At 36.7% G+C, this 72,089-nt stretch overlaps 3 protein-coding genes across 7 annotated transcripts in view; 1 reads left to right on the forward strand and 2 right to left on the reverse strand.

Annotated features, from left to right (window-relative positions):
- Positions 1–1,126, reverse strand: part of LOC135216908 (protein B4-like) — a 160,268-nt gene extending 159,142 nt beyond the window's left edge. Inside the window, exon 1 of one of the 2 annotated variants that reach the window (XM_064252452.1) lies at positions 974–1,126. The gene's annotated coding sequence lies outside the window, so the exon portion shown is untranslated. Of the gene's footprint in view, positions 1–555; positions 621–973 lie in introns of those variants that run through there. The other variant, XM_064252453.1, reaches the window with a different exon arrangement.
- A 12,738-nt stretch (positions 1,127–13,864) lies between these two features.
- LOC135216909 (cysteine sulfinic acid decarboxylase-like) lies at positions 13,865–46,720 on the forward strand. Its single transcript, XM_064252454.1, has 12 exons — positions 13,865–13,940; positions 33,116–33,272; positions 33,996–34,156; positions 34,941–35,043; positions 35,242–35,367; positions 37,934–38,070; positions 38,370–38,452; positions 41,355–41,502; positions 42,557–42,686; positions 42,946–43,044; positions 43,782–43,973; positions 44,181–46,720. Exons 2-12 carry the CDS (start codon positions 33,123–33,125, stop codon positions 44,352–44,354), a joined length of 1,503 nt encoding a protein of 500 aa, XP_064108524.1. The 5' UTR covers positions 13,865–13,940; positions 33,116–33,122; the 3' UTR covers positions 44,355–46,720.
- Positions 46,721–69,484: 22,764 nt separating this feature from the next.
- LOC135216918 (prickle planar cell polarity protein 3-like) overlaps positions 69,485–72,089 on the reverse strand; it is a 597,661-nt gene continuing 595,056 nt past the window's right edge. For all 4 annotated transcript variants that reach the window (XM_064252466.1, XM_064252464.1, XM_064252465.1 and 1 more), the window contains exon 11: positions 69,485–72,089. This exon is cut by the window's right edge and continues 566 nt beyond it. The gene's annotated coding sequence lies outside the window, so the exon portion shown is untranslated.

Raw genomic sequence — 72,089 nt, forward strand, 5'->3', positions numbered from 1 at the left:
GTCAACTGCGATAGTCTACTGTACCACGGAATGCATTCCCATCGGTCCCCCTTACTGTAGGATAGAGTTCAAAGGTAAATTACAGCTTAATTACAGCCGCCCCAAAAGATGTCACTTGAAATTCTTGTTCAGGAGGTAAAACTGTATGGAAAACGTCACCTGGCATAGTCTAGCCTAGTTCGCCGCAGTACAATGGCTTAGATCTACCTAATTAGGTATCCGCGGCGACCTAGACTATGGCAGTTGCAGTTTTTCTATGCCATTTCATCTACTGAACAAGAATTTTAAGTAATATTTAATTGGACGACTGTAATTAACGGCCCAGGGTCCAGTACTAAACACGAAATACATTGGACACCCCAATCCCTAGTGGATGTCGTATCCGCGGTTACGTTCCTTGCAGTCCGTGCGGACTGCTTCTGTAGAAATACCATTTTAAGTTTTGGAATGGATGCTAAAATTGTGAGCGTTATTCATCCGGCCCTATGGGTACGGGGAAATTAAAATACCTATAGTTATTGGAATGGCTTAAGGTAAAATTTTTCAAAATGTCACCTGAAAATTCTCCATTCTGCAGAAGTTAAGTCTTCATACTGTGCCCATCCTTATCAAATAAAAATGTCTTTAACCAACGGCAGGGTAGCCTAAGAGTGATGGCGCAGGCAAAACAATGCCTGGTCCACTAGGTAGGTAGTAGGTACTAGAGACCAGTCATTATGATGTTCTGGCAATCAATTCAGGTTTTTATTGAAAACCTACTAAAATTATCCTCAAGCCCCCTTAATATTAGTATTCAATACGAAAATACACCTGAAATTCACCACATAAGTATTGCTACCAATATTGGACAGTGAAGGTTTCAAGTAGAACTTTCACAGCTAGCTTGTACCCAACTGTGCTGGGGAGTCAAATTTCAATGAGGGATTCAATCATTCAAGTAAAAATCTACAATATTATTATGGAGCTTACTCACCTTAATTCACAGCACGGCCGACTTCACTAATGAATAATTACCAATACGCTAACAAGCGTTCGGTGGAGTTTTCAAGTACTAACAATCCGTATGGAACCTTTAGCTGTTTTAAATGTGTAGGGGACGAAGGATTCTAAAAGTTGTGGTGAACACTGTTACCAAGTAAAATTACATGTTAGGGAAATTTGTCCCTATATAGAGTGTAAAAAAATCCCTACGCTTCCAAAGGTTCACAGCAAGAAATCCCTAAGTTTTCCTTGAACGTCAGGCTGTATGGTGTTATACATATGGCATTAATAAAGAAATAAAGAAAGAACAAACTAAAGAGTTTTACTTGAATATTGATAAAAAACACCCACTGAAAAATTAATTTATCAGAACGAAAAGCTCATAAGAAGGAATTTCAGCAACATACGTACACTGTGAATATACTTGATACTTTTGAATTGATTGCAGCACATTAGAAAAATAAAATACAGTACTTCGATATTAGATGTTTTCTGAATTTGAAAAAGTTAAATGAAAATATAAGGAAGCCACTAAGTAAAATGACTCTTCCATTCATTAGTTATAATGCGGTTAACTGAAAAAAGATATTAAATCATTTAACTACTCTACTTGACTCAATTATTTATTAAATGTACAACCGTTCTCACTAAGTAAGGACTATCTACATACATATAATCAAGAGTTCTTGTGAGCGTTATGGCTGAAGTCTTTCAGGCATCGTTTAAGGGACCAAGGATTCTAAAAGTTGTAGTGACCAGTGTTGCCAAGCCAAATTTACATCTGGAAGCATTTTTTCCCTATATGAAGTGTAAAAAATTCCTATGCTTCAAAAGGTTTTCAGCAAGAAGTTCTTATGCTCTCCTTAAGGAAAACACAAAGAGTAGGCTGTATACTGTTATATAGATATATCGTTACTAATAAAGAAAAAACTATGGGGTTATAACTGAATACTGTACAATAATAGTAAAAAAAAAAATCATTCGTCAGAACATAAAACTCACAATCAGGAATTTCAGCAACATATACTGTGAATACCGGATACTTTGAATTGATTGCAATAGATCAGTAAAACGAAGGAAAATAAAATAAACAGAAAGCCAAGTAAAATAATATTTCCATTCATTAGTTGTAGTGAGGTTAACTGAAGTAAGATGGCATACTATTTATGTACTAAAATTTACTCAAATATTAATGGAAAAATTTAGGCGTTTTCTCAAAGTTAATACTCTAAAATTAGGTCAAGACGAAATTACTGTGAATTTTAGTATAAATAATGGAAGAAATTATTTTTTTCGACGAAATCATACATTTGCTGATTGAAAATCTAGGTAAGAATCACCTTTAGGTATTTACTTTTGGACTAATTTCATATTTAAATTTATGAATAATATATAATCAAACAATTATGGTTCCATTCTAACTGTCTTTTTAGTCTGAACATTACCCATCTTAAGAAAGTTCTGTCTCTGCAATTGAGTTCGGTGTTGTAAAACAAGATTTGCTTGTTTGTATGGTGTTTTTACGTTGCATGGAACCAGTGGTTATTCAGCAAAGGGACCAACGGCTTTGCGTGACTTCCGAACCACATCGAGAGTGAACTTCTATCACCAGAAATACACAACTCTCACTCCTCAATGGAATGGCCGAAACAAGTTTTGCCATCCGTGCTACGTGGGAGATATCATTCCCAGGACTCTTCACTGCTCGTTGCCCATCTTTTTTTTTTTTTTTTTTTTCTTCTTCTTTTTTAACATTTCACGTGTATCTGAGTTAGAGTATAGCTACCGGTAAACATCCCGCTCTCTCTCGCTGAGCTTCACTCAGATCTAATGAGATGACTATATTTTGAAGATTAATTTTCTACGCCTGCTACTGTTTTCCTTGCTTCTGAATTTAGCAGTTTTCGGGATTACAAATTCATTTCCCTGAACAAATGATCAAAGAGAGGCAATCTTTTTACAGGTTCCGCAAATACTGTTCGATAAAGGCAAAGCATCTCATTCGGTATGTTATTTTCCTCATTAGCAATAACACTTAGCATAATCTCACGTCATATTTGCCAATCTACTTGCTCTTCTTTATTAGGGTTAATCTTGAACAAATCAGCTAAATATTCCCGTTTGATGACATTATTTTCACATCATTAGCACTACATGCTTTTATTTTGCAGGATACAAATTAAATGTGTTTGCTTTGAAACGATGCATGCAACTGATTAAATCCCTGGAAATACACCAAAAAGATTAGACAGGTTTTGTATAAGAGTTATTAAACTCCACAAAATTTCAGTTTTCCCCCTGCCTCAATACTCATTCAATGAAATGCTGCGTTGCAAACCATCTTGTATCCACAAGCCTAAGCATTTTGAGTCGTGCAGCAGACAGATACACGTGATAGTAAGACATGAGTGAGTTGCAATTATGTGGCCTAAGCAAGCCTTGACTACATTTGGAAAAGCCTCAGCACTGCTATTTCTTGCATCACTGAAAATGGGTTCTGAAAGCTGTGTGACAGCTTTGCCTTCCATCGTCACAAAAAATACCGAAGTAAAACTGCTATAATTTTGACTTTGGCTATATCAGTGCCATCACCTGTAAAAAAAAAAAAAAAAAAATTACTTTTCAAAATCTCATCTAGTTCCCTTTATCAGCTTTAGCACTGACATTTTTAACAATGTAAGCACATTCTGTTCGATGCGTATTAACACCTTTCACAATTTCTGAAACTGGAATACAGTGTTTTAAAGCTTCCATTAAACAATCAACAATGTTCATAGATATTTACGTTCAGCAAAAAGACGAAAAAATTATTTCAAATTTTTAATATCCTGCAAAGTTTTTATTTTTACCTTCCTTGCCTCTTTGATGAGATTAATTTGTAAATGATTGACTGCTAAGTACTTTCACAGACTTGTTATGAGTGTCTCTTTTATGAATGCAACGAGGGGACCTCTTCCACGCACACTCACTCTCCAGAGTTAAAAGTAATATACAATAAAAAGAATATTTTACAGTCTTTGAAATATTATTCTTGGTTCTAATCTCAACCGTAAAGGTAAACGGTGGGTAAAATTCCCCTTTATTTTGACTAATCTCATCACCAACCTTTTTGGGTAAATTCTTAATATGTTTCCCCTGTCCAAGTGACCTTGATTTCAGGTGATGTCCTTTGGAGATGCCAATCCCAACTTATTCACGACACTTGAGTCCGCTTTTGCTCCCTCGAGCTGTCCCTTGCTGTCCTGAGCCTCATTTTCTTTTGTAGTGAATCCCTCTATCGCAGGCGCCCCCGAAGACGAAGAATCAGTCTCCTGACGAAGGTAATGTGTCTGAGTCAAGGTTCTTATGCCAGTCACGTCCCTGTTACTCTCATACACCTTCATTTTCCTTTTCACAGGTGCTATTCACCACAGTGAAACCTGTATCATGTTTTATTCAAAGTGAGTGTGTAACGTAAGTGCCGTATCCAGTGTTGCCAGAATCGAATATCTTGGCAACATCTGTGCAATTCACTGATTCCCTATCAGTGCGTTTTCGCTTGCAACAAAGTAACCGTATATGTTCTCGATTACAGATAGGCTAGCCTGCTGTGGATCTATCATCTCGTGTGCACGCACAGTGGCATAACCACTGTTTCTCTCCCATGTGGTGCCCTTTGAAGCGGCCGGGCCCCTTTGAGGTTCTTCGGAGAATTATCCAGCTGTTTGCTAATCTTGTTGCACGGCAGGACTCTGTTTACCTGTCTTTATTTACGCTTTCATTCTTCTGATATGTGTTGTTTTTCTAACGTAAATATACTTAATTACGTGAAACCTACGTGTTTACCTAATAGCTTCCCCCTTTGAAGGAGGCCCTTACCCGAAATCTTAGCATATGATTGTACCCGAACCCATTATTGAAGTCAGATTTCACCTTCCCAAGGTAAGTTACCGTAGCCTTCAGCGTAGAACCATATCACTATGCTTCATTAATTCACTGTGCCCAGCTACAAGTTTAGTGTTGCAGGCTTTGAAGAGAACATGAAATGGATAATCTTTAACCTAAGCAAGCCACTGACAAAAATCACTGCTGAAAGAAAAGAAAGATCATGATCAGGCTTCAATGAACTCCCACTCGTTTCTATTGAAGGGGGTTGCTGTGTGTGAAACTTCGGTACTCTCTTCCATCTGTCATATCCTATTTTGGCTTCTTCGAAGCTACAAAGTTCTTCGAGATCGTCGAGGTTCTGACACAACTGCGCATGAACATTATAACAATTAAATCCACCAAGTGTGGAGTTTTAATAGATAGTGAAAAATGAAACAACTATGCTTTCACACACACGCATTATCATTTATGCGAATAGAATTTTGGTTATTATCACAATTAGCGTTACCTTATTCATCAAACCACGCAACGAAAATATACCCTCAATAACGTCAAATTATAATAGCAGAATTTTAATTTTATGTCAGTTTAATGATTTACAAAAAATCTCTTACTTAAAGACCAGGAGTCCAGCCCTGCTAAGTCTAAAGCCAAATTAACCAAAAAGCCAATGATTGTTCCCTGCGATTGGGAGTCACTACTTTCCAGTGACATACCTTGATGTAATACCAATCAAAGCTTCGGACCGATGATGCAATCGTTTAGTCGTATTAGTCTGTCTAAACCAATTTCAGGAAGAATTCGGCCAGCACGTTCAAATGCCACTGTGAATAACTTTGGTTGTGGATTTTTTGTCTTCTGATATATTTTATTAATCTCACATACAATGTTTACTTTATGTTTACGTACTGAAATTAAGTGGACTGGCTCTAATTTCCTTTGTCGTTTAGCATTCACGGACTCAAGCTTCAGGGAAAATACACCATTTTTGTGGAGTCTGTGAAGCTTCGTTTATGATCGACATTCAAGATTTAAAAGGAGACAGAGTTCTCAGAAGGAGCGCAGGAGGTCTCGTAATGAAGTGATGGGAAAGGCAAAGGACTACTACTACAACTACTAGCAAGAGCCCTGAGGGATCTGGCTGGTCAAGGTCAAAACGTAACATGCATTCATTGTAAATCAATCGAGTTTCATCCGGCTGTCGCAAATTGTTGCGCAATGCATTTGACAATTGTTGAACCTTTTGTCGCCGCCGGGCATTCGACAAAGGCCGTTTGAAGATGCTTTACGTAAGATATAGAAGGCCAAGTCCGTTATACGAAAGCGGAGACGTTTAAGGACTGAAAATATTCTGTTCTACGCAACTGACAACAAAGCTAAATAAATAAATAATGAAAAATTCAACTGATAAATAAATAAATGAGCCATAACAAACATCAGAATCCTACAGCAAAAGTTACGGAAAAAAAAATTGTGTACAGCATTTCTCTTATTGTTTGAAAACGAACCGGACGACGCTTAAAGAAATGTCTTGGCTACTGCGAGAAATAAAGTCAATTGTAATCACTATGTGACAGCATTAGTGGGGTTACTACTCTCTGCAATTCATGAATAGACTGTTACTTATAGAAATGGGTAAAAATGATAATAAGAAAAAGGGTGCGCAATAAGCAGTTTTGGAACTGACACCAGTCAAAAACCCTAAGTACTGACTCTGTGTATAAGCAACCGCCATAAAGTAACACGACAGCGCGTAGTACGTAACACGACAGCGCGTAAACGTAATGGTATATCATCATCAGTTTTCCCACTGCGTTCAAATGCTCTTTTCCCCATACGACTAATAGCCCTCTTCATTTTCTTGTATGGCTTTGACAAGCATAAGGAAAATTGGGGTTGGTTAGTAGTTGCACCAATTCATCAAAGGTGGAACTATATACGTAAGAATGGCAGGCGGAGAGATAACATCACAAACTAAAGCCGTCAAGAAAATCTTGAATGGCTACAAGATGGCTAGATGCTGAGGATGGAGATGGAGATGGACTGTATTTTTCTCCGGCTGAGGTTTAGGCAAGTGGTCCTCCAAAGGTTGGGTTGATTAGCTGTTTTCAAGAGATTGGTACAAAGGAAACGATGCGTTGAATTCGAAGGGTACAACCTTTTTCGATCAAGCTGGTTGAAAGAGGCTAGCAAGAACGCAGTATATCTTAAAAACTTGACCCTTCGATCATCCGACTGCTTCCAATTGTCAGGTAATCATTGCTAGGTGACGTCTAGTTGTTTAATTCATATTAAGCTGCTACTTCAAAGAAAGAATGTCTTACTTACGGGACCGGGGGTTGGCTGTGTGTGTTGGGGGACGATAAATTTGTCAATCTTGTTGCATTCTCTTCGGCATTCAAAAATCCCTTAGCACTCAAGACGGCGCAATATATTAAATTTAGAAACAGGCTTATGCATAAAGCAGTCTCAATCAAACCAACTAACCAGGGATCCATCGAGTAAGTGGACTTCGTCTTAATAATCTGATTCAGATTAGGCAGAAAACGGAGGCAATTATTCTCGTGAATGTTGTGAAGGTTAAGAAAATATATTCAATTTATGTTGTAGGAAGCCCACTAGAATTTGGATACAGTGTTGATAACTTTGCTATATTCAATTTAAGTTTCTCTAAATCAAGGGCGTCAAATTCATGGCCCCCGGTCTACATATGCCCTTGGTATCATCATAAGAGGGCAGGAGATGGCAGTTAGCTTTATCTTTAAATATAATGATGTGTTAAAGAAGGATAAAAACAAGATAGAATAAAAAAAATTCTCGAATCTTCCTAAGTTCGTTACAGCAATCGCTTCTTTTATACAGTAGTCGCATGTAGAAAAACTTGTGGAAGAAAAACACTTGCAGTGTGGTGAAAATATGAGGCAAGTCAAAGATGAAGGTTGCAAGAGTTTAACAATTACGTTAACATACAATATCTAACATAAATTACATTTAACCTCTAAAATATTCAAACCATAAAACGATTCCTTCGTTATTTTCCCCCATATCATTGTAATTTTCATTGTTTCAAAACCCCTTGAATATTTTTACACGAAGTTTTCGTTTTTCCATTTTCTTTCGAAGAGCGTTCTTTGTAATAGGTACTGTATTGTAATATGCAAGAGAAGATATTGCACATATCAAAGTAAGAGGTGACAATACGGCAATACTAAAAGTTACTTGGCATCAAAATGAGCAGCACAAATACAATACAATATACTAACGAACGAATTTAAACGCCATCCGAAATTACCGTTTTCCCTCTCCTTGTTTTGGTCTAATAAATGTGGCAAGCTTTGGTTATGATACAGTCTAACATGCTTCAAATCATGAATAAATTAATGCCACAAGTGTACACAGCATGAATGAATGAATGCATGAATCATGATGAAACCTCTAGCTGGAAGTTTTTTCCTTCTGTGTGAAGGAATTCTTTCCACTCCTCTCGATGCGCTTCTCTTGGAATTCACTGCCCTATCACAGGCACTCTCCCTCCGCTGGCTACTGTTGATGTCCAGTTTCAGGGTTATGATACAATGCTGTCAGAGTGTGATTAGAGAGTTTACGATTAAATAAGTGTTACTTAGTCTTCTGGTAATTGATATAATTTTTTTTATTTTGATTTCCCTTTTGTGCGGTATCCCTTACCATGTCTGCTTTATGTATTTCTTTAATTAACTGACGCCGTTATTTTGCATCATTTGTAAATTTAGTATGATGATGTCGCTTACGTCATATGGAGTCTGGTCGAGACGTTCCAGGATCTGGAATTCTGTTTGACTATCAGTGGGGCGCTATCATTTTGTCGGAACATCTCCGTATTCTTTAAAATTATTCTCCCACTAGTTTTAGTATTCCTTCTTTTTCAGTATGCCTCACATTTGGCGGTTCGGAGCAAATCTTGGTCTAGAATATCTTTTTTGATTCTTTGATTTTCTTCCTTCCGATCCCATCGGGAAAGGCAAAGTGTATCACGTAGCCGTCACTCTGTGAAGTTAATCTTTCATGCGTTGCTGTGTATTGGGACAGGTGATCGTTCAAGTAAATGAAGAACAAGACGGGCACCAATAATGAAATTTGGGATACCCGGCGCACAGGAGATGATGGCTGCAGCCTGTCTCTCAGCTGAAGGGGGGCGTATATTAAACCTTACAAGAAACGGGGCAAAATCGCTTACACCCCCAACTCGGAGCAAACTCAGTACCCTTGTTGGTGGGGTAAGGTTAGTGCCAAGTGACCTTGTGAACACACACACACACATGCACATACATAAACACACACACACACACACATACACACACACACACACATATATATATATATATATATATATATATATATATATATATATATATATATATAGCAAAGTTACAGCCAAGAAACAATTGAGATGTTTATTATTGCCGAGACAGTTGTTCAAATTTTCCTTCGTGGCTGTAACTTTCTTTGTTCATATAATCATCACGTTTTTACCTTATTCGTGATTTAAAAGCAAAAACACACACACACACACACACACACACACACACACACACACACACACACAAATATATATATATATATATATATATATATTATATATATATATATATATATATTTCAGTTGCCTTATGCTTTGTAGTGACAAATTGATCCAAAAAGCGTGAATTCATTGTGGAAATATATATATATATATATATATATATATATATATATATATATATATATATATATATATATGTAATCACGATGAATTCTTAACTTGCCGATTTATTCACGCTATTTGGATATATTTGTCACTACAAAGATTAAGGCAAATGAAAAAACTCTGACACCTGTGGTAGGTTTCGAGCCCCGCACGTGATATGCCAGAATGAGCACAGCCTTAACCATCTGACTTTCGTTTGGGAAGTTAAAGGTCATTGTGGATATTATAAATGCATATCTAGTAAAAAAAATGACCAGTAGGTCCTACCTACATACATACCTATATATATATATATATATCTATATATATAGATATATATATATAAATATATATATACACGAGTATACTCTAGTTTGTTTAGCAGAAGACAGAAGGAGGAAAGATTGCCTGATGCCTGGCAGTTATGTCATAACAAAGGTACCCAAGAAAGGTGGCCTGAATGAATGTGATAACTAAAGAAGTAATATACTTGCTTCGGTTAAAATGAAAGTATTTTGTATGACAGCCTCAATAGACTGAAGAAAGAAAATCATAAAAAGCTCTGATTTGAAAAAAGCTGGTTTTAGACGAGGCAGGAGTTACCCAGATCCAATTTTTGCACTGAACATTATGCATGATTGTGAGGAGCTTAGTATACAACCCCTTATAACGGCTTTCTTGATTATATGAGGGCATTTGATAGCGTCCAACTATCAACATTATGGAAGCCATCGGGTCACTATGGTATTTCCGTTAAATATGTAAAGCTAACTGAAATTAGCCACAAACAAAGTAGATGCAAAGTTTATGTTGATGACGCCTTGAAAAGTGAAATTACTGTAAATGGCGGGGTGCTATGAGGAATGTTATTTCAACTTTACTGTTAGCCTTTCTCACAGATTTCATACCGAAGAAACAACATAAATTTACTAAGCCTGTTTAAAACAATGCATCACAAACTTGGCGATATGGGACTCAAAATAAACGCTTAAAAAAAGAGAAGAATGAGGACATGTATGCACAGAAGGGTGGAATATCACTAGATGGAGAAAGGATTTAATGTGGAAGCTTTCAAGCTTTAGGAATAATGGAATCCAATTGAGGTTCTCTTCAGTTGGAATTTAATGAACGGCTGAAAAAAGACAAATAAAACAATGGGAAAGGTAAATTAATTTTGGGAATCAAACAGACTTAAACTGCAAAAAGAAAGTTCGAGAGGATTATTGGAGTTAGATGACAGATATAAAATTCTAGGAGGAATATTAGAGTTACTATGAGATTCAGGGCCTCTGTAACACGGTTTTTTCGCAATAACTTTTTATCTATGCATTTCATAAATATAACGCTTATTCAGATTACATATTATATCAACACATAAATTTTGAGTGTATTCTGCATTACGTAGGTTGAATAAATTTGGTACTTATAATGTAAAAGTGACCTTTTTTGAAGACGGGCCAACTTACTCAGAGAAAAGGTTTCGAACGCACTCGTTACGTAACTTATGACAGCATTTCTTCCCTCTTTCTCGATGGATGATTGGCTATACGTAACGAAGGCTAAACCTCTGGCAACAATGACATACAAATTTAAATACAAGCAAAGCAGTACACCTTTATGAATTCTGGAACCTCTCCACTGATAATTGTCATGATGAACATACCAACAAAATATGTTAATAAATACAAAAACACTTCGATTATTAGTCTAACTCCCAAAATAAGTTTCCAAAGATATTACAGTCTACTTTATAGGTCACAATCAGATTGACAAGATGTAGGGAATAGTTGGTAATTATCAAAAACATAGTAGACAAGCTTGATTTGATAACTGCTATATCCAATGTCAAGCAATTTTTATTTATTGGCTATCTACCTATTTACTGAAAAAAAAAAATAGCCGGTACCGTATATTGGCTTTAAACCTTCACCAATAATTATCGTCAGAATGGTGACTTCATGAGGCTCCACCCACTTTCGCCTCGTTATAATTCAGGATAACACTGAAGGCTACCATGGGCATTGTTGGATTAGAAAATTTAACTTCTGGCTATAAAAACTAACTTCTCGAGTAGTTGTAAGAAGTGCTAAATGATCCTCAAGGATCCCAGCAGTTGGCCTAAACGTTTAATTCATGTATATTACTGCTATACTGTTGCGGCACTACTGCTACAGTAGTATTACTACGCTAGCACAGATACCCCACCCACATCTATGTATCGTTCCGCCATTCATAAAGTCTTTGGGTTTCAGAGCCGATGGAATTTCTGTCTGGTGGATGGGCGGGGCAACATTTAGTTAGAAGGTGTTTGTTTACCTTGCTTACGTAATGAATGTTTTTCGACTCTTGGCTCGTAATCATTGGCCATGGCGTCGGCTAGATAATTTTTACTCTATAAAAATTAAAACTATCGGGTTTAGGCTATTGATAATGCTGATAAAATTTGTGTGTGGTTGTAAAATATACATATGTCAACTTTCAGCTACATCCGATGTTTTGACAAGGAGCAAAGTCCAAAAAACCATGTTACAGAGACCCTGAATCTCATAGTAGATGACAAATAAGTTAAAAATTATACTATAAACTAAATTACAGAAGTTTCTTATGTAGATGAAAAAAAGGACAGGCAGATGGAGATGGCTATAAGACTTCCTTCGCATAACCATTAGGAGAACAGTATGTGACAGCGTCAACTTGAATCCGGTGAGCATCATTCAGACCTACTTGGATATCAACTACGGGAGAGGAAGCTGGGAATGAGTGGAGACTTGTGAAGGGTAAAGAATAATAGGAAAATCTCGAGTGGCAGAATTGCACAGAGGCCCTTAGCGTCATTCGGCTTTGGCGACGCTAATGTTGAGTAAATATTTCCATTGTGTTATTAGTTCATTGCGAAATTTCCTCTTCTGGACATGGGCATTACACGAAATTTGTCAATAAAAAAAAAACTTTTAGCAACACCTTATCTTCAATCATTCAAAGAAAGTGACATATCCCAAAAAAGTCCTTAATATGACAGGAAAACTACTGACCTACAATTGTTATGATTAACATCTGCATGACGTCAGTCGCTTCTCGGAACACTGTCCTTTACTACAGCTGTATCCTAAGTTATAGGAACATATAGAAGCGGAGGGGATTTCCGTAGTAGCCGACGGATGACCATTGACTTTAATTTTACAGTAAAAACTGGGGCAACTCTTAGTGCACGTGCGTGCCCATACGCTTATGACTATAATTTACAGATATGTGACAAAGTATGCTAGATGGCACGGGTGTCTTACACTGGTTAATTTATATCACATCATTTTTACATTACGAAAGTGCTCTCTGCAGATGAACTGTCAATTGAAAGATAATATTATAATACATTTATTCGGGTTATCGGCACCCCCTTTTTTTTAATAACGATAAACACCAAAAACTCAAGACCTGTCTTCCTACCTCCATAGAAACTAGCCACTGTTCTTAAATGAACGAAGAAGGGATAACGCAGCAGGAGAAATGACCTCTACGTTGCAGACGTCACTTTTACGTCCGGAAATGTTTATTAGAGATGTTTTCCTCTTGTGGGATAATAGAGGCCGTTTTTCTGCTTTCAGTACATTCTGAATTAATCTAGGAGAACTTTCCCGTAAATTATTCTGCATTAACAAAAGATTTCTGAGAATCGGTTAGTAACCCGTTTCGAAAGAGTTCGGAACCAGATGGTCGCTTTGGTTTTTCTTATCAGTCACCAGGTCTGGTGCGACATTAGACCAAACTAATACAACAAGTGGAATTTCCAATAAAAAGAAACTTACATTACAATAGAAAATACAACAACCATTACAAGTTGAGACTGAATTTCTGAACAATCTATAAAGTAGCAGAAGACAATATATGAAAAAGCTAATGACAAAAAATCCATTACAGTAACACGAAAAGATACATCAAAATAAAATAAGAAATTCGTAACATCTGCAAGAAAATTGTGGTCTTTAAGCAATATTTTGAAAAGACATCTCGTTTTATAAATGAAATTTCTTCTTTTGAAGAATCCTAAATGTCTACAGTTTAATTGCACAAACAAGGACAATTTCCTGTATGATTTTAAACAGAATGTATCATTTCACATTATCCCAAACAAATAATAACATCCCTATTCAAAGGCGCCAAAAAATGAAAACGTTGATGCTCTCCTCAAGGACAAAGCTTACGTGTAAATTCAAAGGAAATCAGGAGAGAGAGAGAGAGAGAGAGAGAGAGAGAGAGAGAGAGAGAGAGAGAGAGAGAGAGAGAGTCACAATGTTACATCATTATCATCGGTAGGTTGGCACTCCTGGACAGTATAAAGCCGCCGGGTTAAGGGAGGTCTTAACCTAGTGCCGCGCCAGCATCGATAGAGGTAAGAGATTCGCGTTGGCTCTCGCCGTCCTAGCTAAAAACGATACTTTTAATATGCCATGCATGGCAGTCATTTGCTGATAGTTCTAGGGTTTCTGACTGGGATTTTGTTTACGAAATACGCACTGCCAATTTTGTGTTTTGAAATAAAAACGATTTGTTGCAGTTATTGCAATGTGTAAATAACGAGACTGTGACCGTCTACCGGCGACTGTGAATACACGCGCGCGCAGACACAAATGTACAGACAGACAGACACACACACATATATAAATATATATATATATATATATATATATATATAGATATAGAATAGTATATAATACTATATATTGTTAATAGACGTCACTATCATCACATAACCATACAAAGCCTATTGCAGAGGAATTCAGTGTAAAAAAAAGTAAAACAAAAGTGAATCAAAACGGATGAAGGAATTAAAGCAAAGCAAAGAACGGATATGAGCAATAATCATTTGCTTATTAAGGAAGTACCGGCTCGCAGGTAAATTAAAAAAAAGAAAAAAAATTATAAGAGAACATCGATTGCATTATTTCATAATCTTGGTGAGACTCAGAATAACGCTCTGTACAGCATTAATATTATATATAATATATATATATATATATATATATATATATATATATATATATATATATATATATATATACACACAGGCAGATTTTCAGACGGGAAGCTCACAAAGTGGACGCGGGGATTATAAGTGAATAAGTAATAAAAAGCCGAGAGCTCTCTTCTCTCATTCAGAATGTATAATTTTTCTTTGAACCCGAGACAAAATTGGTTTCAAAATGTCGTCCTCTGTATCAGTTTCATGCGCGGAAGCACTTCCGGTCATGTTTCAGTCAGTGAGAGACCATAACTTTTTTCAATATGTGCCCTGTTTCTAGTAGCACACTCTTTTGCATGAGTCCTGGAGCTACTTCGGCATCTAGTTTTTCCAGGTTTCTTTAGGGGATCTTGGGATCGTGGCTAGTGTTCTTATGATTATGGGTACAATTTCCGCAGGCATATCCCATATCCTACTTATTTCTATTTTCAGGTCTTGCTACTTATCAATTTTTTCTCTTGCTTTCTCTTCTACTGTGGTGTCCAATGGTATTGTGACATCAATGAGTGATACTTTCTTCTTGATTTTGTCAATCTACATCACGTCTGGCCTGTTGGCACGTTTCACCCTATCTGTTCTGATAAAATAGTCCCAGAGGATCTTTGCCAGATCGTGTTCTACCACTCCCTCAGGTGTGTTCGTACCACTTATTACTGCAAGTTAGTTGGTGTTTCCTGCACAGGCTCCAGTGGAGGGCTTTTGCTACTGAATCATGCCTCTTTTTGTACTGGTTTTGTGCAAGTACCGGACATTCGATTGCTATGTGTTTTATGGTCTCGTTTTTTATATTACACTTCGGGCATATGGGTGAGTTGTTATTTCCATCTATTGTTCTTTGGACATATCTGGTTCTTAGGGCCTGATCTTGTGCCGCTGTTAGCATTACTTCTCTTCCCTTCTTGAGCTCTCCCCTCTGTAGCTATTGCCACGTTTCATCGCTCGCCAGTCTGTCTCTTGTACTGTCCATGCATTGGCTTGTTGTGGCATTCCTCCTGTCTCTGTATATTTCTGTGTCTTCGTCTACCTTTATCAGTCCTTCTTACCATGCACTCCTTAGCCACTAGTCTTTCCTGGTTTTCAGATATTGCCCCAGTGCTCTGCTCTCGACGTTGACGCAGTTCCTTATGCTCAGTAGCCCTCTCCCTCCTTCCTCTCGCGTTATGTATAGTCTGTTTGCATTTGCTCTTAGGTGATGTTTTCGGCATTGAGCTTTTAATTGAGGGTTCAGTCTTGAACATTGTGAAATGGTCAGTGTCAACATTTGACTTTCACCACATCAGACACTTGCTAACCAGTACCGTCATGAGAGAAGAAAATTAATAAAGTTAAAATAAACTATATAATAAAAGTAGGGAATTGATTTATATAAAAAAAAGATTAGGGCACATTTCTAGCATGGAATTATTGCATTCCTATGCTGATGATACAATGTAAAAATGGGATTCTCTTACCAATGTGGAAAAAAGCCTGCAGTAATTATTTTTTTATTTTCCTACTTTTGAATATACTGCAACAAAACCTAACTTTGCACAGACCAACTGAAGAAACGTATATTGGTAATCTTAAAATTTCCTTTCTCCTACCAATGTGGAAAAAGAGCCTGCAAAAAAACTAACTTTGCACAGACCAACTACTCTTAAAATATCTTTGCATAGCGATGTGTAATAACCGGTGTATATATAACATTAAACTATAAATACCAGGAAAGGTAATTTATCAGATCTGCATGATGCAATATTTTTACACCTTTAATACAGTAATTTATATTTTGGGGAACGGTAATACTTTTTGCTAATTTTAACTTGTCATTTTCACTTTCATCTTTTATCTGATAGGTAAGATGGGTGAAAGAGGAGTGAGGGCAGTTAGCTACTTAATCGTGGTAGGGTATAGTTTAGAAAGTTAAGTATTACAGAGAGTATTGCCAAGTGTGGTTCATCCACAATTTTATTTGGATAGGGGTACAATTTTTCTAACTAATATTAACATTATACAATAATGATTTTACATTATATTAACATGGTGAATTGTAGATTATATATTTTAAATTTTATTTCTTTATATTATAATCATATTTAACATCAGTTCCACTTTACTAATTTTAACCTTAATGTGAACTTATTATAATGATTTTGTATTATATCTACATAGTAAATTCTACATATTACTTTTTCACAAGACATTTGTTAACAGTATAATGGATGAGGTTCATCGCGATGAATATAATGAAGATACTCTTCTCCACCATCTGGGATCTGTGTTGTTTTGGTAGTTTCTCTCTTCCCCTTCCGATTCTTCTGCTAATTCACTATTGTATTGGACTAGTTTTCTCCATACATTGGTTGCCACTCTGTATAATCTCTGATTAACTGGTTCTACTTTGTATTTTTTGTGTATTCGTTCTATATTCAGATTGTCATCTTCTTGAATTTTTCTGACAGCAGACCTTAGTATCTTATTTTGGAATCTTCGTAATGCACTTATTTTGGAAGTCGATGCTAAACACGTGGGTAATGGTGGATATTACATTATTGGTCTGATTTGCCTTATGTAAAAATGAATTTTGATATTTATGTTCATATTTCCTTAACCTTTTCAGCTTTGTATTTTGTGTTCTTGCTATTCTTAGGCTTTCTCTAACATGTCTCGATAGTCCTCTTTGTCCGAGTTGTATTCCTAGTATTCTTGTGCTTTTAGTGAACTTCATTGGTTGTTGGTCTAACATTATTTGTGCAGATTTGTATGCAGACACCTATAGTAGTTGGAATTTAGATTTATTTGTCTTTATCCCCTACTTCTTTCCAAATTGATTTATTCTTTCAATTTGGTCCATTGTTTTTTGTGCTATTTGTCTTTTCAAAGTTGGGTCCCTTCTTCGTGTACGTTCTTCTGGGTGTATAACTGTTTGAGTTATATCATCTGCAAAGTAGACATCAGTACAATACTCTGATGGTGGAGTCACATCTGATGTTGGACTTAGTACAGATCCTTGTGGGACTCCACTTAGTAACGGGAATGGATTCCCTATGTAGTTTTGTGACTTGATTGCTGCTGTTCGATCTTTGATGAAGTTGCATAATATTTTCTCAAAAATGCCTGGAAGGTTGAGGTGTAATATTTTGTATTAAATCCTTGTATCCATACTTTGTCAAATGCCTTGGTTATATCTCTACATACTACGTTCCATAGACACTTTCTTCTTTGTGATAGTGCAATTCTCTCATATATTGTTGCTATTGCAATCTGGGTTCTTCTTCCTTTTCTAAAACCATATTGATTATTATTGTGTAGCTGAGTACCTTCTACGAATAACACTAATCCGTTGTTAATTATTTTTTCAAATACTTTACCAGGTATTTCTGGTAATGATATTGGTCTATAACTCTCTACCTGACACGTATCTTTTCCTGGTTTGGGTATCAAAATCATGATTGCATTCTTGAATATAATTGGAAAATATCGCATTGAGAGAGCCCAATTGTATATCTCTCTTAATTTTTCAAATGCAACGTTTGGTAAATTTTGAATTATGACCTCATTAATCCCACTTCTTTCTGGTGCCTTGTGTTTAAAATTTTAAATTATTATTTTGATTTCCCATACCTCTCTTTTCCTTGTTAGTGGGCAGTCTTCATTGATGATGCGGATTTGTTCTGTATCTATGTTGTTCAATGAACTCATTGACTATTGTCTCATGTTGGTTGTCGAAGTTTTGGTTATCCTCCTGCGTCATCTGGAATATTTCCTGCCAGTAGGCCTTGTGCAGTACTTCTTTCTCTTGGTCATCATATATGTTCTCATTGCTATGTTTTATGTATGGCGATGTATTAGTTTTGCTTCCCATCAGTCTTGAAACGGAGCTCCAAAATGGTTTTGGGTTATTGTACTGCATTTGTGTATTTGTTATCAGGTCTTCCTTATGTTGATAATATAATCTTGAGTTTTCTTGAACTAACTGTTCTTGTAATGATACATATCTTCTCATTAATGTGTTTTCCCAACCTGTTACAAGTACTGTATTTTGGATGTTGTTCTAGTGCCATGTATTAATTTTAACTTGCCACTACTAATAAGGTGTGGAAATGTGGTGTATTTAGTTATAGGTATATGATTTTTTATAGCTTCCTCTATATTTTTGTACCATTCTTCAAGTTCTTCGTCTACTATTTCTTTTGTTGTTTCTATTTCATTTGAATTTACTGTTGGTTGTCTACTCCTTTTTCCTTCAATTTCACCTTTGAAGCTTTTCGAACTTGCTCTTTTTATATTTGGTATTTCTAAGGATGGAATCATTATTGGATTTGTTGACAATGTAATTACCATTGGCATATGATCGGAGGAGGTTGCTGGTCATCTTGTAATGGCAATATTGAGGTGAATTTGTTATTTCCAAATATTATATCTGGCTTTCTTTTATTTTCTACGAAAGTATCAAAATCAGGTCCTATGTGTAGGATATACTTTTTATTTATCAACCTGACTATTTCTTTACCGGTGTAATTAGATTGCCTATATCCAAATAGTTGGTGTCTGGCATTTAAATCCGCAATGAGGAAGGTTGGTTCCCTCCTGTTCATTAACTTCATTACATCTAGAAGTGGGAAATGATGTCTTCTTGGCGGCTTGTAAGCAGTAGCGATCACCATTGGTCCTTTATTAGTTTGAATTTGGAGTGCTAAAAAGTAGTCTTGGAAATCATCTATCATTTTATGTCTAACATTGATATTGCTATTCTGGCAATGGGTTCATCAGCAAAGTGTTGCATATATGTGTTATGCCCAAACATTTTCATAGTTTCATTTCATTTCAAACCATGCTCATTTCAATTTTGTTAATTGTATGTGTTTTATTTTTGTGCGCACACAGCATTCAGTATAACTACTCTAAAATGACATGAAAACTAGTATCATACCATATACACTAATCTTACACAAACACATGAAGGGGAAATATTGTTAAATGAAAAAGTGGTCTGCAAGAGATAAATACAGTGAGATTATTATGTTACACAACTAATAAATATACAAACAGACATTGCATTTCATGGATTTATTATCATTATTGCTATCGTTAGCAGAGTATTAATTTTTCATTTCCGGCAATACAAGAAGTCATTAATGTTACAAACCATACCATTATGAAATCTCTTTGGTTGGGGGGGGGGGGGGGGGAGTTCCAGGGACATCATAGTATTTTAGTCACTTGAATTTATACATTAGGAGGAGTTTCATTAACATGCGTATTAACAAAAAATTTCGTTATGTACAGGATAGATGATGATGATGATTGTTATCATTATTAATCAGATATATTTAATAAAAAAACGCACTGGCGATACTGAATCCACAACTGATATTTTCGTTGCGTACTATAACAGTCAGAATTAAAAATGATATCGGAGACAAATTTTTTGAATTTTATTTTTCAAACATTATATTATTTTACTAAAAATAATATAATGTTTGAACATTATATTATTTTACTAAAAATAATGACTACTTCAGTAGCGTTACGCCTGTAGAGATTCTTCTCTATCTTTCGAATAGCGGCTTTTTCAGTACTATTTGAACATATAAGGAGGGTATAAGGAGGAAGGACACCACATTAGAAGCAGTCCACCCTCACATGAGAGAGAGAGAGAGAGAGAGAGAGAGAGAGAGAGAGAGAGAGAGATGACTTTGACGACTATATCATAGTTTATCTGGAAAAATTTAAATATAAATACATACACCGAGCTTGACCCTGCATTTGATAATTCCCTCCATAGGCGCTCTACTAGCCTGTTTAAATAGTACTGAAAGAGCCGCTGATCGAAAAATAGAGAAGAATCTATACAAGCATAACGCTGTTGAAGTAGCCATTACTTTTAATAAAGTATGCTTGAGAGAGGGTCTACTTATTAAGTATTTTTACTATTATCGCACTTAGTACTGATATTTCTAATCTCTCATTTGTAGCTTCCTGCTATACTGTACTATCTCAACATGTTTTTCTGTAGTGTTGACGCCCATAGCAATAAGAAAGAGACGCAAATGCATACAACTTCACATCATTACCTTTGTATGATTTTGTCATATTGCCAAGGTGCGCTTGCAATGCAGTAAAAAAAAATGTCATCAACACACGTCGCCAAATGATCGCATTTCTTTCACTAACAGGCAGAAAGCAAAAATCGATAATAAGTGAAGAACAAAGCTTTGGTCAACGCTGAATGATCTTAGGAAGCACTGGTTAGTACTATCAATAAGCCGTTGACTTGTAGTCACACCGTTTACAATGTGTGTGCGTTAAGTTGCCGACATGTGTTCAGGATATGTTTTACAGGTGTTGACGTACCCTAAATAAAAATTGTCTTACAAAGAAACATCCTGAACTTTGAGCTGGCAATCAAAGGCTTATAGTAAATCAAGCGAATTCATATTATGTTGAATACATATATAAATCTATAGGAATATAAGGAAATTAAGTGTCACAAGGTAATTATTTGTAGTTCCTCAAAAACCACTGAGCATTCTATGCTTAGTTTAAAAGATATCTCGAAGAATTTTGTGCCATTTTTTCGCATGACTGAAGTGAAATTTTGCATCCACAAAGCTTTTTCTTTACCTATGTTCGTATATACACATTGCATCAATAAATATACGTTTTCCCTACAATACATGTCTGTATAGAATTGTATACAAGTTAGGATAAACAGCCCACGAGTTTACGATTATGGACAGGTCACACATTCACGTGTCAAGGTCATGTACGTTCACATAAGTGACACGTGGCCATACGCTGAGTTAAGTTGCCGCGATCAAATGGATTCATCTCACAGGCCGATTTACGTAAAGCTAATTCATTATAATATAAGTATTAAGCCTACGCACTGTGCAATTACACCACAACTGGTGACAGCTATTGGTCTGTAGCTGCTGGGTAAAGAAGGATCCTTGTTTGGTTTCTTCATAGGGATGATTAATGATAATTTCCAGCTCTTAGGAATAATACCAGTTTCCCAGATTTCATTTATTACATCTAGGAGAAATTTCTTTGACTTTTCTGGGAGATGTTTCAGCATTTCATAAAGTATTTCATCTTCACCAGGGGCTGATGCTTTGGTATTCTGCAAGGCGTCTTTGAGTTCCAGCAGTTAAATTTTGCATTATATGATTCAAAATTATTTTCACTTAAATCAAGAGAAATCTGGGCATTTCTAATGTCTTGGAATTCTCGAGAATAGTTCCCACTACTCGATATTCTCGAGAAATGTTCTCCTAATTTTTCTGCCACCCTATCTAGTAGTTGGGTAATTAGGTCACCGTTTATCTAAAGGGTAGCCAGAGCTCTGTTCAGGGACAAACTTGCCATTTTAGTTTTTTAATTTTCTTCCAAATCGTTTTTGATGGTGTTTTTTTAGCTAATGCCATTTATGTAGCACATCCACGACTCTCTTTTTGCCTTTTTAAAATATTTATTTTGATTGGCCACGGCACGTTGGTAAATAACTGGCTTGTGCGTTTCCACCCCTCTCATAGTTTTTATAAAATTTTCTAGTGATCTTTCTCATACTATTGCAGGTTTTGTTCCATCAAGGAACTGCTGGTCTAGAGAGCTTTCCTTTCGTTGTTGGAATAGAGGCAGTTGCACTGTTGATGGTAATGTTATTAAAATAATTATATGCCTCTGAGATGGATGGAAATTATTTTATATTCTTATCCCTGAGAGCAGATTCGCTAAATTTCTTCCAGTCTGCTTCATCTCAGATGGCTGATTCTTAACCGATTTCATATGAATTGGGAAGTGGTCACTCCCATTTGGACATACATTAACTGACCATTCATAATCAATATAAATACTAGATGAGCAAATGCTCAGATCAATAGCCGAGTAGGTACTGGAGTAGATATCATGATACGTCATGGCTCCATTATTAAGTAATGATATCATGACCATTCATAATAAACCTCCAACATCCTACCCTTTGCATCTGCCATGTTCACATCCCAATTGGGGTTGTGAGCATTAAAATCTCCAAGAAGGAGGAAAGGAGTAGGAAGCTGATTGACCAGTAAATGAATATCATTATAAGTGAAATCCATATCAGGAGGAAGGTAGACGGAGCAGACTGTAATCTGCTTGTCTAAAATGAAATAGATAGATTAAGTTAGTATTACAAATTAAACAATTTGAATAAAATTTGTAAAAATTATCAGCTAGAGCCTGGTTCCTTGCGTTAAAACTATTTTTTACATGCTTTTATTTAGCTTGACTTCTGCATCTGTTTGATTGGGGCAAAGTTGTAACTCAATTTTCGACCTGTTCCCTTCGTCCGATGGACTTGAATTTTGCATGGTTACTCAATCTCGGTGACAATACAACCTTACATGATCAGCAGGTCAGCAGGGACCTCTAGTGACCCTACAGTGACCTCTCCCAGTATCTTAGGATTTTATTTTTCATACGTTAATAAATCTGCGGATTTTCCCATCTTCTTTGGCTTGACAGGATATCATGCTCAATTTCCTTAGCTACAATCATCTGTTACAATTTTTGTCAAAACAAAAAAGTATAAAATAAAAAATACATACAAAAAATAAGAAGACTTTTTTTTTATCGAAATGCACAAAAAAGTAAAAAACAATTTGTTTATACGCACTAAGCTTTTTCTTACAATTAATCATGTCTACAAAAATAAAAGCGTGGGATACCAAACAACATGGAAGAAAATGCCACGAGAAAAGAAGTATTTTTTTCTTAATTTCTTGTACCATTTCCTTCAATGTTTGAAGGCCACTTTTTGTAGACATGCTTAATTGTAAGAAAACCCCTGTGTGTCTAGAAAATTATGTTTTACTTTTAGTGCATTTTGATAAGTGTTTAAAATAAACTGTCAAATATTTTTTATTCGCCAATTAACTGGATGATCAGTATTCACAGCAGGAGATTGCTTCACATGAGTTTACTTAATTTGGTTATGTCTCACGTGCACCGTGTATAAATATTATGGACACTCATAGATACAGATGTTGAGTAACTGCGATGTGTATCCATAAATGAAGTTGGTCCTGTGATGAAAGGGACAAGCTTGGTGACCTCATGTCAATCCGTCAATGTGTCCATATATATATATATATATATATATATATATATATATATATATATATATATTATATATATATATATATTTTACGTATTGGGCAAGCCTTGTAGTCCCAAACGTAAGGGTAAAATTTAAGAGGGAAAATATGAGCACTTAAGACTTACCTTAGATAACTGTAAATGGGATTTGTTTAGTTTTACTCTAGAAGGTCGCCATTGAAAACGAGCTAACTAATCTACTTTAAGTTTATTTACAGAAAAACATGGACTGGCCTGGGATAAAGGCAAGGCAACTTGGCCACACGTGGTCTGGACCGCTCCTATCTTTCACAATAGGGGAAAGCTGGCCAAAATCAAATCTAATTCAATGCTGGTTTTCCAAAATTGATAATAGGTATCTCGCGGTAAGGAAGCGCTGGCGAGGAGACGTAGCACACATGACTCAGCAAATCTGGAAATTAGTCCCAGATTAGACACAATCATAAAATAAAGATTTCTTGCACTATATTTCAGCTACAAGGGCAGTCACTTTTATTTAACACACACTGGGGAGGAACGCTAGTGTTTAAATGAAATATTCACTGAAGACTGTTTGTCTGGAACGATCACAAAAGGTAGCATGCATCCACGAGGCAGAAAAGAAACAAAGGGATGTTCATTTGGGAAGTAGGAGTTCGAATTGGGAAATGTGGAAGAGTTTATTTGACTTGGAGGAAAAAACTGGCAATACGACTGTAACTCAAGACGTACCTGGATGCCTTATGGACAGGAACTTTGGAGAATGGCGTCGGCTTTGTCCGAGTTCGGGGGTGTCAGTTAGCCCCTTTGTAGGCCTATAGGCAGGCTGGCTTGGATGTCTGTCCTGGGTCAAGGACTGGGCTGAGCTGAGGGCGTCATCGGGCGCAAATCTTTGGTGTTGGGGCAGCTTCTCCCCCCCTGTTGGCAGGTCATCCTGGGAACAGAACATACAGCTAGCGAAAAAGTTCACAGGAATAGGGATCTTATAAGTAGGCCTAAGAAGTACCTAGCTAGCTACACACTCCCCTTGGGATACATCCCTAATGGTTAAATGAGTCTTTATTCCCCTGCTACTAACAGAAATGACAATCTCTGGTCTGCTTTGTGTTTCCAGCCTAAAGTCAGCTGATGTTAGGGGAATGATGGCTGCTCGTCTAGCAACTAAATAAATGATACTGGGAAGACGAGGGAATCAACTATGTACAATATATATATATATATATATATATATATATATATAAATATATATATATATCGAACTACAAATGTCCTTTAATATCTAATTCGCTCTACCCCCGGAAAGAATTAATATATTTTCATATATGTTTAACAGGAGGGTGAATTTATTAAGCGATAATAGAATTGCTGGATGACAGGCGCGAACCATCGACCTCTCAATTCCAGGACTGGCAGTGAAACCTTAGCCAACCTCGCCACCACAAGAGATATAAATTTATGCTGCCTCCCATCTCAAATACCTGCCGCGCTCAGGTGTTTTTTGTTTTGGAGACTGCATCAAGCCCATCTCGTCCTCGGTAGCGTGGTAGTGCTTTTGCCGCACTTAGTCATATTATACGTCATATCACATTACGTGATTCATATATCATATATTATCGAACTACAAATGTCCTTTAATATCTAATTCGCTCTACCCCAGAATTAATATATTTTCATATATGTTTAACCAAGGGGGAATTTATTAAGTGATAATAGAATTGCTGGACGACAGGCGCGAACCATCGACCTCTCAATTCCAGGACTGGCAGTGAAGCCTTAGCCAACCTCGCCACCGCAAGAGATATAAGTTTATGCCGCCTCCCATCTCAAATACCTGCCGCGCTCAGGGGTTTTTTGTTTTGGAGCGAATTAGATATTAAAGGACATTTGTAGTTCGATAAATGTATATGAATCGCGGTAATGTGATATGACGTATAATATATCTATATATATATATATATATATATATATATATATATATATATATATATATAGGTGTGTGTGTGTGTGTTTGTATTTGTAACTGTGCATGTATATGTATTTGACGTGCGATCAATATATTCGATACATTCACTAAAGATTCTACAAGACAACCTAATGAACATTATTTCAATGATAATTATATTGTTTGAAGTTGTTCCATATTGGTTGTTTGTATGGTGTTTATAGGTTGCATGGAACCAGTGGTTATTCAGCAACGGGACCAACGGCTTTACGTGACTTCCGAACCACGTCGAGAGTGAACTTCTATCCCCAGAAATTCACATCTCTGACCCCTCAATGGCATGGTTGAGAATCGAACTCGCGGCCACCGAGGTGGCAGGTAAAGAACATAACAACCACGCCACTGAAGCGCTTGTTCCATATTGTACCTATTGGTGCAATTGCACACTGAAGTAAACTGAAAATGATTGATTTTGTGACATGTTACTTATGGAGTCCAATTTCTAATTGTTGATTAGACTAATCGTTATCATGAATTTGACTGATCGTTATACAGTTCAAATTTATTTCAGATTTTAGAAATAAAATACGATATTTTATTTAGCGTCGTTTGTTCTGAGATGTAAATACTGATATGAATACTTACTTTAAGGACAATACACATACATAAGCGTGCTAAGCATTCGCCCACATAACACATAGGCAAACACTGCACGATGAAATGAGCGCGCGTATGAGAAATACGAGAACAAAATTCACGTGAGGGCAAAAAAAATATTCTTGCTATCGGGGAAATCATGACGTCAACCCTAGCAATGGCCCCGACTCCCCTTAGCAACCAATCAGGTGCCGCTGTTTCACTGCACCCTCGGCCAGTGTGTCGAAAGCGCGTCATCACAATTTTCTTTTCACGGAAACTATCGCTAAGATGAGTGTTTCATTTTACAACAGTAGAAACTTTTCGAATTGGCGTAAATTTTTCGCAAAACTGGATCAGCACTTTGAGGAAGGGTTAGCGAAATTGACCTACAAGAGAGATATAAATGAAGATATAAAGATATACAAAGCTAAAAAAGATTAATACAGAGTGGCATGACACTCGTAAATGCTCATCGAAATAAAGAAAAAAAACGCATTATATGTAACCAAAGGGCTGTAAAGCAAGTCAGGACATTTTTTGAAGAAAAGATTGGGCATTACGCCTTCAAGTGGGCTATTCAGGAGTAAAAGGCTTCCTTAACTTTAACGATTTCTCCTCGTCGCTGAGTCTGTCAAGCGCTCCCATCCCCCGACCCCCCCACCTCTCTCTCTCTCTCTCTCTCTCTCTCTCTCTCTCTCTCTCTAATATCTTGTTGAATGATATTGCTTCCACTTGACAAGTTCATTTTCGACGCATAAGTTTTTGTACGCATTTCTTCGTCATCATCATCTCTCTCTTCTTAATTTAAAATACCTTCCTCTGTATCTTAAAACTCCATCTTAAACCTCAAATTGCCGGTTGTCAACTCGCTTTTCCCCTGTTTTGTGCAAGGCTGTGCGTATGTATCCATGATTACATGCAACAGGTCTGTGTGTGTGTGTGTGTGTGTGTGGTCTCCCCCAGATTAAACCAACCCTCCTTTATCCAGTCACAAAGGACCAGAACGCGAGGCAGTGAGAGCACTAATTCCCTTTTTTGGTCTTTTTATTGTTTCAACCGACGTTGCAGTCGCGGAGGTCGATACAGAATGGTGGAGACTGACGTTAGGTCAGAAGTCAAATAGGTCAATCAGTTATGACATAACACGAAACTGTACAGGTTAATCAACTTCCTACGAAATTAGCGTGGATACAAAAAAGAATTCACGACCTCAATCCAGTTGGAGTGAAAAACAAACAAGGTAGTTTTGACAGTAAAAAGTATAAGGGAATAGTCTAATAAAAAAACAGTAATTTTGACCGGATTTCTCTTTCTGTTAATCGTTGTTAACTTGGCACTTACTTTCTATACCAAGTCATTCTATAAAAACTTTTAATTAAATCTGTGACATACATTAATTCAATTATTCATTTCAGTATAAAATTAGCTGGGCATTGCAAGTAAGGTCCAAGCCTTTCAAAATGCAACATTTTCATCAAACTGTCATATCCAATTCTTTGACACAAGACCACATCAACGCAATACGAATTTTAATTATTCACGTGCGCCACCTTTACAATTATCAGTCTTCGTCCATTGAAGATTTGCAGCAAGCTCTCTCTCTCTCCTATTCTCTCTCTACTAAATACGACAATATCATCTAGCTTTCTAGCCTTAAACATGCTCACTATCAAAATTCTTTTTATAATACGTACAACACAAACACTAAATAACTTCTTTTTTTAAGATTTTGCAATATTCGTAAACGGTAAGAGACTGAAAGCCCTATCACTTGTTGTCTCTTTTGCTAAGAAGTATGGGCATTGCCTTTTGCAGCTTTTTGACTGAAATAAAAAATTGCCTTCGGACTTACATGCCTAACTAGAAACCTTTTTGTTTTTGGACCATAATAGCCACCTTAACGTTAATACCAGATTGTGCATTCATCATTCTATGAACTTTTGTTTTCTTATTATGCTACCCTTCACAATATAAACTTGCCCTATAGCATTTGTTTACAAAGCTAAATTGATAACTTGCAATTTGACTCGTTTTCACTTTTTTTGTCTGAGTACAAGGCCATGTATGGAAATAGAAATACACAGTATCATTACTACTGCTGCAAAACTCAGAAAAGCAGAATACTCGAAGTCAAAGGTCTTCAATGCGGAAACAGATTACGGAAAAATAAATCCAAAAATAAAGAAATTTAAATATACCCTATTTTGCGGCGTCGAAAACACATTTTTTCTAAAACGCGACTCGGAAATTGACAATGCGTCTAAGAGGCGGAAGGTTACACTTTTTAAAGACCCTTCCTTACCACAAAGTAAGGTTATCTTTTGCTAAACAGTAATCAAAATTACTATGTAAGACACCTGAATGAAGTGTGCCAACTATAATTAAAAATATTATGTAAACAAAAGTTTCATAGAAACAGGAAATATATGTAACCTAGTTATTTTCTTTATGTACACAAGCAGTATTTATTTTTTGTCCTTTTTTACTTTGTTCAGTTTCGGGAGTCATGTTCGTGTGGTAATGAAGAGCTAAATTTTTTTCAGGTCTTGAAAACTGAAATGTTAGGTAACCATAGTAAAATGTAACTCAGTATTTCAAATACTTCATACATTATTCCTATGTCTGATTACATAAGTCTGCATTTAATATCAATTTCTTTGCCAGCCAAAGAAATTTCATATGAACAACAATTGGCAATTTATACCATTCACGTTACTTGATGATCCGTTCAAGTTGTACAGTTCGCTGATATGTAAACTTCATAAAAGATAAGTAAGGACTAAAATCAATGAAGTTGGATAAGCAAAACATTTCTTAAATAAATAAATGAAATGAAAATTGGATAAGCAAAACATTTCTTAAACAAGCAAAGACGAGCAGCGCAGTAAACAAAACAAAGCCAGGGAAGGATCGACAAACTCGAAATATGTTTTATTTTAAACCCACATATTGTTATGTTGGCCTATAATACTAATACTCCAGTCAAAGTAAAAATCACTTAGGGAACGGCGATGTTTTAGTGTAGGTGAAATCATACTGAGGGTGCCTAACTGTAGGTTCTGGAAACTTTGGGTATAAATTTAATGTATCTACGTAATCTGCATACTCTAGCATAAAAAAAAAGCAGACTGAATTTGGTTACAAACATGTACATGTCACAAAAGTACCCACAAAAAATTTTTTGTCCTCAAATTTTGCTGCCAAAAGTGGGATGCGCCCGGAGTCTTCGACGCCGTAAAACACGGTATGTATATATATATATTATAATATATATATATATATATATATATATATATATATATATATATATATATGAATAAATTATCACATCACCGTGTTTCATATAAATCATTGGAGCTACAAATGTCCTTAAATATCTAATTCGCTCTACCTCGGAATTAATACAATTTTCATACATGTAAACCGAAGGGGAATTTTTTAGTTGATAAATTATTATCAACTAAGAAATTTCCCTTCGGCTTACATATATGAAAATACATAATTCTGAGGTAGAGCTAATTAGATATTACAGGACATTTGTAGCTCGAATAATATATATGTATGTATGTATGTATGTATATATGTATATATACGTGTACATATATATATATATATATATATATATATATATAATATATATATATATATATATTATATATGCATTTCTAAACGAATATTCGACGGTTATGCAATATCCAGCTCTCCTGCGATGACAAATAACAAATAAACACACACGTCTAACTCATTCATGAAAACCACAATCCAAGATCCCATTCCACTGGAAACGGTAAGGTATTGTCATATCGTTCAGAGCCTCCAGAAATGTGCCCCAAACCTCCGAGCCGGAAATGCCTTAATGGAAACTCACTCACTCACTCACTCTCTCTCTCTCTCTCTCTCTCTCTCTCTCTCTCTCTCTCTCTCTCACACACACACACACAACAGCCATTCTCACTCTCTGGGGTCTTTTTGGACCAAAGCTAAACCAGCGAGGAGACTTTTATTAGAAATAATGCACCCCACTTTCCTCTTGCATTAGGCTGGGAAGTGGTGAAGGACATGCAGTTCCATCGATCAGCCATTCGGTCTGTCCCGTCTCTCCCACTTTTTCACTTAAGATTTTCGAATAGCCTTCTGAGTATACTTGTATCTTATCTAAAATATACTGGACACATATCGAAATTACAACACCAATCTGTAGTCTATTGAGGATTGGATGGCATACAGTTATATGCTATTGTAAGAGAGAGAGAGAGAGAGAGAGAGAGAGAGAGAGAGAGAGAGAGAGAGCAGGGTATGGGAGATTAAATTTCAATTCTGCTCGTTCAATCTTCGCTACTGCGTGGTATCCAGTTGTTCAATGTACCTCCCTCTGTCGCTTTCCGGTTATTTCTCTACCATATCCCTTATATATTTTGAAGGTTGAATTTATGTTCCCAAGTAATATCAACACAGCTATTACTCAACACACAGACCTTGAATCTTCCTTTCATGATGCACTCTAGGTGGAAATTCTTCTATCTTCTAATATATTCTATTCATCTAATTCTGTGGGTGTCACTTATTTCTCTCCTTTTTTTCTTACATGAAATTTCAATGTAAACTGCACAGAGCTATCCCATGACAATGAAGAAGACATACAGTTACATGCATGAACAGTCCCGTGGTGGGAAAACTACAAATTATTCATCTTCTAACATGTGTTCCTGCCCCGTGTCCTTGAGTGCAATAGAATTGACTTTTTTACCTCTAACATTTATCATTAATTCTAAGAGATATGTTTTGCTCCGAAGTCCTTCAATCCCTTTCTGTTTTCTTTGAGCTGTACAATCACATCTCACATGCCCGTCACTTTATACTATCCTTATCATTACATTTTGAAAGATCCCATGGGGATAACATATTAGCCGTTCTCTTAGGTAATTATGACCAAGTTAGTGACGTTATTACATCAGTTACTGGAACATAAGTCCTTGACCTGTTATAACTTTCTGCCCCTCTAACACCGTTTGAGCACTCCTGCTCTTCAGCAACCCAAAGAACTGGCCACACCAGTCACTCCTCGATGTTTGCAGACAACAGGTCCGCAATAACTTCTGTGAATTCCCTGTCCTCCTTTCTTCTTTTCTCACAGTATGTAATAGCAGGCTCTTCCACTGTAAAAATTCCGTCTCCTTTGGTCTTTCTTCTCTGATCAGCGTTTTTGATCCCTCTGCACTTTCTTCCTCTTGGCTTTCTGAGAAAACCAAGGTTCTTGTTTTTAGTTAAAACCATGGAGGCACCTACTAAGAAAATATTCTTTCACAGTTCATTAATGAATCAATTGTTAACGGACCTTTCTCAGGATTTCATCCTCTTTTCTTATCATCCATATTAATTCGTAAAAGATATTAAAGACATGCAGAAGACAAGATAGAATGCATTCGAAATAATATCTACATTGCAAATTCTTCACCTCATTGGGAAAGAATTCATACTGAACGTAAAGTAAAAATCATTTAGAACACCTGAGGAGTATAGGATATCTGAATCACCCTACCAAAAACCTTGCAATGTGCAGATAAGAAAACATTGAAGGAAATCAGCACAACAAAGCCGTTTGATTCACACAATGACTTGTTGGCCGTAAATGAGACCAGCAAGTTCTTGGTTCCGTTTTCCGGTCGAAAGCCTCGATTTAAAATAGGTCATATTAGGGTCAGAATAAAAGTCAGCGTTCTTCACTGCAAGGACTATCATAGCTTAGCAAATATGCTTAGTAGAATGAACCGTCTTAAACACAGACCTTGTTCTGCCTTCATTTTACAGATGACGGGCATCCACAAAAGACAACTAATCCTACGAAGGGCCTTTCAAGGAAATTCATTCCCCTGATCCTTTTTTATTCTAACCTAAGCCACAATGATGGTTAACCCGTAAGTTTTATTGTTTATGGAAAGTCATTTTTGGTTTAGTTCACCTAGACCTTTCAATGCCTTTCCATAATATCTCTCTCTCGCTCTCTCTCACACACACAATATTAGCAACAGTTAGTCTTATTTCCCGAAATATTATGTACCTGAGTTGCTCATTATGCCTCCGTCTCATATAGATTCGACAATTTCGGGTTTCCTGTGAAAACCCGATAAACATAACAGAATCACTCAATGACTTGTAAATCCTTGTTTTCCATACATCCTGTTCATACATATTCCTTGCGATCTATGATTCACTTGATGCACATATCATAAATATTGCAGATAAGAGAAATCAATTTATTCATTCAGTCATACTACCAACACATAATCACTTAACTAGACTAGCAAAACTCGTTTCACCTAAGCCATATTCTCTAATTATCGCTTATTTTCTCTACGTTAATCATTTCAGGGCTTATAGTGGTCTATATTCCATGTTTTCTCTTGGTGGCACGAAATGCCAAGTAATAAATAAAAAAATGCATCCACGGCAAAGTAAATCGCTCCTCCAGTCGTTTCGAGAGGAATTTCTCAGATAATTTGCACTCTCTGATGAAGGCCAATGCTGAGCTCACATCCCACTAATTTCATTCCATCGATCAGATAATTTCAGAACCTCCCGGAACTCCGTCGCTTTACTCTTATGAATGAGCAACAGATGTGAATGATTAATTATGGAAGTTCTTCCTCATGAGCTTCGCCAAGAGTAACCTGATGCTGTCTAGGGCATTTTTTTTTAATATTTCATTTGCTTCACTTTACCAGAAGAAGAAGAAGAAAAAAGTAAATAATGACATCCATAATATAGTGGGGAAAGACTGGCCTGGGCGAGGATTATTTGAATTATTACTGGTCCGTTCTCCAAAATGTATCGCAGATAACAGCTCTTCGCCTCTTGCCAACAGGTGAACGATGGGGAGCGAAAATGAGAGCAACAGTCTCGGGAGGATGTGTGGCTGGGAGAGTGGGCCGGACCCTTCCCTGCATTCTCATTTTCTCTCGCAGTGCCTCCAATTATTGATTGACAGGGCTGTCTTCGGGGGTACCGACAGGTCAAATAAGGTCAGTATACCGCAAAACCTTTCGGTGTAATCAAGTAGAGAAATCTCAACTTCCTGAGCAACAGCAAGACGTCAAAATTTTCATATCATATGCACAGCAATGTGAAAACCGACAAAGGTGATACGCACCAAAATTCTGTTCCTGTTTTTATTTTTCAGCTGCAATGAAATACAACATGAAGATAAGGAAGTTCCCGCCCTAAATTGTAGTAAATTATTTTTGAGACACCGTAAACCAACTAAAGTTTTCACTTTGATCACCCGATGAAGCATTCCTGAAATTCTTGCCCTGCCTTGCTCACATTACCCACAACGTTTAAGTACAAATAGCCTCTACGTTATGGTTCAGATGCTTTGATCTGGTTCTGTAAATACGTGTAGTGCACGGCGTAATATAGAAAAATATTTTAAGGCCTCTATCAGAACTCTTGCAAAGCATCGCATTAAAATTAAGTCGGGAACACTGCGCCAGCTTAATTAGATTTCATATTGATCTGTTGTTCAATCTTCGTTGGAGGCAAAATGTTATCCATAATCATGTGGTAATGAAGTCATCATACTGATAAAAATATAAGCCTCAAATCATATACATACCCTGTGCTTTTCATTCTGGTTTTGAAATGAAAAATGCAGCAAATAAAGGTGTCTAAAACTTGCAGAGTCGTGCTTTATCCCCTAATTTCACTAGGATGCTAACAATCTATTACCTACTTAACTCAAACAGGTGGTTGACTGGGTCGACCCGGACGATCTCAAAGAGAAGCTTGACCTGGTTCTGGAGGATACAGGAGTGACCCAGGCTGACCTCCTCAGGCGTCTACGGGATGTGGTCAAGTACAGCGTCAAAACGGGACATCCGTACTTCATTAATCAGCTCTTTTCCAGGTAGGTGAAGCCTGCGACCTTGGTCCTCTCTCTCTCTCTCTTTCTCTCATGCCATGTTCATTCTCCTCTTCCTCTTCCCCTCCGCTCCTTCCGCGCCATTCTTCCAGGGGCAGCGTGATCAATGGCACTAATCAAGTGGCACTATGGACGTGATCAGGATGCCAAGTAGCAAATAATAAACCCTTTCCTCTCTCCCCCTTTGACTCGATTGCTTCTGCCTTCAGTCTATATTGCACCGCATTGCTCGGCATCTCCCTTCTTTAAGAAGGTAATATTCCGTCCCATGTTATTTACTCTTGTGAATTTTCACGGGATCTTAAATACCAAGCACCCGTGAAAATTCACGAGAGAAAATAACATGGGAGGGAATATTACCTTCGTAAAGAAGGGAGATGCCGAGTAATGCTGCCTTCACTGTCCTTGAAAACTCCTTGAATCGGTGACTTTTTCCTTCTGTTAAAGACTAACTTTGAAATTCTATGACTTTTCATAAGATTTCCTATCTTTTAAGAGTTGGTGTATAGCGTCCTAGGAGTCTGCCCCTCTCTCCTACCTCCCGACATTCGCTTTACTTGTTCTTAAATGTTCTAGATACTTGATAATTTCTGCGTTCATACACATATATATACGCATGTATGTCAGTTATTTCATCATGCTCTTCCACCGTTAATTCTTTTCCAAAGAGACGGCAACTTAACTAGGCACTATCACCATTTTGGGCGCAAAATTTGCAAAGCTTCATCCATATTGGAAACTGATTCTAAATTATTTCGCCTATTACCAGCATTGACGTCTATGGCCTCGTTGGACAGTGGGTGACCGATGCCCTAAACCCCTCTGTCTACACATACGAAGTAGCACCGGTCTTTACACTCATGGAAATTGAGGTTGGTCGAAATTTTGGTTCACAGAAACGATTACAACAAAAATCACGACTGGCTTTCCGTTCAATCACTATCATTCATAACAGATCATTTTTCTAAAAATGAAGTTAAAAATTTAATCCGTTCAACAAATAAAGCAGAACATATTAGGTCTCATTCGCGAACAATCTCAACAGAAATAAAGTTCCTCTTCCATTCCAGGTACTGAAAATGATGGCCAGTTTCGTAGGCTACGACCAACACGACGGCCTCTTCTCCCCCGGAGGATCAATGTCAAACATGTACGGGATGCTTCTGGCCAGATACTACCGGTTTCCCCAGGTCAAGGTAAATGTTCCATTATAAAAACTAAAAACAAAAATAATAATGATGTGCTCAGCTTGAGAAAACAACGAAAAGTCTTAAAAAACAGAATTAAAATTGCTTGTACGGACACAGATATTGCACTACCGAATTAAGTTGCAGGGAATGTTCTGAATGGTGGCCATGTCCAATGAACCTGCTAACCGGCCATACCAGTGAGTTATGTGGAAAGTTGCTCAGTTCTAAAATACCGAAGATGGTTATAAATGAAAAAAATTAAAAAAATTGAGCGATAACATTTGACACAAAAAGGGAGGGCCCAAGGAAAGAAATTGTGACTTGATTGCCAGGTGATCTTTATAATTAAGTGAGTGTGCAGAAATTCCAGAGGGAGTTCGTTACCGCCAGACCTGGAGGATGGAAAACAGAGAACAACTGGATTTCATCGGTAAAAGATTCTTTTAGTCCCAATAGATTCTCAATTACGTTTAGAAAAAAGAAAATCCATCGCTTGTACAATAGTTTTATTCTATACTTAAATACTTCAAAAGATGAAACATGCAATAAAATATACAACACAACTTGAATACTTGCAGCACACCAACATATCAATTATTTGGTTAATTAATTGATTAATAGATAATTAATTCTTTCATTTATAAGAAATTCAATAGGCTCAATTCTTTTTAGTAACAGATTCGAAACTTTTTTAAATATACATACACAAGAAATTTCAAACTCTAATGATGTAAATATCTGAATTATTTTTCATGTAACTTTGATATCTCATTTTCACAATACCACAACATTTAATAACACACACACACACTAGCTGACCAACCCGATACTGCACAGGAAAACTCTGAATGACAAACGATAAAATCTCTCTCCCTCCCTCTTCCTCCTCCCTTATACTCCCTCTACTCTATCTCATTTCTTCTCCCTCTCACTCTCTCTCTCTCCAACTCTTCCTCACTCTTTCAATCTTTCTCCTCCCTAACACCCCCACTACTCTCTCTCTCTCTCTCTCTCTCCCATTTCCTCCCCCTCTTAATCTCTCCCTTTCCTGATAAGATAGTTGCTTCAATTACATTGCCCAACATTATTGACATTTTATATTTCACCCCTTCTCCCTCCCCATTCCCATTGGGGTTAAAGTTGGACTTGAAAGGCATTGGAAGTGTCACTTTTCACATCAGCGACCTCCAAAACTATTGACAAAACACTAATATCAGTCATTTTTACATTTTATTTTTCACCTATCTCACACCTCGTCCTATCGAGGCTGAACTTGGACTTAGGGCATCGAGAGTGTTACTGTTCATCTCAGTGACTTAAAAAACTATGGATTATTAGACAATAATAGCTGTCGTTTTCGGTTATTTCTACATGTCACTCCCTTCCTACCCCCAACCCCTTTGGTGCCAGTGATATCATATCTATATTAATATGAGGTATGATAAACTTATAGGGTTTATTTAGTTGATAAGTCTACAGGCAGAACCAGCCCTGTTTCAGGGAAACCCTTTCCAACCCCCTCCTCCCTTTGGTAGAGATGTCTTACACCTACAGTATTCATTTCTAGATAGTAAGTCATAGGTATACCAAGTTTGGTTAAAATTACTCAACGCATTTAGGAGCTATGCTGCACACAAACACACATTCATACATCCATTTATTATATGACATGACTAAAGAGTTCTTTGACCACAGAAATTCGTCCGTAGTTACATGATAAACACATCAAATAAATGCACTGGTATTATGAGCCTGATCATGATGGTAAATATCGTGGCACAAAAGGAGGAACCACACAAAACAAAAGTCTGCATCAAACTGTGGAAACGAGGTGAGTAAGAAGCAGCATCTGAGTGCTTTCTAATTTAATGTCATTTTTGTTGAAGATTTAGTTGGTATAATGCCAGCACGGGCTCTTGAGCATAGAGCAGCCGGTAGATTTAATGTCACATATTTCTGACAAGACATGGACTTTTGCGAAGGGAAAGGTAGCACTTAACATCGGAGCAAGACCGGCAACATTTTACGGTAATGTGTTTTTTCTCACACCTGGAGAACAGTTAACAATCATTTGTAAAAAATAAGGATAGTTCTATATTACAAATGGTTCGAAAGCTTGAAGCATTACAAATGAGATACTGTTGTTCCTGCAAATATATGACAATCACAGTTTCAGCCTTCAGTCTTTGATTTGTTGTCTTCGGAAACTCGATGTTTTGCGGTAGGTCAAGTTTGTTGTTTTGGACGGCGGATGCCCGGAAGGCCCAAGCAATTGACATCCCTGAAAATATATATACTATATACATATATCATATCTCCATACTATACATATGTATGTAATATATATGTATATATATAACACACACACACACACACACACACACACACATATATATATATATATATATATATATATATATATACATATATATATATAATCATCAAAATTCAATTGCCCATTAACTGAAACCTGCGTGCATGCATCCAAGTCGATTGAATAAACATGTCCCTCTGCTGTTTGTATTCAGATTTTGGAACGAATTAATCACAATGCATTCTTCACCTACGGCAGACACGCGGTGTGAGTGGACTGGGCAGGTTGGTAGCGTTCTCTTCCATCGACGCCCATTATTCCATTGCTAAGGCGGCCATGACTATGGGTCTCGGGGCTGACAACGTCGTTCTCGTCAATGTCGACGATGAAGGGAGGTAAGGATAATGAGGGGAAAGAAAAAGATACAAAAGGAAAATACAGCTCAATACTGAGTTAATAAGGCCAATAACGAAATCAGTATGAATTTGCATCTATTCATTCAAGATTGTGTCTGAATATGGGCTCTGAACTGAGAGTAGAATGAAAAAGAAGCAGAGGTTAACCAAATAAGTCACCTTTCAAAACAGTTCCAGTGATGAAAAATCCCTTGGCTTAGTTGCAGAGTATTATACAATACAGCGGAAAAGAAATGTGAACAATTCATAACTCTTTTATTCTTTTTTTTTTCCGTAAGGATGGACATCAACCACTTGAAGAAATGCATCGCTAAATCTCGCCAAGAAGGAGGAATTCCATTCATGGTGAACGCGACTGCTGGTGAGTAGTTCAAAAGGATGTGACCTTCTTTTTCCATAAAATTTGTTTATCATCAAACAAAATTAGAGGCACTAAATAATAATAATAATAATAATAATAATAATAATAATAATAATAATGAAAACCAGGAAACATATGACAATACACAAAGCACTACACCCAAGAGCAAATACGGACAGACTATACATAACACGAAAGGAAGGCGGGAGAGGACTACTAAGTATAGAGGACTGCGTCAACACCGAAAACAGAGCACTGGGGCAATATCTGAAAACCAGTGAAGACGAGTGGCTAAAGAGTGCATGGGAAGAAGGACTAATAAAAGTAGACGAAGACCCAGAAATATACAGAGACAGGAGAATGACAGACAGAACAGAGGACTGGCACAACAAACCAATGCACGGACAATACATGAGACAGACTAAAGAACTAGCCAGCGATGACACATGGCAATGGCTACAGAGGGGAGAGCTAAAGAAGGAAACTGAAGGAATGATAACAGCGGCACAAGATCAGGCCCTAAGAACCAGATATGTTCAAAGAACGATAGATGGAAATAACATCTCTCCATATGTAGGAAGTGCAATACGAAAAATGAAACCATAAACCACATAGCAAGCGAATGTCCGGCACTTGCACAGAACCAGTACAAAAAGAGGCATGATTCAGTGGCAAAAGCCCTCCACTGGAGCCTGTGCAAGAAACATCAGCTACCTTTCAGTAATAAGTGGTACGAGCACCAACCTGAGGGAGTGATAGAAAACGATCACGCAAAGATCCTCTGGGACTATGGTATCAGGACGGATAGGGTGATACGTGCAAACAGACCAGACGTGACGTTGATTGACAAAGTCAAGAAGAAAGTATCACTCATTGATGTCGCAATACCATGGGACACCAGAGTTGAAGAGAAAGAGAGGGAAAAATGGATAAGTATCAAGATCTGAAAATAGAAATAAGAAGGATATGGGATATGCCAGTGGAAATCGTACCCATAATCATAGGAGCACTAGGCACGATCCCAAGATCCCTGAAAAGGAATCTAGAAAAACTAGAGGCTGAAGTAGCTCCGGGCCTCATGCAGAAGAGTGTGATCCTAGAAACGGCACACATAGTAAGAAAAGTGATGGACTCCTAAGGAGGCAGGATGCAAACCCGGAACCCCACACTATAAATACCACCCAGTCGAATTGGAGGACTGTGATAGAGCAAAAAAAAAAAAAAAAAAAAAAAAAAAAAAAAAAATAATAATAATAATAATAATAATAATAATAATAATAATAATAATAATAATAATAAATTAGGATCAAAATCCCTACAAGTTTTTAATATTGTGCTGGTAAAAATTATATCAAGCTTTTTACATGACAGGGAGTCTTCTGTGATGAGGGAGGTTGCTTACCTTAGCTTGGGAAGAAGATAATATGACAGGATGGGTCACTGCAGAAATTTCTTGGTTAGCATCCATCACAATACCCCCAAACAAACGATACTCTCAGATGACATGTACCTATTTGATTTGACCCATCTTAACAGAGGGTTTCTTGCCCATGACCGTTGGTATGAAAACCTCTGGTTGTTCTAGGTCTTTTAATATTGTAGAACTTATAAGGTTCCCTACTGTTGTTGAAGTCCATGCTAAGGTCATTACCACGTCGATTTATTGCAGTGGCATCGTACCTATCACGAAAATCTCCAGCCTTTCCATGTTTGGTGATACATTTTCACAAACTCCTAGGACCCAGCTCCTCCCACAAAAGACATTACAATTTTTACATCATACTACATAATTATCTTGGGTGGAATTGTCACCAGATTTTTTTCATTCAGTTTTACGTATGTTACTTTTAAGTGTTACGGAAACGAATGGTAAAAATTTGGCTGTTGGTAAATCTGAGTCGAAAGCTGGCTTTGTGATCTTTTTCTGTTATCGATGCCACAAATTCTTTTTCAATCTGAGGGAAATAAATGTACTTTAGTTTTCTTTAAGGTGAAGAAAACTTAATTTTATACATTCTAGTTTTTGTCTATGTGCTCTGATTAATTCATAAAAGAAACAACACCAAAAGAAGTACAACTGACAAATGGTCGCTGGCAATGAACCCTTCGCTGAGCAAGACCAAATTAACAGTGCTTGTGTTATTATAGATAATATTTCTGTAATGACCCGTTTTCCTCTATCTACTATCCACGCTCCGATAACCTTTCCGGTTTCTGGAGATAATCCTGTGATAAATGGTTGGTCTTTTCATCGAAGAAGGGAGGCAAATTGACCGTGAGATGGTCTGCCCTCAATGAAACATTTCCTTGTATACATTTCATTGTCTCTAAAAAAAGAAGCAGGGGTTTCAGTACAGCTTATTTGTTTGGTATAATTTACAGCAATCGGCCTTCACTTTCTAAGGGGCCTAATCCAACTTAATTTTTAACGCGGCGAATCACAGTTCGATTCATGTGCACAAAGAAGTGGTTGGTCTTATCATTACTCTTAAGCGCGATTACCTGCTTTTAATAACAATAAAAATAATAAAGTCGACTTTAAATGAATGATCTTTTAAGTCATTATCTCATTCGAAGGTAACACACACACACACACACACACACACACACACACACACACACACACACATATATATATATATATATATATATATATATATATATATATATATATATATATATACGTATATATAAAACCAAATTAGCCTACACTCTTCGAAAGGTTAGCCTAATGTCCTTATTAATTCCAATCCTGTGTAGTAAGAAAAAGGAGATAAATAAATAGAGAGGCCCACTGAAAGCAATAAATTGGAGGACAAAAAAAAAAAAAAGTAAGACAAGTAAGTATGCCTCATTCATATCTTTTTTTTCTGTGCTTCATTTTCTCTCTTCCTCTTTTTAGGCACTACTGTTCTTGGTTCCTACGACCCCCTCATGGCCATAGCGGATGTCTGTCAAGCCGAAGGACTCTGGCTTCATTGCGATGCTGCTTGGGGTGGAGGCGCCCTCATTTCAAATAAACACAAGCACAAACTCACTGGGATACACAGGTAAAAGATAATTATTCTAAGCAGATATCAATAATTTACATTCTACAAAATTGCAGTTATTTGTACACACACACATACACACACACGTATATGTATGTATATGTGTGTTTGTACAGACACATTCGTACACATATGCATAGATATTTTCTCTCATTTCGAGCCAGATATAATCTCATTAATCGCATTAATTTTTCCTAGTGAATGTTTTGCACCCAAGGAAAATTATGTCATATATGATAAGCCATTATCTCTGCACTGATCATGGTAGGAGCACTGTCTTACTGTATTTAATTTCCTTTGGTTTTAAAAAAGGAAGAGTGAATTCGTTGTTAATGGGTTATCCGTGCTTGTCATCTTTCATGGTGTCTCCATCAAAATCCTACTATATACCTTCTCCGGCTAAGTTATGTTATGCCCTTGTAATTTTTGGTCTCTTGTATCCCCTTTACCCTTCGAAAACCTTTCCCTTTATTCAGACAAACACACAAACACACCCATGGCTTTCTGGATTTGTATGATGAGACACAAACCTGGATCGTTAGAGCGGATCAAAGACTACACAAAAAGATAAAATCTCACGCAAATTTTACTCACTATAACTGATATATTTCTGTCTAAAGTTTGGTCGGAATTAACATAATACAGCCATTAGCATTCTTATTAACGTTTTTTAAAGACTGGTGGATCACAGAATGAAGTAATGTTAAACATACCACTGATAACAGAAACACGTTGATTTTATAAGGTCATCATTAAAGATGTGAAAAAACCTTTATATTCAATCCTCACGCTGTTAATTTTACCAGAACTAAAGTGAATTATATTGTATCTTTATATTACATCGAAAGTCATAGACGAAAAATGACCTAAAAAAATGACGATGTCCAGGATCACTGACTTTGATAAAACAGGTTTAGAATATCATTACAATCAGATGGATCCTTTGAAATTGTTCTACTACTAACAAATTTTGCTCGAGGACTTTCTTTTACGGCTAAAATCAGCAGAAGACAGTATTTACTAACATTACCCTCCTCTATTATTGAATTTCCAGAGCCGACAGCATCACCTGGAACCCGCACAAAATGTTGGCCTCACCTCAGCAGTGTTCCGTTTTCTTAACGAAACACACCGGTCTCCTTAAAGACTGCAACTCCGCCAGTGCCGCTTACTTGTTCCAAAAGGTAAGGTGACATATTCAACTATTTCTCTTACAATATCTCAGGGAATTCTTTTCTTTCAATCATTTCAAACGTGTAACTTTATAGTAAACACAGTGCTCTCCTTTTGATTTTCTTACAGGAATTCTCGTAATTAAATCATTCAAAACTTAGGTCTCTGATCAGACCATGCAAGAATAGTGTCAAGTACAAAAATCCACAGATTAAGTGAACAAAATCTTTCGCAGTGCAGGCATCTAAAAATCTTCTTTTACCCTTTAAGGACAAATTTTACGACACAAGTTACGACACTGGAGACAAACATCTACAGTGTGGCCGCAGAGCTGATGTTCTGAAATTCTGGACCATGTGGAAGGCAAAGGTATGACATTCTCTTCTTTAGCCGACTTTTCAAATATCTTTAACGGTCTGATACTATAGAAAATGTCAGACGCTTGAATTGTCATAAAAAGCAATAAATTCTAAGTTGTAATTAGAGAAGTAATCACTATCTTTTAGAAAAAAAAAGCTTTATATATATATATATGATATATATATAATATATATATATATATATCTATATATATATATATATATATATATATATATCTATTATATATATATATATATATAGATATATATATATATATATATATATTTATATATATATATATATATATATATATATATATATATATATTAAATTAAAGATATTATATATATATTATATATATATTATTAATATTAATGAATTTTGTAAACTACACGCGTTACTTTTTTTACATTCACAAATAATTCGCACAAATATCGTTTAACATCTTATTCACTATATACCTTGGAAATAGCTTACTCCCAAGGGATATCATACATAGTGTTTCGTCCTCAGCTCGATCCAGCCACAGACAGACACACACTAATCTCGAAAGTTTCCACCTGATTTCTTCATACAGCTTGCAAAACCAAGTCTCCACAAACTTTTTCATTTCTTTCCGCACACTGCTTCGAAAAAAAAGAAAAAAAAAGAAAAGGCAGTTCCACGTTTGCTTCTACAATGCCTTTTTGAAATCTATCACGACATCTTTAAGGATTCCCGTGTTCACTTATCAACATAATTTTCAGGGAACGAAAGGGCTCGAGAAACACATCGATCACCTGTTCGAAATGGCACATTTCTTCACTGAAACAGTTCGTGAAAGAGAAGGATTCAGGCTGCTCATGGAACCACAGTGCACTAACGTATGCTTCTGGTACGAACCTCCTTCCTTGCGTTCGGAACGTTCGAATCCCAAGTACAACACGCTTCTCAATGCTGTAAGTATCTCTCCGCCGTAAAATTCAAGGCCACGGGATAATAAATGTTCTAACAAAAAGAAAATTAACCTACCCCTCGTAATTTTATCCAAATTTTAATCTAGATTTGAAACATAATATATCTCCTATAACGATAAACACGATCAAAGCATGAAAATAACAGTAGCAACAACTTTAGTAGTCTCATTCATTACTCTGCAACACAAGGTGGCGCCAAAAATCAAGGAGAGGATGGTCAAATCAGGCAGTATGATGGTGACTTACCAACCGCTTCGTGGCAACCCCAACTTCTTCAGGCTGGTTCTGCAGAACTCTGTCGTCAATAAGGATGACGTCAAGTACTTCGTTGACCAGTTCGAAGCCCTTGGCAAGGACCTGTGAGGAGGGAAATGAGATAATCAGTTACCTGTGCTATGCAACTAGCACACGATAAATGAAAACCGAAAAGCAAATTACAAAACTGATGTTATACAGCACTGGTCTGTGAACGGCTTCACTTACATTGATAACTTTACAGAACAATTATAATGACTGTACTTGTCTCTAATTCAAGTATGGTGATCAAACAAACTTTGAAAAGGCTTTATATCAAATCTATCATAATCTCTTATTTTGTTCTTATACCATAGTTATTACTGTGATGTTGTTCTACCAAAACAAATCAATATTCTTATATGCGTTTTGTATTGTTTCGTAGCATTGTATATCCAAGTTCGAAGTCAAACCAAACTAGAAGTAGATATTCGGTAACTGCGTCCAAGTGATGGTTTCTTGACAGTGAATGATACAGTAGGTTCTTCCTCAGATAATACATTTCATTTATGAAAATATATCAGTCTCCAAGGATAATTTCGCAAGAAATTTACGCAGAACGGCTATTGCGAAATATAGTGTTCCCTTTAACAGCAGATAAAAGCATGAGGTTGACGTATTATTTACCATTGTAGATTTATTTATTCTCGAATCATAATACCCTAAAGAGTAAAACTAAAAGAGATAGTTCCACTCGAAATAATATTCACACGAATTATAGTCAGTCACTCTTCTCAAAACTGTGTAATCAGTTTTTCCTTTTCATCCTTTTAGAATTTATGTACTATAATGGATTTCTTGTGAAAAGGGAACGTTAATATCATTAATATCTGCAATGTTATGCTGAACACTCATTTCCCAGAATTTTCATTTTTTATTATGGCCAAACGTTATAATCATTCATTCTTCTATTATGTATAAGAGGTTCAAATTCTGAGCTTTCACACGGCTGGCCAGGAGTCGTTCTTGATTTAAAATTATAACTTAGTTACAAATCATGGATATATCTGAAAAACCGATTAACATCACTCCAGGCGTCTTGTTTACGACCTAGTTTCTCTTCCCGAAATGATTGTGACCGTATTTGTTGTCTTCAACGGATCACTTACAGCGTATGTTTGTCTCTTGGCTCGGGGCGTTCCATTCACTTGAGCCTGTATTACTTTCTCTTCAATAATTGTTACATTCTTCCTTTGGGCTTTTTTTTCCCAATTTATCTTTTTACTTGCATTTCTGTTCTTGCCATTCTACCGTTTCCCCCAAAATATGGATGGAAATATAGAAACTTTATTTCATTTTCTTGAGTTGACAGTAAATACACGTAGCTGATACCACTGCAACCCAATGTGCCCAGCAGCAAGAGTAGCTAATCACAAGTAGCTTCTATGATATCACCCTGCGTCTATTTACAGTTAAACGACTATATTCTTTAATAATTATAAGAGAAGAATCAGCCTCTTGTTTCGTACTGAATCTTTCGTGTAACATTGCAAGTGTCAGTTTGCTGAACGGATATGATCAGAACTCAAGGGAGGGGACGGGGTATTCCCCTCCCTAGGATAATCAGGGTGAAAATCGTCCCACATTCATTCGTGTCTCTCTCTCTATCATATATATATATATATATATATATATATATATATATATATATATATATATATATATATATATCGAGCTACAATGTCCTTTAATATCTAATTCGCTCTACCTCGGAATTAATATTGTTTTCATATATGCTTAACCGAAGGGGAATTTTTTCTCGATAATAGATTTGCCTGGACCAGGGCGCGAACCTATGGATCCTTTCAAACCCAGGAACGTCAGTGAAGCTTTACCTACTACACCACCGCGAGAGGCTAATTTAATATCTAATTCGCTCTACCTCGGAATTAATATATTTTCATATATGCTTAACCGAAGAGGAATTTTTTCTCGATAATAGATTTGCCTGGACCAGGGCGCGAACCTATGGATCCTTTCAAACCCAGGAACGTCAGTGAAGCTTTACCTACTACACACCGCGAGAGAGGACATTGTAGCTCGATATATGTATATGAATCACGGAAATGTGATATGACTTATATATTATATATATATATATATATATATATATATATATATATATATATATATATATATACACGACACGGTTGGAAAGACATATTCCACTTCGCTTTTACACGAACCTGATAATATAAACTGAAACACATTTTAGACTATACGTATTTTTGTTGCTCTTACATTTATATATATGAAAGACGTATCCAGTAATATTATTCTGCGCTATAAAACTCTTCCCAAGTTTATAGTATCTATCAGTAAAATTAAGTATTTATATACTTCATATATTTTTTTCAAAGATGTGTATATTTTTATGTGAATGTTGTTGTACGACGACGGTAATGATAATGAAAAATTAAAATTTTAGTACTGAATTAATTTTTCAATAACCTTTGAAGACCTACATTATTAGCACCTGCTAGGGCTGAAACGCCTTAATTTTATTTCAAAATTAAATATGGAGACAAAATCAAGTACTAGACCTCAAGTTTCCCATACTGTCACCAAGAGTAAAGGATCCTTTTGGAGACGAGACTATTGGAAGGAAGTGGATCAATCCCTTTATCCTTACCCTATTTTGAAGTGCAGAAAAACCAAGTCCCCGGAGAGGAGTGGATAAATTTCTCACCAAATCATACCGCTGATCGTGTCGCATCAAACATCAAGGATGCCACAAACAATTATCTTTTGATCGGTCATATAACGGTATCTTTGAGCAAGATTTAAAATTTACGCTTTGTGAGTCACATGATCTAACGAAATAATAATTCATCAATATCTCCAGCAACCCTTTCTCCTCGTCTACTTTTCATACATCTACAGTATTCAAAAATGACATTAGCCACAGATGCGGCTGACCCAGGAAGTCAACGCCTGTTTGGGATTCCAACTATTTCAACAGCCATGTAAGTCTTTCCTTTTAATATGCCTCTTTCCCTTTCAGGCACATTAAACAGCTCAACTATACATACATACATCCATCCATCTATACACATACATAACGTACATGTGTAAGTAAATATAATTTATAGATATAGAACTATGGCTCTTCTGTACTTCTATATTTTATTGAAGAAGAGACGCAATTGAAAGCGTAAACATCTGAAACTTCAGAAGCATGAAGTCAAGTTTCACTCAACAGGCAAGTCGGAAATTTCCCTCCGACTGGATAGGTTCTATGTCCCTGGATGGAGTGGGACTATAATAGGCGATAGTATCAGCAAACATAAAAGTGAAGGTTCAGCAAGATCAAGTTGGGCTTTTACACTTTTATTACATAATTAACTTCCTAAGAGACAGGTACCATATTTTAAAACGAGGACCACGTGGTCAGCCACAAGGTGCACAAAGACAAAAAAAGGAAAGTTTCAAAAAACCCTGGAAAAACCCATGACATCGGTCTCTAAAAGTTATAATTTGCCTTGAATCTTACCAGGGGCGTTATTTATGGGGCTAAAATGCAACGCCCCCCCCCTCAATCCCCCAAAAGAAAGCCTCAACTTGCCCCTTCACTTCGCAAGCCCAACCAAGAAGTAACAGCAGTTAGCTTTCCATTATTCCAACCGAAATTCAAAAGTGTCATCACATTAAATTATATCTGTCTGTCTGTCTGTATCACACACACATTGTTTGTTTGTCTGCCTATGTGTCTGTCTATATGTATGTCCTTTTATATTATTCTATTTTCATTATGGTACTAAAATTATAAACATTATTCTTTTTAGTTCATATTCATAATGTAAATTCCATTACACTAATGATGCAGTTGTTTCATAATTTTGATTAATTCGTGGAGTTGTCAGCCGATGGCACTGTAATTTGATATATAAAGTATATTTTCATTAAAATGACAAAAAGGTCATGTTTTCTTTTTAAATGCGCAATTAAAAAATATACGAAATTTCTGGGAAATATTACGTTTCTTGATTCTTGTCTGTCTACTAGCTACCAGTGATGATGAGATAAACAAACAGTAGTGAGAGTATATAATTTATGCTGAAATACCGTACTCACGTGGCTTCAAAAAGCACATAAAATAGGTCAAATAAAAAAAACCCCAGTTGATTAGGCTCGTTTCGCTCGCCAAACCGTCTTTGCGGCCACCACCACAACCTAACAAAAATATGAAATTACGCCCCTGAATCTTATTACTGAATCTTTAAGCAACACTTTGATTGAGTATCAAATCTTACTACTCAATCATTAAACAACATTTTGATTGAATATCAATTACGCAAAGCCTCAGATGGCAAAAATATAAAGAGATTGAATTAAACCATTACACGGAATCTTTACTTTAAGAATGACTCTTGACTGAGGAAGTGACAACGCGGTATTTACGCGCCTTACATCTAGTGAATGCCCCGAGGAAGGCATACATTGTATGCCTCGTTGTATTTGCACGCCTTACTCTAGTGAATGACCCCGAGAGACATACATTGCCTCTCTGCATGCCTCGTTATCACTTGGAATTGCTACTCAAAGCCTCTACATTGGTCAATTCGTCCAAACTTTAATGTTAAACATAAAAAAAGGAGTCTTTTTAATTCTCACAACACTGCCTATGCAGTCAAACCGAATGCAAAGAATATTTCTCAAACATATTTACAGATAAATGAGAACCACGAACTCTGCCACCTGCCTTCTTCCGCTCGCTAATCCTGAACGTCGAAAAAGATTGTCGAGGAAAATGCGGATCCAATCTTTTTTCGTTAAAAGGTACGTCATTACAAATTATTTACTAATTAAACTGTTTAGTTCTTCACTGGGCAATTTAATTTAACGGGGTAACTTATTTTACCACACAACTTCGGCTTTGGTAGCGGACTCCAAGATGGCATTATGATCTTGCCATTTCTCTTCAGTAGCTGTTGATGGAGCGACAATCAACAACCTTTGCTATGCCAATGTCATCGTTCTAATTTTTCCTTAGTTAAGACCCCCAACGGTTTATCGATCCGTCTGTAGATACGTAATATAAGCTGTATATAATCAACAACTAAACCAAGACATTATGAGCACAGTTCCTTTCTAGATTGCTTAAATATGTTAAAAACCACAAATTTTCCATTAGAATCATCAGCTGAACTTTCGTGTCCCCTTCTGTACGTTACATGACATTACGATCTAGATATTAGGCCTAGTCTGACACCGAAGAGAGACTACATTATCTACGCGCGATTAGTAACATGACCGTACTGATAAACTTTAGCCAAAAAACCATGAGGCTATTATGTGCTCTCCAAAATCCCGTAACCAGACGAATGACCAAGGCATCGCCTCTGTTCTTCTACGACGATGTATCTTTAGCCATAGGCCTAATCAAAGTCCTGGGCCAGAATATGGCAGCAGCGCACTAATCCAAAGGAATTTGGGCAGCGAGGCGACTGTTAAAAGAAAAGTTGCGGAACAGAAAGCAAAACGACGCGTTGCTCTTTGGTTTGCTGCTTGCTCCTCTCACTCAATTACTGACAGTCATGTTGAGAACAAAGTTCTTTGCAAGATATCAGAATACTTTATAGCTACAATTTATTACTTCGTGTATAATTGTTGCTCTTTCACTTGCACTAGAGTTTTAACGTTTGATTTTGTAATGCACAATGGTTTACTCCTGATGGAAATAATTATGAACCACCAAAAATCTAATATCTAGTTTTTTATTCACTCATACAGCTATGCAATTTGCTGCACTGACATTGAACTGTGAGATTACAATAGTTCCCACTACTACTACGTGTGCATTATTATTATTATTATTATTATTATTATTATTATTATTATTACTGGTAGCTCAACTACTCGAATCATTACTTCTCTTGCATTGGCATCTATATCTATGGCTGTAACTTCTTTCCCGACTTCATCGATACGAATGATATTCATTTACATTAGCATAAACCATCGGACAGTACTCATTTCGCCACAATTGTAATTGTATTATGAACGGCAGTGAGCTGAAAAAGTTTATCCCCCTTGTTATTATTAGGTCGCCAAGGATTTCTATATCAGTAAGGTTCTGAGGAATATCTGGTGAAATTTAACGAACTTCGCTCTTTACGTAGAATCTATGCTTTGATTTTTTATGATATTTGGCACGTATCATTTTCTAATTTGCTATTTTCTTTATCACATCCAGATTGCATTATCTTACAGAATAAAGTTGATCATTACATATCCACTGTATTACTTTGGATACTAACCGACGCCCTCAGCGTTGACACTTCCGATTCAGAGGATGGTATTTTTAGGAAGAGGGGAAAAAGGATATTCGATTACTATTAGTAATATATTACCCGATATTTGTTCCAAATATACTGATGTTAATGCTGAGGGATATTGCCAAAATAAAATACAGTATATTGACATACTGGCGAGCTGTGAGTCCTAAATGAAAAACGTCATAAATATGAAAAGAATTTTTGCAATCTGTTGAATTTAATGCTCCGTTATGGAGGCAACAGCCTCCCCCGACACTACCGTAAAGGATTCTTTATTTTAGTCATCCTACAACATGACTGAATTTCCGTTTTTGAAGGTCGTATGTAGCAACATGCGTGTTATTGCATGTGCGAGTTTTTTAATTGGCGAGATTATTGCCTTAATGCGAGGAGCAATTTAAAATGGCAATTTCATTGCTAATGAAGATATAAACTGGTCTCTAACCATCGAGGTACGGTATCATAATTACAAGCGATAGCGGGGATGTTTGTTTGTTTGTATGGTGTTTTTACGTTGCATGGAACCAGTAGTTTATTCAGCAACGAGACCAACGGCTTTACGTGACTCCGAACCACGTCGAGAGTGAACTTCTATCACCAGAAATACACATCTCTAACCCGACAGTGGAATGCCCGAGAATCGAACTCGCGGCCATCGAGGTGGCAGGCAAAGACCATACCAACCACGCCACTGAGGCGCTGATAGTGGGGATGTATAGGCTTTGGTGCTGAATGCTTGAAATTGATTTATTTTCCATTTATTGAACTCTGCTCTGGTGCGTCTGATTTTAATTACTTTACTACTAAACACAGCGTCACTTTCTCTTTATGTTGGTTTAATTTTAATCATACATTTTGATTTGCTATCGGGGTTACATGTTACGAAGGTCTTAAAATTTTGTCTTCCAGGGAAGTCTTGGTTCTACGGCATTATTTTCCAAGACGTCGTTGTAGAAATAAGGGTCTCGGTGCCTAATCTTTAACTTGTGACAACCAGATAATAAACAAACGTCGGTTGGCAGGACTATGAGAGTAATTCACAAAATTATCTTTTGAAATTATAAAATAAATTGCTAAAAATACAATATAATAAGTTTATTCACCTTTTTTCATTCATACAGTATTCGTCGGTACGATCTAATGATGCAGCCTTTGCTGCCGACAGAAACAAAGAAAAACGTTGAATTGATGTACTGTTATGCTTCTTTCAACAATTCGTCTTCATTTCTCATAAATTTCGATATTATGCATAGTTGTGCAATTACTTCTAGTATTTTTTTCCTATTGATTAATTAGCATAGATCCTTCAGTGTTGTTGCACCAGCACATTAATGAGGGATGGGGGTAACGTATCGGCTTTGATAACTTTTCAGTTACTTTTCATAAAATCTTGATCTCCAGAATTGTAAAACTGACATCATTATAGATATACAGACTGCTTCGTAACTGCGGTGTGCCTTAAATTCATTTGCAAATGTTTAAAAAAAAAAAAAAGTTAACTATTCTTCAATAAACTTTCCCAATACACCTGTTGCATAGTAGTCAAGGATATATACATTCCCTTTTGGTTTTGATACCAGTTCACTCATTTTTCATATTGGAACAAAATGTAGTTACACAATTCACCCTTGAAAAACGGGCAACTTTGAAAACCTAAAAAAGACAAACCAAACAGTGGGGAAGCCTGAATGAGATTAGGAAATCAAACAAATGGATATTCTATAAGGAAGTAAGATTATGCATTGGTCAAGTGCTATTTATGTTCTTACATATAAAGAAATTAATTTTGGTATCTAACTGCTTAACTCGAAAAGATTTTTTTCTATTTGTGAACAATCTTTTAAGAATATTAGGAGTCATACGACATGAGAGTATGAAATGATGCTATAAAGAAATCGCGGGAGTTCATTATACATGTATTATTATTACATGAAATAACGATGAAAGAGAAATGGAGATGGCTTAAAATTTTCCTTCGCCACACTTCTGGAAGAGTACGCGATAGTGTCAGCTGAGGCTTCATGAGACAGCGTAAATACACGAGAGATTTTAAACAAAATTTAATATAAATGCTCAGTGTTATAATGCAACTATCATACTGGCAGAGGAAACTTTGCTTATGGTGGACTCTTGCTTAAGTGTAGAAGTATGTAAAAGGATTATTTGGCCCGGTGTGTACCTCCGGACCCTATATCATAACACTCAAGGTATTCAGTAAATTGCACCGGCGACAAGGTATGATACGTTACGAGACATTTGAAAAGAAAGCAAAAGATATATCTATCCTAAATCAGCTATGAAATGAAAAAAAACTGCAATTAATAAAGGGGACCCACCGGTTAGTACTACAGTATGGGGCCAGTGTTGCCGAAGTGCGGAATTTTCGTCTGCTATGCGGAATAAAATGTCTACGGGGGAGCTATCCAAGTTTGTATGCCGATGCGGATTCCACATCTGCATTTTCAGCAGCAATTTCTTCACGGCGCATTCATGTAAATTTATTATATACAAATTGCAATATTTGTTTACTTTTAAACAATTTCTCATTCAAATACATTATTATAAAAGATAAGACTCTTATCAGAATATGACGGTGATATGATTAATGTACATAAATCTGTTAATATATTATAAAATTATTTCCTATATGATTTAATGAGTTATGTACTGATACATAAACGCTGTTATGCTTATCTGTAAATATATCTGGGACAAATAAGAATGGAAAAAATAATACTTCTCATATATATATATATATATATATATATATATATATATATATATATAGTATGTATGTATGTATATGTATACAGCATGTATATAAATATATATGTATAAAATGTATAAATAGTAAATATATATATATATATATGAATGTATATATGTGTTGTATGAATATATATGTATGTATATATAGTATACATATATGTATGTATATATGTGTATAAGTATATATGCATATATACATTTATATGAATATGTATATATATATATATACGTATACAAATATGTGAATACTTCAGGGGTTACCATGATACATCAGTAGAAGGCCATAGTTTATTAAAAACGTTTTGCACACAATTCTCGGTGCATCATCAGTCTGTGAATAATAAAAGTAAATACATTATAAAAGGGGATTCACAAAATTACAAGGTAATTAAAAATTAATGGTTCAAAAAGAAAAGCAGAAGTTAAAAGTTAGAAAATTCTTTAAAACGCTGTAAGAAGAGAGAGAGAACTAAGACACCAACCATCCAAGGCTAAAGACGAAGAAGGAATAGCAAAACCTGACATCCCAAACAAAAGGTCAGTTATGCCAAATACAGAGGTGAAGCCGTGGTGTTATTGTTCAAAGAGGGAACTAGCCTTTTAATAAGTAATGACTCCAGAGTATTTAGATGATCTGGGTCCTTTGTATATCCAATAATAGAGAAGTGCTGTTTCAAGACCTCTATTTTAGACATAGCAGCACGAATCTTAATGTTAGAAAACTCTGGTTGTTTAATTCTCTGGCCTGTACGAAAACTGAAATCCATGTGGCTGCAATATCTCACTTGCAATAGCCTACGAGAAGATTACTTATTAAAAGGCTAGTTCCCTCTTTGAACAATAACACCACGGCTTCACCTCTGTATTTGGCATAACTGACTTTTTGTTTGGGACGTCAGGTTTTGCTATTCCTTCTTCGTCTTTAGTCTTGGATGGTTGGTGTCTTAGTTCTCTCTCTCTTCTTACATTGTTTTAAAGAATCTTTTAACTATTAACTTCTGCTTTTCTATTTAAACCATTGATTTTTAATTACCTTGTAATTTTGTGAACTTTTATAATGTATTTACTTTCATCGTTCACAGACTGATGATGCACCGAGAATTGTGTGTGAAACGTTTTTAATAAACTATGGCCTTCTACTGATGTATTATGGTACATATATATATATATATATATATATATATATATTATATATATATTATATAATCATAGATATATATTTATATATATATATATTTATATATTATCATATATATATATATATATATATATATATATATATACAGGTATATATATATATATATATATATATATATATATATATTATATATACATACATCATACATATATATGTACATATACATATATGTATATATAAGTACATGTGATATATATGTATGTATATGTACATATGTATGTATATATATGTATATATATGTTTATATGTATATTATATGCATGTATGTATATATATGTTTATATGTATATTATATGCATGTATGTATATATTATATATATATAATATATATATATATATATAGATGTATAATATATATATATATATATATATATATATATATATATATATATATATATATATTAGTAATGTACCTTAAGTATAACGAAATTTATATAAATCGTTCAAATCCCTACGTGCGAAGTTCATGATCATCATATCCTACGAATAGGTGCAGTAAACCAGTGATCAATTACCTCCACAATCTCCTATGGGCATACAGTTTTTATCGCTAGTAGGTAGTACGCTAAACAAGTGCGATACTCAGTGTTTTCAACGAAGGATTTTCAATGCCAGAATTCTCGCTTTTAATTAATTTGCTATGTACAAAGGTAATGTCCAGAGTTTCAAAAATATATCTTTGGGGCTCACGTTTCATAGACAATGAAACTTCTAATATTATATATACCTGCATGTCTGCAAAACTCATAAGATCAAATGGCAACCATAATTATGCGGACTAAGTATTCTATCTTCCCAGATCGCCAATCCATTATCATGTCATCTATGACATTTATGTTGAAGTAAAATTAGTAGTGCACATTATTCAATCTATAGTAGATTCACATCAGCCGTGCATTTGATGTCTAGGCCAGTCCCTTATGACGCTCCTGATAGGCTGTTGATAAGCCAATGACAGGGCTGGAGTGTTCACATGGGCAGGATGTATGTTCCACTTCTCCTGAGGGATGCTTTAGAAAGGCGTATCCCTCATGAGAGGTAGAACATACATCCTGCCTGTGTGAACTCTTGAGAGAGACTGAGAGCTTCTAGCCCCGTGATTGGCTTATCAACAGCCAATCAGGAGCATCGTAAGGGACTGGCCTAGACATCAGATGATTTACACCAATATTTGATCCAGGACCCAGGACAAATTAAAACTTTTTCCCTGTCGAAAATAAGGATAAATCAGACTCCTCCGCCTTTTCAACTGGAGAACATCCTATATCTTCTTAATTGGTTGAACTTGAACACCTACTTTTTCCGGTCCCACCCTTGGTCAAATCCTAGTGGGTGCCGGGATCCATCGTAACCACCCACTTGATGGGTCAAGGTTCAACACTTACAACTTGCCTCATCACATTTTCTTGTGTTAAAGGCGCTAGTTTTATGGGTCTCACTTTTCAAACATCCTATTTTGCGTTCAGTTTCTACCTCTCTCTCTACCTCTCCTTCACCTTCATCTACCATAACTATACTAGTAGATTTTCCTAGCAAATATATTCCCTACATAACTATTTCTACAGACTTCTGCATTCTTAACAATGCGAGTTTGTATGATTATGAAATGTGCCAGCATTTTCTTGTTTTTGTTTTGTTTAGTGGTCTCAAGATAAAATTAATTAGATAATTAAATATCTTAATTATGGATTATTGTTTCTCAATTGATGAAAACTACTGCACTAGGTAAAAAAAAAGTGCTCTCAAGTTCAAAACAAATGTAACCGTCGTTTCTCTCTCTCTCTCTCTGGTAGAGAAGACGGTTCAGTGTTATACTAAATAACAGGTACTGGAATTGTAGGTGGATGCATTCCATAGCGATAGAAATGATATCCAATATAGGTAGGTAGGTTACTCGGTTGTATGAACAGATTTACAGGGTGTTTCGAAATTAAAGGCACCCCCCCCCCCCTACGGCATAAACTAAAATTGATATGGAGGAAAACAATAGTAATTCAGAACAGGTATTTATCTAAGCTTCTCTTTGAGTATTTGATATTTGTGTGGCCTCCATCTGCCTGTACTACAGCCTGCATTCTTGAGGGGTATGATTTCAGTAAATCGCAAAAAAGCTGAGACTCAAACTCCATTTCCCTGAGCACTTCCGTCACCTCTCTTCGCAGGTCGTCGAGGCTTGGTATACCATCATAGTTCACTGTGCGCACTTCAACACGATCCTTTAAGATACTACCAATGTTTTCACACACATTAAGGTCGGGGGAGTTACCTGGAAATTCACTTGACGAAAAGAAATCAATACCACTGTTTCAAAGCAGCTCCTGTGTCTGAAGAGCCTTGAAACATGGTGCCTTATAATGGAAAAATGTGATTTCTTCAACAGATAACACATTTTCAGAATCTTTGAGGAAAGAAAATACTCCACCAGTAAGCACAGTTTCTCTGAAGTATTTGCCATTCCATGACTGTCCTTTTTCTTTGATAATCCACATTAACCATTTGGCTGTGAAACAGAGAAAAATTCCAAAACATTAAAGAAATTTCACAACTTGGCGATAGCGCACGTCATCGCTGATATCATCCAACTTTGCAGCCAGCCAAATGATGTCATTTTTATGATTTGGCTTCCTGACTGTGTAAATGAAGAATTCATCTGATGAGGCAACATGGAGAAAGTCAGCTTCATCCCAATCTTTAAGAAATGAACCACAAAACCATGCACGGTCTTCTCTCTGTTGCTAAGTGATGTTGGGCTTGCTGATAACATGAAATGCCTTGATACCAGATTTTTTCAACTCATGATATGCAGCACTATAACTTCTCTTCTTTCCCCTTTTTGTTTCTAGTTCAAGCGCCAATTTGCTTAAAGACTTTCTTGGTCTACCCAATGCCTCAGCTATGACGTCTTTTGACTCCTGAGAAAGGACTTCAGCCCTTACAAGATTCTCACTCTTTTCGCGATGATTCATATGGATTTTTGTTCCAGTTTCTTTTAACAAAGGATTCATCTCTTTTAATGTATTTAGCTATCCAGGTACATGAAATGAAGGATGCGCCAGTATCCCTGGCCTCTCTGAAGGTTATAGCCCGGATTCGGTCAATCCATCTGATTTCCTCCAAGTTGTTAGCCATGGCTGTATCTAACTCCGTCACTTAGTCTGAAAATACAAGAAATGTAAAATGAAAAATGACATAATAGAAACTTAAGATAATGTACTTGGAGATAGCCTATAGCAGAAAACTTCATAACTTTCCATTTGTTCTGTGGAGTTGGGGGGGGGGGGGGGGGTTGGGGGGGGGGGGGGGGGGGGGGGGGGGGGGGGGCTCTAATTTCGAAACACCCGGTAGTATACTACAAATTAATTAGTCAATGAATGAACACTTGAAAATGGAATTCAAATTTTCACCATCTCTATGAAATTTTCAGTTTTAAAACAATTTTATGATATAGTGTGGTTACACAGTACTGTAGGAGTGCTGCATATTTTATTGGAATACAACATTCTTTAAAACTACTGTGATTCAAATTGACCGTCCGTCACAGAATTGTACAAAGAATTTCCAGTCACATAACATGGATTCCCTGGAAAATGACTTTGTGGTTAATCAAAGGTGTGTTTACTTTTGTTCTGTTACTGAACTGAGACTGAATTTACATTCCAGGTGATTAATGGTCGCTGAACCGCATTCATTCAAAACAATTCTTATTATTTCTATGTTCTAAAAAAATAAAATAATTGTGAATTGCATATTTACATCCCATTTTTAATGTGTTACAAGGAGTCTCAAATATTTCCGACGTTCAGATAGCTGCCTGCATATTATATTAAACATATACACAACATCTTATTAAGGTTGCGTTCACACCAAACGCTTCGCGTCGAGTCGCGCTGATTCATGGGTAGTGTCATTTTCGCCTTAAAAATAGGAATAGGGATGTTAGTGTTTTCTACTTTGTTTTCATATTGCATTTCAGTTTACGAACGCGAGTTGTGTTCTAATAAAATTGTACTCCTTTATATCTTTTTCACTTTTAAGTAGGACAAAATGTAATATAATTAAATTTCAGTTCATCTTTTCTTTGTATCCATATGATATACATTTAAAATCTTAAAACTTAACTATAGTTTTTGAAAATGTTTATGGTTGAGTAGTTAATTATTATATATATAGAAATATATATATTATATATATAGTATAATAATCTATATATATATATAATATATATATATATATATATATATATATATATATATATATGATATATATCTATCCTATATATATATATATTTTCTCTTGATGTTTCAGCTAATTCGTTTAGAATTGTATTTTTTAATTAGTTATCCTGTAAAATTCAATAAAAATTAAACTTGCCTTAGAAAAATGGCCATTTTCCCCCTAAGTTGCAATTGCCCGCCTGTAGGTAGTATTGTTTTTCATATAGACAAAAAAGTAAATAAAGGAAAATCCCCAAATTTATTTTCACAGATAAGATTAAAAAAAATCCCGCATGGGGAGAGAGAGAGAGAGAGAGAGAGAGAGAGAGAGAGAGAGAGAGATATCAGAAAATGAAGATACGTACTGCAAAAAATCCCTGAGAGTGAGAGAGGGATTTCGGCAATTTATAACACCAAGAGACAAGGCAGAGTTAGAAAAATGTTTTGAATATTTCCTGCTATATTTTGATAAATCGAAATATCTCTCGTGGAATTTAGAAAATCAACGAAAAATCGAGAGGGAATGAGAGTATGTGAACTGGGTATGTCCAGATATTGTTCGAAAAACGGAGAGAAGTCTAACGCAGGAATGGTCACCTTGTTTTACTGTGGCTGTCTATTCAATGGTGAGGTTCTTCCTGACTTCTGTTGATGGAGTTGAACAGCCCAAGGTGAAGGAACTGAAGGAGAGAATAGCGGCTTGGCAAGACACCATCCGGTGCCAGGAGAGAGCAGCAGGTGAACTTGGATAGGATAATTCTTCAGCTGCAACAGAGTCTCGACAACAATGAAGAGATTCAGAAGGCGGTCTTAAGGGAAGAACACACTCGTGTAATCCAGATCACTCAGGAAGGTGTTGCAACAACAGGCTTGGCAAGAAAGAGCCTACTCTCTCGAAGCTGACACGTTGTTCCTGAAGAGGGAGAACGACCAAGAAAAGAGGGAAAATCGGCAGCTGGAAGACAAGATCCTCAAGATCACAGATGAAAATCAGCAGCTGATGGAAAAGACAAAGGAAATTGGGGAGAGAAACGATGCCCTATGTGAGAGGATAAGGGAACTAACAGTGCGGTTGGCAGAGGCAAACAGCCAGGATGAGAGGCAAGAGGAACTCGTACGACAGAAGGAGAAAGACCCGCAGTTAAAAAGCGAAGAAGCGGCGCGGATGGCAAGGCTCATCCAGGAACAAAAGGACACGACCGAAAAGCGCGAATCCGGCAGGAAAGACGTCGAGGTCAGGTTCGAGCTCCTACAGAAGGAAGTGGAAGACCTCAGGAACGAAAAGTGTGGACTCCAGTGTAAAGTTGAGGCTGACATGCCTTCTAGAGAAAGGAAATTGTAGCTGGAGAGGAAGACCGGTGTCCAGGGCGAACAGAATGAAAAGCTGGAAGATGAGGTTGGACAGCTGCGAGGAGCGAAGGAGAAATTGGTTTACAACCTGAAGAACCTACAGGGGAAAAAACAGACGCCTGGAGAAAGACAACTGGAAACTAAAGGAGCAGCTGTTCATCTTCAAGGAATGGCGCAATCTCCAAGGAATGACGCGATCTTCAAGGAATGTTTGTTGTATGGAAAGTTTAATGTTTATTTGTAATAAGTTTGCTTTGTTGAACCTTGAAGGAAGTTGAAGTTGCAGGGAAATAAATATGCTAAAAAGTTTTCTTAAGAGTTTGATTGATTCCTAAAAGGGAAAGGAAGATGGGAGGATTGAAGAAAGCGTGAGGACAATGACAGGATTAGTGGAGTGCCAGGAGAAGAAGCATAGGATTCAGAGAAGCCCATGGAGAACTGAAAGGATTCAGAGAAGCCCCAGGAGAACTGAAAGGATACAGAGAAGCTCCAGGAGAACTGAAAGGATTCAGAGAAGCCCCAGGAGAACTGAAAGGATTCAGAGAAGCCCCAAGAGATCTGAAAGGATTCAGAGAAGCCTCAGGAGAACTGAAAGGATTCAGAGAAGCCCCAAACCTCTGGAGAACTGAAAGGATTCAGAGAAGCCCCAGGAAAATTGGAAGGAGTCAGTTGCATATTCTGGTTCTAAGACTAGGCAAAGGTGTTGTCTTTGACGGGACAGGCGGGCGAGGCCCGCCATGCGTCACGGGATAGGTGGGTGGGGCCCACCATACGTCCCGGATGGGCTGGTGGGGCTCGCCACGCATCCCGGGACTGGCGGGTGGGGCCTGCCATGCGTCCCATGACATGAGGGCGGGGCCCGCCACGTGTCCTGGGACGGGGCGGGTGGAGCCCACAATGCGTCCTATGACGAGCGGGCGGGGCTCGCCATGTGTCCCGGGACAGGCAGGTGGGCGAGGCCTGCCACGTGTCCCGGGATGGGCGGGCGGGCGGGCGAGGCCTGCCGCGTGTCCCGGAACGGGCAGGCCGGGCCCACCTTGTGTTGCGGGATGGGCAGGTGGGGCCCCCCACATGTCACGGGACGAGGGTGGGAGACCCACCATGCGTCCCGAGATGGGTGGGTGGGGTCCGCCATGTGTCCGGGGATGGGCAGGCGAGGCCTGCCAGGCGTCCCGGGACAGGCAGGTGAGGCCCGCCACGTGTCCTGGGACACGCAGGCAAGGCCCGCCATGTGGCCTGGGATGGGCGGGCGATGCCCGTCACGTGTCCCGGGACAGGCGGGCGATGCCCGTCATGTGTCTTGGGACAGGCGGGTGACGCCTGCCATGTATCTCAGGACAGGTGGGCGTTGCCCGCCATGTGTCTCGGGATGGGCGGGCAACGCCCTCCATGTGTCTCAGGACAGGCGGGCGATGCCCGCAATGTGTCTCAGGACGGACGGGCAGGGCCCACCACGGGTCCTGGGATGAGCGGGCGAGACCCGCCACAGGTCCTGGGACAGGCAGGTGAGGCCCCCCATGCATCCCGGGATGGGCGGGCGGGGCCCGCTACGCGTCCAGGGATGGGCGGGTGTGGCCCGCCAAGCATCCCGGGATGGGCAGGTGTGGCCCGCCAAACGTCCTGGGACGGCCTTGCAAGGCCCCTCACGTGTACCGGGACGGGTGGGCGAGGCCCGACAAGTGTCCCAGGACGGGGGGGTGAGGCCTGCCACGTGTCCCGGGATGGGTGGGCGAGGCCTGCCACGTGTCCCGGGGCGGGCGGGCAAGGCCCGCTACGTGTCCCGGGACGGGCGGGCAGAGCCCGCTATGCGTCCCGGGATGGGTGGGCTGGGCCCGCCAAGTGACCCGGGACAGTCGGGCGAGGTGCGCTTAGTGTCCTGCGACAGGCTGGCGTAGCCTGCCACATGTCCCGGGACGGGTGGGTGAGGCCTGCCACGTGTCCTGGGACGTTTGAGATGGCCTTTGTCCAAAACGTAAGGGTAAAAAAAGAGGAAATATAGGAAAATGGGGAGCTTCTGGCTTACCTTAGATAATTGTTAAAGGGAATGCAAGGTCGCCATTGAAAACTCAGAGGATTAATCTAATTCTTTGTAGAATTAAAAAAAACTTATGATCTTTGACAGGAGTAAATAATTATACATTTATATGATTCTGGATGACTTATACTATTCCCCAATCCCCGCCCCCCCACAAGCCCCAGCCCCCGCCTCCACCGCCCTTTATTTGGGATAAAGAGCCGGTATGAACCATAGATCTCTCTGTATATCTATGGTATGGGCAATTATATAAGTGCTTTTTCCAAAGAAAGTACACTTGATGCACCTTCAGTAGCCAATAAATGAAACAAATTCGTTATATCCCCTACGAACGTTAACTGATACTGAACTGACCCTTTTTTTTTTATACGTATAGGTAAACCATAAGCTAAAAAAGATCTGTATACAGGACATTTTTCAAACAATTTCTAGTAGTACGTGCGAATTACATTTCCAAATAATACGAATTGCTCTACGCACTTTGGATTTATTTTACGAAGTGACACATATTTATTACCTCCCTCCAAACTATTATAATGGATTCACATCTGACGTGCTTTAGTCATGTCTTCAATGGATGACAGTGCTAAAGGGACGGCATGTCTGCTGTTCCGTGCGAATTGCATTTCCAAATAATGCGAAGATTTCTAAGCACTTTGGATTTATTTTAACTAAATTATACATATTTATTAAGTCCCCTCCAAACTATAATGCATTCACGTCTGATGGGACATCAGTCATGTCTTTTTTAATGAGTGGATGACGTGCTAGAGGCACGGCGTGACGTCACCCGGGAAAGTGGAAACAAATCAAGATCCTCCACCTCGGTATCAATGTTGCCGAAGTGCGGAATTTTCGTCTGCTATCCAAGTTTGTATGCCGATGCGGATTCCACATCTGCATTTTCAGTAGCAATTTCTTCATGGCGCATTCATGTAAATTTATCATATACAAATTACAATATTTTACTTTTAAAAAATTTCTCATTCATATACAATATTATAAAAGATAAGACTTATCAGAATATGACGGTGGTATGATTAATGTACATCAATCTGTTAATATATTATAAAATTATTTCCTGTATGATTTAATGAGTTATATACTGCTACATAAATGCTGTTATGCTTATTACAAACTTATCTGTAAATTTATCTGGGACAAATAAGAAAGGAAAAAATAATACTTCTCATATGTATATATATATCTTATATATATATTAATACTCTATATTATACTATATAGATATATATATAATATTATATATATATATAATAGGTATATGTATATAGTATGTAATGTTTGTATAATATATGTATGTATAATATATACATATATTATATATAATATATATATATATATATATATATATATATATATATAGAAGACTAGTAAGGGGGCTCAAGCCCTACAGATATCACAGAAACTGACCAAATTGCCGTTCCGTAATAATGCATTTTATCTAAGAAAACAACTGTCAGCTCTAGCCCATCAAACCTACAAAATAATCTAAAAACCAGATGGGCTCCTTTCCTCAAGAAAGGGGATCTCCTAATCTTGAAAGAATTAGCTAAAGACCAGGGCATTATCATTTTGCATCCTGATAAAGGTAAGGGAACGGTAATCTTAGATAAACTCGATTATGTGACGAAAATGTGTTCGATACTCGACGACACCACCAAATTTCAGAACTTGCGAACTCCTAACCTTCAGAATATTATTAAAGTAGAGGACAGGATCAACAGATTTCTGAGACTTCTTAAAAATAAAAACATTATTGATGAGATTACTTTTCAGAATTTATATGTTACTGGGGCCACTTATGGGATTATGTATGGTCTCCCGAAAATCCACAAGGAGGGCGTCCCACTTAGACCAATTCTATCTTCACTTAACACCCCTAATTATAACCTTGCCAAGTACCTTGTTCCTCTCCTAGAACCACTCGCCCATAGTACCCATAACGTGAAAAACACATCTGATTTTAAAAAAGATATTTTAAAGCAAGATTCTGATCTCTTCATGGTAAGTTTTGATGTTGAGTCCTTATTAACCATGTATTCCAGTTTGAGAAAATATCGAAATTATTTTAGATAAACCTTTTCCTCTGTCTGACTCTATTTTTAAAGGTTTTACTCGTCCGTTATTTAAGCAACTTTTAGAATTGGCCATGCAGGATACGACTTTTTTTTTAAAGACTTGTTTTACGCAAATTGAAGGGATGGCGATGGGCAGCCCACTTGGTCCCACCTTCGCCAATATTTTTTGAACTCCCTGGAGGAGACCATCTTTGACAGTTGCCCCCTCAACATTTGCCCCCTATTTTACAGAAGGTACGTGGATGACACGTTTGCATTGTTTAGGTTTGATTTTAATGCTGAAGCTTTTTTAGAATTTATTAACTCTCAACATCCTAATATTAAGTTCACCATAGAGAAAGAATCCCATAACTCCCTGACATTTTTAGATTTACGTGTTTCCAGAGACAATAATAGCTTTCATACAGGAATTTACAGAGTACATTCACAGGCTTAGGGACAAATTTCTATAGCTCATGTAATTCTAATTTTAAATTAAATGCATTCTCCACCCTCCTTCATAGAGCCTTTGTCCTCACTTCCAGTTGGGTCTCTTTCCACAACGAAATGGATTTTTTTTAGTAAACTTTTTTAACAACTGTTTCCCGTCAGTGCACTTTTATAGAACTCTCAATAAATTTTTAAACATGAAAATGAACCCCCTACCTCCTATACATATCGTTCCCAAGTTAATCATCTATGCTAAGTTCCCGTTCCTCCATGACAATTCCTTCAAAAAGAAAGTTATACAATTTATTAACAATGAATTACCAGCCTTGAACCTCATATTAATTCCGAAAAATCCCCTAACCATCCGATCTCTTTTCAGAGCCAAAGACGGATTAAGCCAGCCTTTGACGTCCAACATAGTTTATAAATACACTTGTCCCAGATGTTGGATGCACGAAGAGGCTGCTACAAGTCCGTTTCTGCGCACACAAAGGAGTCAGTTTCCGAACAGGACGCAAACTATCCAATCCTGAGCTATCTAGCATCCGTAACCACACTATTACCTGTCGCTCCCGCTTGGACATCGATGATTTTAAAATTATTGGATCAGCCAATAAAGAAGATGAACTTTTAACACTGGAATCCATTTTAATCAAAACCAATGTACCGAATTTAAATGCCCAGTCCTCGTCAGTTCAGTTGTTTATAGCCTAACCACTTGTTTGTTTACTTAAGTTCGGTCTCTCGTTTTTTGTATAGTTTTGTGTGTGTGGGTGTTTTTTTATTTTTTCTTTCTTCCCGGTCTGTGACCTGTCCTTCAGCCACCTTCTATTTTTTACTCTGGTAGGTTGTCTCTCCAACCTAATTTTGTTGTATAGTAATTTTTTACATTTTAAATGTTTTAGTGTCCAATTTTAAATATTATCCCGTGTTTTATCAGTGACGAGTCTTATATGATTGTATTTTTATCAATTCCCAGCCTTGAAAATGCATCGAAGCGATGTGAAACGTCGACAATAAGTTATGTATGCTGAGACATGCCTTTACCTCTCCGCCTTGTGATATATATATATATATATATATATATATATATATATATATATATATAATACACATATATATATACAGTATACAGTGCATGTATAGAAATATATGTAAATATAATGTTTATAAATATGTATATATAGATACACACACACACACACACACACACACACACACATATATATATATATATATATATATATATATATATATATATATATATATATATATGTGTATATTTATACATATATATATATATGTATAGTATACATATATGTGTATATGTATATATATATATATAATATACATAGACACGTATATATATATACATACATATATGTATATGTATATATATATATATATATATATATATATATATATATATATACGTACATATATATATATGTGTGTGTGTGTATGTGTGTGTATATTTGCATGCATGTATGTATGTATATTATATATATATATATATATATATATATATATATATATAGTACATATATATTAGTAATGTACCTTAAGTATACCGAAATTTATATAAAATCGTTTGAATCCCTACGTGCGAAGTTCATGATCATCATATCATACGAATAGGTGCAGTAAACATGTGATCAATTACCTCCACAATCTCCTATGGGCACAGTTTTTATCGCTAGTAGGTGGTATACTGAACAAGTGCGATACTCAGTGTTTTCAACGAAGGATTTTCAGTGCCAGAATTCTCGTTTTTAATTAATTTGTTATGTACAAAGGTAACGTCCAGAGTTTCAAAAGTATATCTTTGGAGCTCACGTTTCATTGACAATGAAACTTCTAATATTAGAGTATATACTTGTATCTCTGCAAAACTCGTAAAGATCAAGTGGCAACCATAATTATGCGGACTAAGTATTCTATCTTCCCAGATCGCTAATCCATTATCATGAATATGAGTTCATTGTTTTTTATCCCGTTCGATACTTTATAGTGACCATATAAATGAAGAAAACATGAGTGGTCGCAAATCGCGTGATTATATATATCGATTTTTCCCCCCAGAAAACTGCTATTTTCCAAAGAAGAAACTGAAGTTGAAATTTGTGAAACTCAGGACGACAATGAATTAGTGGATTCATATGATTCGCATGATTACATATTTAAAAGTCTTTTTTTTCCGAAGATTACTCATCTTCAGACGAAGCTGATGATGAAAAAAAAAAGTGAAAATGAGCAAGACAATAGTGTTGTTATATTATGTGACACGCAGCCTTAAGATGTTAATAATGATGACGAGGAACAGTGCATGATTATAATCGTCAGATCGTGATGAACACATCAATGCAGACAATAGTGTTATAATACGTGACACAGCCTAAAAATGTTAATAATAATGCCGAGGAACAGTGCATAATTATATGGTCAAATAGTGACGAACACATCGATTCAGATATTACACATATCAGTGACAGACTCGGATGAAACATTGTTCACAATTAGAAAATTAAATAATTTAGTTTACCGAGTAAGGTGAGAATTTCGTTTTCTTTGTTTTCGTATAGTAGGCCAAAAGTAAACAAGCATCGCTTGAAAAACGTAACTATAAGCCTAAGCGCTTGCGGAAACTTTATGCGGATACAACGGCAACACTGAATGGGGCCAGAAGAGGTACCTTCCAAAAATATACAACGATGATGATCATCTTGCCTCACTATCCTTAGGGCACGTACCAGTAAATCGAAAGTTAAGCCATAACAACCTGCATAGGCCTAAGGGCAAAGGCAAGCTACATATTACAGAGTTGTTGTAGAGAAGTTCTATTATGCCCAATGGACCGTTGGGGGTCCAGAAAGGAGGCGATGCTGTAACCACTTTCCGGCCACCGGGGTAGGTCAAGCACAGCATTCTATAATGGGTTCGGTTAGGGACAGGGTAGGCTAGGAAGCATCCCTGTTAAGTATGTACTGATCTGCTAGTAATACAGAACTTTCCTTGACGTTGCCTGCTAAAGTAATTTTCAGTGCTAACTAACAACAATTAACGTGTACTGATTAATGTGATACAAGTATTGTCAACATTGAAGAGAACCTGTGCATTGGCCTATTAGCTATGGAACCGACAGCCGGTTTCCGACTCCGAGTTTCCAAAGCTATGTATCCGACATTTAGGTAAGTGTTTTTGTTATTGCACCGGGAGCTTCTCATATGCATGCGCGTGTATTTAGTCGGATCCATTAACAGAGAAAACGATTAACCAGATTACGACTTATAAGGTAACAACACCAGGCCATTCCCCCCCTACTCCATAGCTAATACGGCAAAATTGTGACCAGCAAATACCTCTATTACGTTAGATAACACAAGTTCTCGCGGTAACACTAATTGACGGATACATAGCTTTGGAAAGTCGGAAACCAACCATCGGTTCCATAGCCACGGCGTATGGTAAATGAACTAGTAACCTCCTAGGACGGTAATAAATCATAGCAGCCTATACCTAATAGGATAGCCTAGAAAAGTCATAATCTAAAGTGCTTCTCTCCTCCTTCCCACTAACATTTTTGAATTATTGTCTGAACTCCAATAACTATTCAAAAGAAAATTTTTTTTTTTTTTTTGACAAGCGAAAGTTTCAGGGACAAGTTGAGACACACACACACAAGAACAATACAGTATTCTAACAACAGCTGGTAAAAAGACCATATTTCTCCTAAATAGGATGTCTCATATTGTATACATATGTGTATTACAATGTTAGCATTTACTGTATTTTCTTTTCAGATAATTAAAATGCTATTTTGTTACAGTGCACAATAAATTGGAGTAGATGCATGCCATGAGATCAGGTAATTAGTAAAGTAAATAAGAATGACTTCCAGAGTTGAATATTACCTGGTTTGAAACAAGTGACAAAGCACCATATATTTCACCTCAAGTTAAGTGTAAAATATTGAAGTGTATGGTGTTCAAAAATACATTTATGACAAAAACAATAAGGGAATTTATGGTGCATAACAAATGTAAACCGTGTTGTCAGGAAAATAATCACATACAGAGTCTGAATCAAATTCAGCTTACCATATCAAAGGTAATAACCTTTATGTGCAAATGTTAATTCAGATTAATTGAAATTCAAGGTAAAAGAAACCTATAACTCCGTGATATCATTTAGCAAAACATCCCATTGGCAGTCCATACATTTCTTTAAATAAAAATGACGCATACTAAACAAGCCAAATCTCCAGTGGGAAGCAGAATAAAGGCTTAAGGGGTGTCTTTTAGAGGACAGAGAAGGAGCTGAATGATAGTCACTGGTTAACTCTCGAAGTTACTGTAGTACAGAGATGTGAAGTCCGATTCTCTCCTTCATTTGGAATGACTCGGGTATCAAATTTTTTTTTTTTATTAATATGAACATATTTCCATTAAAAATGTAGTTTCACTTCAGAACTATATAGTGAAGATTCTGCATTATTATGATGAGAAAATTCTTTTCTTGCCATATATCTTGGGGGACAAAAATGTATGAATAAAAAGTGAAAAAAAATGAGCAAGAAGACATATTTCTTTACTAATAGAGAGATGGAAGGAGATTCTGTGCAAGTCAAGAGATGTACATTAATCACTGAAAAAGTATTTAAATAGAAAATGCTTCTTGCAAGCAGTACCTTTTACAATGTAAACTTTTAATTACCATGATATCTACGCAACAAACTTGTCAGTTTTGGGCATCCAATTTGTACAAACAATGTTCATTACACAGTTTATCTAAATCACAGCTAATAGAGGGACAATGAAACCAACACCATTCTACTGTAACACATTTATTACAGAGACTTGGTTACATCAGCATTAGTATTATTGTGCGCCACCAAGCTCACACAGATAGCACCGTCCTCACAGCATCACTCCACGAGATATATTACATGAGATATTGTGATGCAACTTTCCAATTGTTGGTACATTAGGCAAGTGGTTCCCAGCCTCTCTTAGATTTCAGTACTGCTCAAGAGTACATTTATTTAGTGCTATTTCATGTACTGTGTACCACCTGTGTGCTATTCTTTAACCTTGTCAGCTAATATCAAGTCTCCTTTGGAAGGTTGCTATGCATCACTAGTGATACTAGGACGTGGCATACATTTAGCCAAAGGTTGGGAACCACTTCAACAGACAGTCAAAATTCTATACAATGCTCAGGTGTTCTTTAAATCTCGTTGAGTCTCTGACTAATGTCCAAAATTGTTGGGCTTCACCACAATGGATGTTTATCGCCTGAATAACCGTATTACATGATTCACAGGTCACTATCCTACCAGTAAATGAGCCAAGACTACTGATAAACACTGTATTAACAATTTTAAATTTAAATCTAATCTTTCAGGTGGATAAAATACTTTGGATTTTTTCAGACATAAACTCTTTGCTATATAAACAACAGATTTTCCAGCTACTTTAATTTCAGAAAATGTAAACAAAATGTAAACAACAGTTTAACTTGGAAAGATACCAGATCACATCTATGACCATATCATCAAGAATACTCAGTTCTATAAAAGACAGACATTAACTCTAGTTCACTACTAATGACAGCAATCCTTTCAAAACCCAAGAATAAACAAACGAAAGTTGTGGTGAATCTATAACTGTTCTGTACCTCTATAACACACTATTGTCAAATTCAGATTTCCTAACACAAGGCATGTCATTGAAAACTTAAGATACTATGCATGAAACTGAAGACACAATGATAAATGAATGAACTGACATTAATAAAAATGAAAAATAGAGAGATATATGGAGACAATAGGAAACACTCCATTACTGGCAGGATTGTAATAATAATGACAATAATAGTAATGATAATTTAATTCACCTATTAGCCTAACAATTCAAACTGCCTTGTTGTGAAAAAAATAAAAACAAAGGAAGAGAATCGCACAGCGACAGAGCGGTGTTCAATAATCTTTACCACCCATCACAAAATGTATGATAAGTGATAACATTTTGTTATTAAGCAAGCTAGGTTTATTTCATTATATACATAAATATAAATCAGCTTATAAATGATAAAAGAACAAAGACTCATTTGTTCTGAATGGCACCGTTTCAAAGTCTTTTCAGAATGTTTGCAAATATTTTCCACATCAGTAGTAAATTTCACATCCTATACAGCTTTGCAAATTTTCAAGCTTTAAGGATGACAGATGACCAAACATATGCTGCTTCTTTTTGGACAAAGTAGCATTTACAAACCTTCCTGAAAGCACTCTGAGGTGGCCCATTCAACTCTAATCTAAGCATAATTGTCAAGAATATATCTATGCAAGAATATACTACAATATTAAGTTAGGGTAACGCTATTAAGGCAGCAGCATTGATGTTCGGTTACCTGACACCTCCACCTCCTGAAAAATGGCACTTTCTATTAGCCAGGAAATCGAACACTGCCAATGCAAGGTCACTTTACTACAAATCTACAGTCCAGCCCAAAGTTAGGTCATAGTTTTATAAGAAATAAAATTAAGGCAACAAAATAAAATACACTGGATTGGAGCAACATAAAAATATAATGTAAAGAAAATACAATCTGCTAAATTCCAGCAACAGCATGGGGCTAACTCTGAAACACCTGGTAGACACTCATTTTTGGAGTGTCTAACAGATGGCGTCATATTAGTACGGTGCTTTTTTCACGCATTTTTTTCCACGTTAGGCAATGATGGAGAAAACAGTGTCCTCGAAATCACAGTTTTGCACAGCTGTGATGTTGGCTCAACCATCATCTTGCGACATTAACTCAGAATGGAAGAGCCTCTACTTGGTAGAACTGAAGGTGGCAATTAATATTCAGTAAAATCTTATTCCAGTGCAACTGAAGGAAACAAAGAGACATCTTGTTTTCACATCCAAATAAATAAATAGATCAACTTTGCTTCTGATGTACTTATTTGCAAAACTAAGTGTGAGAAGGTCATAACAATGGCAGTGAAATCCATCAAAATATACATGAATATAGAAAGACACTATGATCAAAGGCATTGAAATTTGATATCAATTTATTGGACTGGATTTGTTTTTCTCTTGGCTGACAGCTCCTTTGAACAAACATATTTTTTGGCAATATAAAAAAACTTGTGCATCACCAATGACTCATATATATATTCTTCAGTTTTGTGATCAATCAACTAAGAAGTGTTAAAATTTCATGCTGAAATTGAAACAATTTACACATTTTCAATACATTACAAGAGGACCAAAAAGTCCCATATATTATCAAATAATGAGCTAGATTTTACGTTACCAACATTTGCAAGTTACGTCAATGAGATAACAAATGTCTGTCATAAAATTAGGGAAATAATGACTTTGCACCACGCATACATCATCTACTAGAGTCAAACAGCATACAA

Source organism: Macrobrachium nipponense, chromosome 6 (genome assembly GCF_015104395.2).
Source record: "Macrobrachium nipponense isolate FS-2020 chromosome 6, ASM1510439v2, whole genome shotgun sequence".
NCBI classification, from domain to species: Eukaryota; Metazoa; Arthropoda; class Malacostraca; order Decapoda; family Palaemonidae; genus Macrobrachium; species Macrobrachium nipponense.

What these genes read in the sequence shown, in the direction of transcription:
- LOC135216909 (XM_064252454.1), top strand. Translation starts at nt 33,123, where the DNA reads ATGGGGAGCGAAAATGAGAGCAACAGTCTCGGGAGGATGTGTGGCTGG. An exon ending in AATGTCGACGATGAAGGGAG is followed by an intron (nt 38,071 to 38,369) that starts GTAAGGATAATG and finishes TTTTTCCGTAAG; the next exon opens with GATGGACATCAACCACTTGA. An exon ending in CCGCTTACTTGTTCCAAAAG is followed by an intron (nt 42,687 to 42,945) that starts GTAAGGTGACAT and finishes TTACCCTTTAAG; the next exon opens with GACAAATTTTACGACACAAG.